The 71,181-nt window shown below is 40.5% G+C and overlaps 4 protein-coding genes across 10 annotated transcripts; 3 read left to right on the forward strand and 1 right to left on the reverse strand.

Moving 5' to 3' along the window:
* Positions 1-7,426: 7,426 nt before the first annotated feature.
* On the reverse strand, positions 7,427-30,674 carry snx16 (sorting nexin 16). 2 transcript variants are annotated; one of them, XM_029529014.1, is made up of 9 exons: positions 30,509-30,674; positions 28,319-28,818; positions 26,520-26,606; positions 24,854-25,002; positions 24,497-24,566; positions 23,424-23,560; positions 23,082-23,198; positions 14,145-14,187; positions 10,775-10,903 (listed from the first exon to the last, which is right to left on the reverse strand). In XM_029529014.1, the coding sequence occupies exons 2-8, from the start codon at positions 28,697-28,699 to the stop codon at positions 14,169-14,171; spliced, it is 960 nt and encodes a 319-aa protein (XP_029384874.1). In that variant the 5' UTR covers positions 28,700-28,818; positions 30,509-30,674; the 3' UTR covers positions 10,775-10,903; positions 14,145-14,168. The 2 variants fall into 2 exon arrangements, with proteins under 2 accessions (XP_029384873.1, XP_029384874.1); XM_029529013.1 differs by lacking the exon at positions 14,145-14,187 and having other exon boundaries at positions 7,427-10,903.
* A 173-nt stretch (positions 30,675-30,847) lies between these two features.
* On the forward strand, positions 30,848-41,590 carry LOC115060873 (leukocyte elastase inhibitor-like). Of its 3 annotated transcripts, XM_029529007.1 has the most exons (12): positions 30,848-30,929; positions 31,512-31,574; positions 32,115-32,191; positions 32,538-32,719; positions 33,621-33,779; positions 34,376-34,516; positions 34,943-35,060; positions 37,214-37,353; positions 38,082-38,159; positions 39,487-39,576; positions 39,658-39,838; positions 39,922-41,590. In XM_029529007.1, exons 4-12 carry the CDS (start codon positions 32,543-32,545, stop codon positions 40,146-40,148), a joined length of 1,311 nt encoding a protein of 436 aa, XP_029384867.1. In that variant the 5' UTR covers positions 30,848-30,929; positions 31,512-31,574; positions 32,115-32,191; positions 32,538-32,542; the 3' UTR covers positions 40,149-41,590. The 3 variants fall into 3 exon arrangements, with proteins under 3 accessions (XP_029384867.1, XP_029384868.1, XP_029384869.1); XM_029529008.1 differs by lacking the exon at positions 30,848-30,929 and having other exon boundaries at positions 31,372-31,574; XM_029529009.1 differs by lacking the exons at positions 30,848-30,929; positions 31,512-31,574 and having other exon boundaries at positions 32,099-32,191.
* Positions 41,591-52,221: 10,631 nt separating this feature from the next.
* On the forward strand, positions 52,222-60,282 carry LOC115060875 (leukocyte elastase inhibitor-like). Of its 3 annotated transcripts, XM_029529010.1 has the most exons (10): positions 52,222-52,306; positions 52,878-53,059; positions 54,015-54,116; positions 56,756-56,896; positions 57,185-57,302; positions 58,020-58,162; positions 59,255-59,332; positions 59,597-59,686; positions 59,769-59,949; positions 60,056-60,282. In XM_029529010.1, the coding sequence occupies exons 2-10, from the start codon at positions 52,883-52,885 to the stop codon at positions 60,280-60,282; spliced, it is 1,257 nt and encodes a 418-aa protein (XP_029384870.1). In that variant the 5' UTR covers positions 52,222-52,306; positions 52,878-52,882. The 3 variants fall into 3 exon arrangements, with proteins under 3 accessions (XP_029384870.1, XP_029384872.1, XP_029384871.1); XM_029529012.1 differs by lacking the exon at positions 54,015-54,116; XM_029529011.1 differs by lacking the exons at positions 52,222-52,306; positions 54,015-54,116 and having other exon boundaries at positions 52,883-53,059; positions 56,720-56,896.
* A 2,535-nt stretch (positions 60,283-62,817) lies between these two features.
* On the forward strand, positions 62,818-70,254 carry pigm (phosphatidylinositol glycan anchor biosynthesis, class M). Of its 2 annotated transcripts, none has more exons than XM_029529534.1 (8): positions 62,818-63,147; positions 65,144-65,317; positions 65,456-65,576; positions 65,694-65,934; positions 66,187-66,290; positions 69,141-69,295; positions 69,516-69,617; positions 69,873-70,254. In XM_029529534.1, exons 1-8 carry the CDS (start codon positions 62,977-62,979, stop codon positions 70,038-70,040), a joined length of 1,236 nt encoding a protein of 411 aa, XP_029385394.1. In that variant the 5' UTR covers positions 62,818-62,976; the 3' UTR covers positions 70,041-70,254. The 2 variants fall into 2 exon arrangements, with proteins under 2 accessions (XP_029385394.1, XP_029385395.1); XM_029529535.1 differs by having other exon boundaries at positions 65,694-65,832.
* The last annotated feature ends 927 nt before the right edge of the window (positions 70,255-71,181 follow it).

Here is a 71,181-nt window from a genome sequence, read left to right on the forward strand (position 1 = left end):
GATCTGTTGGATCTCTTTAAATAATTTTATAAAGAGTCCATATGTAAAGTGCCTTGATGTAACTCTTATGATTTGACGTTATATAAATAAATCAGATTTGATTTGATTCCATCTGGCCCTGTGTCGTTTGAGGAGATTTTTTTTAAAGATTGTGAGGATCTAACGACATTACTCGGTGATAGAGATAGGGTCTGCGTCCTTGCAGTCTGATGAAAATCCCTGGTCTCATTTCTTGAGTAAAAGTCAGTCAGCTCATGGTTTTTGCAGGTGATGAGACTTCTTTGAGCTGGAGATATGTTTGTGATTTTCTTCATGGCATCCCACGGTTTTTAGTGATGAAGCTTTGTTCTTAGGTTTCCTCTGGGTTCTGCCTGGCCTCCCTTAACATTTAATTGAAGTTCTTTTTGTGCAGATTTCAATTTCTCTGGGCTGTTTGTTGAACACTTTTGTTTTTCTTTTTTTGGTTGATGAAGTTCTTGAATTCCTTATTTATGTCTTTGGTTAGGTTTACTGTTTGGTTTCTTAAAAACTTTCAACAGATTAAGCAGTGGAATTCACTTCCAACAAATGAAATGTATTCCATTCCGTAGAGAGAAAGCATCCCTTGAGGGATTCTATGCTGTCATTGGTCCATTCACAGTTTTGTGTTTGAGAACTAAAAATGGGAATAAGTGTTGTGGTCTGACTTCGAGAGTAGAAGTGTGTCTCTATTTACATATACATTTACCACTTTTCCATAGCATTTGTCAATTTCTGTCCTCCCTGTTGCCACATTTGACATACTGCAGAAAACCTGAGAGCAACCGTTCAAACTTGCAGTGGTTGAAATCCACCCAACCAAGAACCAGGCCTCAGGGTTGCACAGTAGTTGTTGCCTTTGATGTAGACAGCAACGCTGGCAGCCTGTCCTGACTGATGGAACATACATAGTGGAATATGATGTTTCCAAACTTCTCATGGTAAACAGGTCCCAGGTGAATGTGACTCACTTTATGGCTTTCAGTCATAATTCAACCAACATATGGGTAATTTTGAAGTGATGTGTTAATGCTTAATATCAAGTTAAATTTGGAATCTGGTGAAGTTAATTCTAAAAAAAAAAAAGAAAAAAAAAAGAAAAAATAAAGAACACACTCTTGAGCACAGTGATGCAAAAAAACCCAGAAGACTACTGTAACAAGTGTGGTAGATTGTAGTATTCTGAGCATAGCTATTGGATCCATGATCCATGATGACGTAAGAAAGATGCATCAGACATGCACATGCAGAAGATGGAGACTACAGGTGTTTCCATGCCACGGATGGATTGGGATTCATCCAACTGTCCCAATACCCGGAGAAAGTTTCGCCAGCATGTGAACTGATGTTTTCTGCTCCCCTGAACAATAAAGAGGAGGGGGAACAGTGCAGCTATTTGCTACTTTGGATCGTGAGAAGGGCTGTGACATATTTAACACATGGACCCTGACAGCGGATGAAAGGAAAAAACTGAAGATGTACTTTGAAAGGTTTGAAGCCAATGTGATGCCCAAAACAAACCCCATTTTTGCACGATATAAGTTTCACGAAAAGACACAAGGGGATAGTGTCAGGGTAGGTGTTCTGTTGAGGGTGGTGGTGTGAGAATGAGGACCCAAATGCAGGAGCCTGAAATATTCTTAATAGGAAAATCAAAACTACAAAATAACACGAGTGAACAGGCTGGGGTACAGGAAGAAACAACAGACAGGGACAACAGGCAGAGACACAGGCAGGGGCCAGGAGGGAGGGAAAACAGGCCAAACACCACCAAGAATACAAGGGACAAAGTGACAAGGATCTCACGTGGGCTAACCAGAAAACACTACTTAAATACACAGTGACTAGACAAGTCACAGGTGATCCACATTAGGGCAGGGAAAGCAGTCAAGGGGGGATACAACCAGGAAGTAAAGTAACGGGGAACACGACAGAACCAGGACTAAAACAGAAAGTGACACAGACAGAACCAAAAACATGACAGTACCCCCTCCTTTAAGGGACGGCTACCAGACGTCCAAAAAAAAAAAAAAAAACCCCAAAAAAACAGGATGAATCTGGAGGCAGCGGTGGTGGCCCAGCCAGAACAGGAACCCAGGAAAACGAGGACAAGAGCATCATATATGTGCCTGAGGTGAGCTATTTTGGTCACAGACAAGACAAGACAAGAAGGTATCCGGCCTGACCCCAGTAAAGTCAAGGCAATCAAAGAATTGGCTCAGCTCAGCAAGGCAGAGCAGGAGACCACATTGGGCATGGTCACTTACCTCTCAAGGTTTGCCCCCAGACTCAGACCTGAGACAACTGTAAAAGAGAGCAGTGAGTTGAAGGAATCAGATCATGAAATCGGGATGTTGACAAAGGAACATGGCCCTGTATTTGCATACTTCGACCCCACGAAGAATATCAAGCTGCAGGTCGATGCATCAAAAAGTAGATTAGGAGCAGTGCTGCTCCAGGGAGAGAAACTAGTCACATACGCATCCAGAACACTGACTGAGAGTGAACAAAACCATGCTCAGCTAGAAAAGGAGCTGTATGTAGTGCTTTTTGGATGCAAACGGTGTCATCACTACCTTTACTGTCGACAGGTGGTTGTTGAATTAGACCACAAGCCGCCGGAGTCCATCATGCAAAGGCCTCTGCCAGCAGCTCCCCCACGACTTCAACGCATGATACTGCAAAAACAGCGGTATGACATCATCATTTCACACAAGCCTGGAAACCAAATACCAGTTGCAGATACCCTTTCCACAAAGCCCATTGAATGCAGTGACAGGTATGGACTTGCAAATACACACTGTGATCTGTAATGCTGCAGTAAGTGATAACAAAATGGCAGATACCAGAGCCACCACAGTCCAAGATGAGCAGCTCTCAACATTGAGGCGGGTCATCACCTCAGGGCGGCCCGAGTCACACAAGAAATGTCCACCTGTTATTTCAGTGTACTGGAATCAAAGGGACGAGGTATCAGAAACAAACGGTATCCTGCTAAAGGGAAAGCCCCCACTCACTTCAAGCAGAAATGCTTTCACACATTAACACAGGACACTTAGAAATCAAAAAATGCAAACAACAAGCTAGAGATGTACTGTTCTGGCCCGGGATGGGCAAACAAATAGAGGCATTGGTGGAATCCTGAAGCATCTGCCTGGAGTGACTCCACTCCATCCAAAAGGAGCCAACGATATCACATCCTATTCCAGCGCAACTTTGGAAAATGATCACTACTGATTTGTTCACATGGAACCACAGCAATCACATTGTTGCTGTTGACTCCTACAGCAGATATTTTGAGGTGGAAAAAACCACCAGCCTCACATCCAACACAGTCATCCAAAAACTCTAGGCCATGTTCGCTAGGTTTGACACACAGACATTAACCAGACAATGGACCTTGTTATAGCTCACAGGAGTTCAAAGACTTTGCTTGTGCATTGGACTTTGAGCACAACAAGCAGCCCAGAAAAATGGGTTAGCTGAGAGGACTGTTCAAACAGCCAAAGCCCTCATGGACAAAGCACACGCACACCGGACAGAGCCCTACCTGAGTTTATTAGAATATTGAAACACCCCAGTTGATGTATTGAAATCACTACCACAGCTGTTGATTAGCAAGCATCTGCGCTCAATCCTCCTGACCACTGAGAAAAAACCTGAACCAGAGGTTGTCTGCCACAGCACAGTTTGCAGCAGAAAGGAAATATGCCAGAAACGACAGAAACTATACTACGACAGGACTGCAAAAACACAGCCTGCCCTGCCAGCAGGAGCCACAATCCGTTTCCAGCTGCCAAGTAGAAAGTGTGAGCCCGCCACAGTTATAGATGCAGCAGACACCCAGAGGTCATACAACATCCTCACAGGCAAAGGCTATGTGCTCAGATGCAACAAACATCACCTCCTTAAGAATGAGGACTGTACTAATCAAGAAGCACCAACGTGTGACTTTGATCCTGAGAACACTGAGCCAGTAACTATTCAGCAGGACACCGTTGGTCAGGCCCCAAAGAACCCCTGCACTGTACCACCACTAGATCAGGTCGCATTGTGAAACCAGGAGACATACTAGACCTATAGAAAAAAAAAATGTTGATACATGAAAGCACGACACGTTGATGTTGAAAGTGTTTATTCTGATGCTGCAATTGAGAAATGCCAGTCACACTGCAAATGTGATGTTTGGTATTATTAATGTTACAGAAATGTTCAAAACTGAGTTTACTGCTGGCATGACCTGTTTCAGTTATACTCTGCCTATACACATTGATAGGAATAACAGCCTTCAGCCAACTGAACTAAGTTGCTTCAATATTGTTGTCAGTTAATGCTATTTGCATTCAGCTTAATTTTTTTATAAAAGAAAGGAGCTGTTGTATTTTGAGCATAGCTATTGGATCCACGGTAATGTACCAGTAATGAAGTTGGAGGCGTCCGTTTGCCCCAGTGAGACCAGTATAAATCTCTTGTTTATTTAGATAACTAAGTGTAATTAACACAGGAATTATACAATCAATGACTAAAAAAGCCTTTCCCTTATCAAGAAAAGCCCATTCACAACAGTTGACCAGATCAAGAACACCCTCCAAGAGGTAGATGTGACTCTTAGATGTAGATGTAGACGTCACAATTAACGGAAGGAATTCAGAAGATTCACCACAAGGTGTAAACCAGCCGTTGCCTTGTGGTGTTTTGTGGTGTTTTGTTCAAGGCATCAGTTTAATAAGGCAGACTGTGACATAGATAGCAGGTGATTAGATAGAGATGATTTGCATTGTACTGTACTCTTTCATGTGAGCGGATGAAAGAAGTCCCTCCCAAAAAACCATTCTGGTTCTAAGCATTTGAACTTTTAGTGGCTACAGTCACATCCCGTGTAAAAATTTTGTCAAATCAACCATACATGTCACAGAGCTGACTTGCTATGGTGACCCTGAGCCCCAACATCCATCTGATTCATCAAGAGCCACTCTCACCTCATTGGTCCATAAAACCTTCAGATATATTTCTTGGCCCAGTCTTGACGTTTCAACGTATGTGTCATGTTCAGTGGTGGTCTGGTTTTAGCCTTCTTTACCTTGGCTGTGTCTCTGAGCACTGAACACCTTGTACTCTTGGGCACTCCAGGCAGGTTTCAGTTCTGAAATACGACGGCACTGGCGGATAATGGATTCCTCTCAAATCTTTGGCAGGTAATTATTTACTCATTCATTCATCTTTTACCGCTTCCGCTACCGTTTCCAGTTCATGCAAAGTGCTAGAGCCAATCCCAGCTCACACTTATGCACATGCAGTCTGAGCCTGCAAGTTGTCAATAGGGTTGACAACTTGCAGGCTCAGACTGCAAAACCTTTGAGGGTTGTTAATCTCCTTAGACCATACCCTACCTCACTACACAAATATAAATCAGATGAAAGGCTTAAATACAATTAGCATTCAAGTTTAAACAGCTTGGAGTTGGAAAATATGCATAAAGGACAATTATGCACACAGTGTATCTCTGTGCCTGTGGAGAACATGGCCTGTAGACATCATGCAACAAATTGATGTGTCATATGCTCTGAGAGTTGGCTGTTTGAAGTGAGGGGAGCCGGCTCTTGATTGGGAGCTAATTTGTTTTATTTCTTTTATTTTTTTTCTGTGAAAACCATTCTGTGATTGGTCAAGATGTGTGGTGGTGTCTGTGTGTCCATGCAGAGAAGGGAGAGGAGAGGGGTTACAGACTTGCACGCCACAGTGAGCACAAGAATAGGAGGGAGATGAGCAAGGGAAAGAAAGTTTGAGCACTGCTGGAAGAGAAAACAAGCTGAAAAGAGAACTGCCCTTCTGAGCTTGTGGCAGACCAAGGGTTCAGTCTGCCCACATCTTCCACATGATGGCACACACACTGTGTATTATCACAAAATCCGTCCCCTTTAGAGAGAAAAGGAAAAAGAAACAAGAAACCCCTCAAAGCTGAGGTACTTGGTTATTCTTAATGCCAGACTTCACTAAACACCAGCTAAAACTGTTACCTGGATGCTGCGTTCTTCTTCTTGGTGTACACATTTTAATTTACATTCTGTTGTATGATTCTTTATAATTGTCTGTTGTTTCAATGTAAATAGTTAAAAGTGTATACATGATATACATGTATACAGGCCAAAAGTTTGGACACACTTTCCCATTCATTTGAATGAGAAGGTGTGTCCAAACTTTTGGCCTGTACTGTACATTCAATCAGAGACTGGACCTTTTTTCTAACAGAGTTGGATCTTTGGGTTTTTGTACTTTGTAAATTATTATTTGTAACATTATGCTCCAAGTTGAATTTGTTAAATACATAGATAAATCTATATAAACAATAATAATAAATTTTATTTGTAGGCGCCTTTCGGGACGCTCAAGGACACCTTACAAAACATACCAATAAAATCAAGCAATAGATAGGTGGACAGCTAGAGCTAGGTGTCATCTACGTAGCAGTGAAATTTGAAGTTGTCTTTACAGAAAACGTGACAAAGAGGCAGGACGTAGATGATGAACAGAAGGGCCTAAGGACAGAGCCTTGAGGTACACCAGAAGAGAGGGGAGATAGTTGGGAAACAAATGTTTGAATTTTGATGTGTGTAAGATATTACAATAGAGGCAAACCTGTTCATGAGGATGGTGTGGGGTATTGTGCCAAAGGCCGCACTCAAATCCAGAGGGATAAGGATGGTAAGTAGTCCAGAGTCAGCAGCCATAAGGAGGTCATTGGTTATTGCCAAAATATTGATCCATATAAGAATCAAAATTCTCACTTACTACGATTCAGAATCAATTTCAAATGTCCCAAAATCGATTTTAAAGAAATAAAAAGAATCTACAGACTGTCTGCCTCTATTTTGTATACAGGTCCTCCTGATGTCACCATGCAGCTGGTTCCGGAAGATATGCACGCACGGTAAGTACCGAAACGAGGAGGAAACTACAATAATAGCAGAAAGAGAGATTCAACCATCACCGTCCGTGATTTCAGGATTTGTAACATCACGCCCGTCCTCGTTGCAGGCAAAGATTTGGACTCATTTTGGTTTTTACCAAATGCCCAGGAAGACTGAGATTGGCATGACTTATTTTATAGCTAGCTACTTAGAGTAGCAGTTGTGGTCCACACACATTGGAAACAACACTTTCCTTAGAATTTAAAAATCAAATCAGATTTATTTATATAGTGCCAAATCATAACAAAGTTACATTAAGGCGCTTTACATATTTACATGTTTAACTGCACTTTTTTTTTTTTTTTAGAAAGAGACACATTTATTTTTGTTACTTAAGCAATATGTGATATTGCGTTTATTAAACAGTTTTAAAACTTAATAAAGTGTAAAGACACTTTAATGTCTCCATTTGTCATTCTGACTTACAAAGCACACTGGAGTAGATCATGAGTATCCTTTGCACACCTACAGATTGAAACAGAAATCATGAATCAAATAATTTTGAATTGAAAAACAATTTAATCAATTTAATCGAATGGAAGCCCCAAAAATTGGAATTGAATCGAATTGTGAGATAGTAAACGATTCGCACCCCTAGTCATTGGCAATTTCAACCAGACTGGAACTGGTCATATAGACTGTTGGCAGAAAGGTGATCATGAACCTGAGAAACAACTGTTTTCTCTCCAATTCTGGAAATGAAAGGGAGGTTAGAGATGGGGCGGAGGTAAGTACTGCCTGCCTTGCTTGCCCTAATGGTTGTCAACACTGTGCCACCTTGAATTATGTGACTTTAAATTATGCCAGAGTGCATGCCAGATGTAGCAGGACAAATTAGGAAGACTGGCCTCTTAATGTTAATGGGAATTCTGGCTATTTTAGAGAGCCAACTCTTTTGGCTCAGCTCACTAAGAAGAGTCGCCTCTTTCAGCTCCCAAGTGGTTCCTTAGATTTTTTCTTGCTTAAATTTATTTATTAAAAAAATAATGAATAATGAATGAATAATAATGTCATTATATTTAAATTGAATAACTAATGTAAACAACATCCATTATATCAAATGTTTATTATTTATCCATTCACTCTCTGACCACTCTAATAAGTGCTATTACTCATTCCTCTCTTACAGTTACTGTAAATAAACTATTAAGGACAGAATTCTTTGGAGGTATTTGCTTTTTTGAGTGTCATACTAAAGTGGTCTGTGCAATACATCTTGACAGACACTAGTCATCTGACTGCATTGAGAAGACACTCTGAATGTGAGAAAACAAAGAACATACATGTTTTTAAACCACAAAAGGATAATTTGCATGTGAATTAAATATTTATTTCTGATAAACATCTCTCCTATAGCATGTGTTACAGTATGCACAGTATCCATTTCAGACCAGTTTTTCAGTGGATATGTCCCTTTAAATCCAGGACATTAATAGTTATATCAAATGTTGTTTGTATAAATCTTTCATAGTGCAACTAGAGGTGTATATGTGAAATAATGCTGCATATTAATTCATGTACTATTACCAAAACATGTAATTCGGTCTGCTCCAAGCAATCACTTACGTAAGTGTTATTTTGAACATTATTTCAATCAGATGAACATATTGAAACATGTTTCTACACAATCTATAAAGCGATTCAAATGAATAAAAAAAAAGTTACGGTGACAGATATTCAAGGCACTTGAACACAGAAAGTCTGAGGGAATTTACAAGCAAAATATGTGACTCATTTATCACATTCAAACAAATATGCTCCAGTTGATAATGAAAACAGATGCAGTGATTAAAAAGGCCCATTTCCATCTAAGGAAATAAATGAAATAGAAAGAAAAAAAGTAACAAACATCCTAGCAAACACCACCACCATACATCAATAAAGTGCATCATGTTGCCTTCTGCAGGCCAATTTTTACATAACTAACAATGAGCTGTTGTTATGACACACTTAATTGCTGATCATCAAAGACTGAAAAACACACACACACAAAAAAAACAACGAACAAACAGCTGGTTAGCACACCCTACCACACATAAAACCTTTGACCCTTAAGTGCCGTTTGGATATATTAATATGGCTTTTGGGGATGATGTATAGGCCTTGAAACAGTCTGGTACCAACAAGGCCCAATAGTGTCATCAGTCACTTGCATCACTCCTCTCCTTTGTAAATTACTAGTATTACAGCCTGGCTGTTTTAAATCAAATTGCAGCCCCTGCCCCAAATATTCTCTTCTTTCACAATTTTGGCTGAGATCCTAAGTTCAGCTTTCCTTCAGGAAAATTAGCACCACTGTCATTAAGATGGTGTAGGGGTTGACTGCAGTTTAGATTCATCTCAACCATTTCACTATCTTAAAGGACAGATGTATCTTTTACAATTCTTTCTTTTAGTTTTGCAGTGTGTGCTGAGAGACCTAACTCTGAAACCTTAACCCCTGTCCCAATACAAGGAGGTCCCATGGTAACTCAAGATGCCTCACTGTTAGCTAAAAGTATTTCACCTTTCAGATCTGTGGATTGCCCTGATTAGGACAAATAAATTGCTGTTGAGTTTGTCAGATGTAATTTGAAACACATTGAGCACCATGAGCAGCATCCTATTCACATGAACTGCACCAAGATAGAGGCAGAACATTTCAAATGTATACTTTTAAGATCTTGAACATATAATGGTGATTTACATGCAGATAACCCAGTATGGCCAAATATAAAAATGTACCTTTTGCAAATTGTGTGAAGTAATCCTTTAATCATACCCCTGACACAATAAGACCCTGAGGAACATGATGCAAGTTCAGACAGGGTCTACATGCATGTGTGTTGGTGTATGAGACATAATCTAATGTGAATGGGAAATTACATTAGTTAACACATTACATTCCTCAAAAATCAGTAACTGATCACAGTTTTTTGCCTCACTTGAAAAAATGTACAGATTTTCTGTCTCTTGCAGGATAAATTACACATGGCACTAAACATACAAAGGAATGCAGATTTTATGACACAAAGTGAAAACACAAAGTGGCTACCAAGGTGGAGTGTCTGTACCAATCTTGTGTCTACAAATAATACCAACAATTACCCTGAGGCATTTAAAACATCAAGTCATTTTCTTAATTCTTCTGCCACATAGGGATGTCTTTTCTTCAGTTAGAGAACAGGGCCTCTGTTTACAAGTGGGGAGCTATAAGGCAATGCATATGTGCACAAACTGAGGGAACGATGGATCAGCTTTTCTGTAGATTGTCATGACCTTGAAAGTCATCCAACCATTGGTGTGACTCTTATTCTCTCTCTTATCTTGTTCTTTTGGTCAAGAAGCCAAACTTTGGCTTGTAACTGCGGGATCACAACAATCTGGTCAAGCAGCCATGTTTGGAGGTCAAAGAAATTGCCATAGAGTTTATGAAAGAATTAACCTACTCTGAGGTTTGAAGAAGTAGATCTGTGTAGTTACAGATATAATTCTGATAGGATATGGGTGGAACAAGGTCTTATGTGGGTGCCAAATAAAATACTCCTTAACAGTGATAAAGGGTTTAATTTAAGTAAAACGTTTTTGTGTAGAAATCCTCTCCATTTTATCTCAATACACAGATATTGAAAGAAAAGTTGCAGCAAATCCAACTGAAAGGTGAACCAGCAGTTACAATCTGGAAGGTGGACAGGGGAGTTGTGATGGGAGGTGGGGGTAAAAGGGGTTCGGGAAAGGGCAGAAAACACAGAGTGAGTAGTTAATAGCACTCCAAAATTGGGGTGGTGGAGGCTGAGGAGAAAGACACTAATATTGGTTGTCAATTTCCTGGCTTCTGACGATTAAGCTGGGTGACCTGGATGACTGGAGGAGATGTGCTGAGTGATGGCCCACACCAACAGGCGGAGGATCGCACAAGTTGGACCTCACAGCTGCCACTGAAGTGGGAGAGCACAACAGAGGAAACATACTTAGCATCTGATTCAAATTATTAGCAATGTGAGAAATGTGTTCTGTGACAGACAAACAGAGTCAAAGAGGATATGTGCTATCCAGGAGGGCAGATATAACATGTTATTAATGGCACAATACCAGCAGGACACACATGAACTTGAAAGCACAGGAAGACAGGTTTTTTTCTCTGACTCTCCCATCTCTAATGGTCAGAGAGATGACAAGTAACATCTTAGAGCTTTTACTACTGACTCACATCCCCTAATATACAGGGTCAGGAATCCATACAAATTGTGGGTTTGTTGAGATTCCAGCTCTGTATAACTATGAGCAACAAGAAACTGCTAGATTTTAACAATAACAAAATCTAACATTGTCAGACAGATGATTTCTGACACTGTCTCAAACTGAGAATTTTTTTCTCACTATCGAGACCCCAAATGGAAGGAGGAAAGAGAAAAAGCAAAAATTCAACACCCTGAGATCCCACATATACTCACAGAGCACTTTATTAGGAACACCTGTTTATTGGTGCTGTTATCTATATCATTTGTATGCCAGGAATCCAGTGCTTTAAATCCCAAACACAGTAGCTTCAGTTCCTGTTCACATTTAACGTCAAAATAAGGAAAATGTGAACTCACCAGCCGGGTATCTGATGGCCTTTTGAGTGTTTCTGAAACTGCTGACCTACATTTACATTTATCCACAAAACTGTCTTTAGATTGTTACCCAAAATGGAGCTTGCAGCAAAACCACACAGTAAGCAGCAGCTCTATGTTGATGGAGGTCTGAGGTCATAGGTCACAGGGGAACAGACAGATTGGTCTACTGTACAAATAACCAGTGGACACAGGCTCACCAACAATGTGAATGAGAAAATGTAGCCTGATCTGAATATGGTTTTCTGCAGATGCAGCAGATTGCAAGGTCTGAGTCATGCACAAACATTAATCCATGGACCCAACCTACCTTGTGTCACTAGTCCTGGCTTGCTATTAGTGCAGTTATGGTAGATCTCTTGAGATGCTTTCGGCCTTAACATGACCAATCCTGGTCATAATGACAGTCAGTAATGCTGCTGACCATTTGCATCTTTCGATGGTTGTTCATCATCCTTTATCGGCTACTTCACTATGAGTGACTATGAGTTTAGTGCACTTAAAGACTAGAGCAGCCTCCCTGGTTTCCAAACCTGTAACCAGGTCACCGCCTTTCAGATGTGCTAGAAACGAGAGATTGGCAGTATTAATGTGTAGCTAGTGCTAGTGGTGTTCCTAATTGAGGGCTCAGTGAGTGCTGAGAGGACAGACCCACATGCGAAGGATAGCAAGAACAGAATGTGTTAGTTACATATGATGCAGGGAAGCAATGCGGCACAGACAAAAGGTTCACAGAACACAGCACTACAATATATACACACCATGGTTGGGGACAATTCATTTCAGATTCCTTAATGCAAAACAAGGAGATATCATTTTATCATCCCTCACTTCACTTAGCTGCATTGTTGGGGCCGAGTCTTGGGAAACCTATGTAGCAAAATTTATTTCATGGCCTTCAACTCTCTCAAGCCAAGGTTTGTGTCCATGTTCCACTGTAGTTTCGGGGGACAGCAAGAGAAGATCTAATCTAGCATTAGGTGTACTGATTGTGAACTGGCCCCAACACTTAAATATAAGCATCATAAGAGAGGTTTGGATTTTTTCAAGTAGATATTTAACACAACACTCATGTCGTTTGCACAGCAAGCGTGGCAAGGAGGAATGACATGACAAAATTTCATTGTAAATACAGCATGTGAGCAATGCAGGAACACAGACTGAAAACAATCTGAACCCATCCTTTGTTAGCCTACAGGGTCCGAAATTAACTTTTTGACTCACTGGCAAAGTGGCCAGTAGATGAAAAATGTATTTCTTGCAGAACATTTTATTGATATCATATGGTATTACAATCCTACAAAGGAGCAAAGTCATTTTAATTGATCAGGGCTTGGGGCTTGGGAATTCCCACTCATCCTTACATGCCTTGAGTAGCAGTGGTGTTGGTGGTGGAGGGTAAATTGTGAGTTTCCAGCCTCTGAGTCTTTCTTAGATTGCATTCTGTCACTCTGCAGTAATTTAAGAGGTGCTCACTACTGCCATTTTATTGTTCTGGTATATTATAGACAACAAGATGCTACAATTGGACAAAAGTCGTTCTTATATGGTATCCTTGCTAAGATGCTATTTACTTGGACAAAGTCTTGGTCAAACCAATAAAAAAAAAAAAGTTGTACCCATTCATTTTCCAGCACGGAACAATTTTATATCCTACATCTTCAATAAACTAACCCTTTTTCTCTTTCTCTTTCGCTAATCCACACAGGTGTGTGTGTGTGTATATACACATATATATATTGTATGTGTGTGTATGTATGTATAACTTCATAACCACAAATTAACAAATGTTTGGACAGCTGTTACTGTTAATACATTCTTTCGACATACTGTAAACTGGTGGATATCGAAGGCTCTAAGTGTGCTGGAAAAATGGGCAAATGCACTTACTCACAGGACACTTTCTGGATCTTTTATGGTTAAAATAAGCAAAAAGTCCAGGTAGACAATAGGAGTCTTAGGGTTCCAAGAGTTAATACTGATTATACTGTAACATTGCAGCAATTCTCTGTGGGAAAGTCCAGCTGTATGGGTACATAATTTGCTGAGTACAATTAAATTTGCACAGTCCTCAACTCTCCCATCTCATTAAATCTTGCCTCCTTTTCCTGACTGTACTAATATCAAAAAACTTCCTAAGGAATTAGTTAATTTTTGTGCTACATGCTACCGATAGCGAACAATGGCACATGGTGGCCTGACTTTCCTCTGTAAGATTGTATGTTTGTGTGTCATCCTGCACCCACCAAGCTGTGAACTACAGACAGCAGAGTTGTAGGAGACAATAGCTGCAAAAAATATTTAAAAAAATGTGCGTTGATTATTATTTTGGTATAAAAATTGCACTCACCATGCAGTAAGTAGAGATTGTTTAAACAGAACATCTACTTGCCATTGGTGTATGGGGTGAGTATTAATTTTGGACCCTACGAGCTTCATACCAAGAAAAGAGTACACCATCAAAGTATAACAGTTAATAGCAGGATGCATGTTACTAGAAGAAGGAAATCATTAAATGACAGAATGCCACAGGATTTTCCTGTTGAGTTGGTGTATCAAGTACCTCACATGTTGTGGGGCTCTGTTTTCAGATTGGAGCAACAATGCTGTGAAACATGGGGTAAAAAACACAAGAGGGAAAGGGAAATGGTTTAAAGAAGCAACCCTTAACAAAAATTAATGTATGAAAAAGATGGGGTTCAGAATTTCATGACATACAGTACAGGCCAAAAGTTTGGACAAATTTGTTTGGACAAATGAATGGGAAAGTGGGTCCAAACTTTTGGCCCGTACTGTATGAATCCAGACTCATGAATAGGATGAATGGCTGGGAATGAAGAGATGTTCTGGAAACACAGAAGTTTCGACAGATTAAATAGCACAGTGAGGATCATCTCTGTCACTGGGCTATGTGTAGAAAACAGAGCAAGAAGCTGAAAACTGGTGAGGATCGATCAATCAAAGTAAATGGGAGGAGTCTGTTTTCAAAATATCCTATACAATGACAATTAAGTTTTTCAACTAAAGATGTTCTAATCTAATTTCTTCCTTTCAGATACCGATCCTGATACCTGAACTGGTGTACAGTGCTCTGAAAAAGTATTTGCCCCCTTCCTGATTTCTTACTTTTTTGCCTGTGTGTCACACTCAACTGTTTCAGATCATCAAACAAATGTAAATATTAAACGAAGATAACCCAAGTAAATATAAAATGCAGTTTTTCTGTGATGATTTTATTTGTTAAGAGAAAAATACTATCCAAACTATGATTTTGGGTGAAAACACAATTGCCCCGATTGTTAAATGATGAGGTAACTGTGATTAATCATATTATTGTGGAAAGCTGAGTTCAATTTCATAGCCACACCCAGGCCTGATTGCTGCCAGACCTTTCAAATCAAGAGATCACTTAAATAGACCCTGTCTGACAAGGTGAAGTAGGCCATATTAAACCCAAGACATCAAGCCACAATCCAAAGAAATTCAGGAGCAGATAAGAAGAAAAGTAATTGACATGTCTCAGTCTGGAAAAGTATACAAAGCCATTTCTAAACCTTTGGGACTCCAGTGATCCACAGTGAGAGCCATTATCCACAAATGGAGAAAGCATGGTACAGTGGTGAACCGTCCCAGGGTTAGGGTTAGGGTTAAGTAGGGCACTTCTGAATGGCTTAAAATGAGGGTTTTGGAATGGCCTAATCAAAGTCCAGACCTGAACCTAACTAAGATGCTGTGGCTTGACCTTAAAAAGGCGGTTGATGCTCGGAAACCCTCCAATGTGGCTGATTTAAAACAGTTCTGCAAAGAAGAGTGGGCCAAAATTCCTCCAGCGATGTGAGACTCATTGCCAATTATCGCAAATGCTTGACTGCAGTTGTTGCTGCTAAGGGAGGTTCAACCAGTTATTAGGTTTAGGGGGCAATTACTTTTCACATGGGCCATGTAGGTTCAGATGGCTTTTTTCCCATAATAAATAAAATCAGCACTTAAAACTGCATTTTTTGTTTACTTGTGAGTTATCTGATAAACTTATATTTATGTTTGCTTGATCTGAAATGGCTAAGTGACAAAGGTGCAAAAAAAAAAAAAAAGAAATCGGCAAAAGGGGCAAATACTTTTTCACAGCACTGTATCTAGCAAAAAGCTGTATACACTTGTAATGTGTTGTGATCACTATTGCTGTCTGCCTCATGTGAGACTCCTGAACTCATACCCATGAAAAGGAACAAAGAGCGATATAATCTTTCTAATCTAGGAATAAACAGATAAGAATTACTGTTTTGTTTTTATTTTGTTTTTGTTTTTGTTTTTCTCATTCAAATGAATAGGAAAGTGTGTCCCAACAAAGAATGACTCAAACAGCTGCAACATGAGTTGAAGACTAAATGGAATACAGAAAAGAAAATACAGAGAACAGCAGTATCTGTGAGGTGTGGAGAGGACTCAACACCATCATTGGCTACAACAAAAAGACAAGAGAGCCATTAATGGGTGATGTGGATAGAGTCAATGAATACAACCAGTTCTTTGGCAGTTTTGATACTGCAGCTAAACCAACCCAATATCTCTCTACATCCCCTTCTCGGGTCAGGGTGGCAGCGCATTAATCTGCTGCGGCTCTGCTCCTCCCTATGTGGCCGTGCTTGTTTGTTTTGTTTATTTCTGTGTCTACCAGATCACTATGCAATAAGATGGATGAGTTAGCAACAACAATCGAGGCAAACAGATCTGTCAATGAGTGCTCGATGATCATGGTAGTGATCACCGAGATGTGGCTGCACTCTGGGATTCGGGGGCAAAGCTATCACAGTAGCATGCCTTACAACACCCAGGCCGACAGGGCAAAAAGGGGGGCTCTGCACTTCCTCTAACAACAGCTGGAGCACAAACAGCACAGTGACAGAAAGACACTGCTCACCAGATCTGGAGTTTGTCACAGTAAGATGTCAACTTTTCTACATGCCATGTGAGTTCACGGCTGTTTTTATCACAGCTGTTTACATTCCAACTAGCGCTAACACTAGTGTAGCTCTGGACATCTTGCAAACTAGTGTTAGTAAACTAGTAAAATGGGATTTTTATTGCAACTTTAATCATGAGAACCTGCATACTGTCCTTCCCAAATTTTACCAACATCTAACATGCCCAACCAGGATCACACCAGATACCTGAGATGTGCAAAAAATATAATCAAGGACTCCTCCCATCCAGGTCACAACCTCTTTACCTCTCTGCCATTGGGAAGGCATTACAGATCCTTCCAGTGTCACACTTCCAGACCTTTAAACATTTTTTACCCAAGTGCCATAAAACACCTTAACACCTGAAACATGTTGACCGTACTGCACTTTATTGACTAGGGCTTCTTTTTACTGTGGGCTTACTGTCCAGATGTCTTTTTTTGTGTAATTCATGTTTCATGTGTCTTATGTGTGTTACCACCAGGGGAAGTGCAAGTGAATTTCGTTGTTACTATGCACAATGACAATAAAGCCATTAAATTCTGTTCTACTTCGACTGCATCTGTGTGCATCTCCACTGCTCTAGTTACATCCCCTCTCCCATCTTTAACTCTTCCAATATCACTGTAACTTGGTTGAGGCTGGAACTTGGAAGAGTTTCCTGTGAAGGCAGCTGGCCAAGATGGTGTGTGTCTAAGCCTGCAGACTGTGCTGTCAAACTCTGTGAGCCTCTTCAGTGGCTCTTAAACCTGAGTCAAGAGGTAGGGCACGTCCAGGCTCTATGGAAAACCGGTATTGCATTGTACCGGTACCAAAAATAAAATGTCCAGCTGAACATCTGATAAAAGCCTTCAGTGACAGTCATAAAAACTGCCTTCTACTGAACATTTCAAAGACAAAGGAAATTGATTTATGAAATTACAAGCTCTCTCTTCATCCAGTGAACATTTGAAGTACTGCCAGTCAACAAATATCTAGGAGTACACCTAGGACAACAAGTTGGACTGGTCCCCAAACATAGAAAAACTACAGAAAGGGACAGAACCTCCTCTTTTTCTAAGGAAAGATGTTGCAAATGTTTTATCAGTTTGTGGTGGCAAATATACACATCAGGCATAACATTATGACTATTAACAGATGAATTAAATAACATTGATTACCTCTTCATCCTGTTACCTCTTAGTGGGTGGGATTTATTAGGCAACATGTAAACATGTTTTCCACAAAGTTGCTGCATTAGAAGCAGGAAAAATTAACAAGCCTAAGAGTTTGAGCGAGTTTTACAAGAGCCAAATTGTGATTACTTTACAATTAGGTCAGCGCATCTCCGAAATGCAGCTTGTGTGGGGTGTTCCTGGTTTACAATGGCAGGTATCTATCGAAAGTGGTCAAAGGAAGAAACTGTGTGAACTTGTGAAAAGGTTATGGTTGGCCCAGTTGTCGGAGCAATGGAAGAATCTGGCCCATCTGATGAATCACATTTTCTTCTGGCCAGGATGAATGTGCATTGCTTACCTTGGGATCACATGGCACCAGGATACACTATAGAAAGAAGGCAGTGTGATGCTTTCGGCAATGTTCTGCTGGGAATCCTTGGGTCCTGCCATAAATGTGGATGTAACACGAACCATCTACCAGGTATTGTTGAAAACCAGATACAACCAGATAGCCACTTCCAGCAGTATAATGTGCTTTGTGACAAATCAGTAATCCTTCAGGAATGGTTTGAGTATCACAACCATGAGTTTGAAGTTTTAACTTGGCCTACAAATTCCCCAAGTGGTCATAACCTTATGCCTTATGATTGGTTTATACGTTTCATGCTGCAGATGCTGGGGAGATAGCATAAAACAAAAGGATGAAAGGCAGCTGGACAAACTGGTGGAAAGAGCCGGCTCTGTGTTTGAAACCAGATTAGACTAATGCGGATGTGATGGGGCGATGCAGTAGGAGGGAGGCATAAATTATTATTATTATCATTATTAACTATTATTAGTGGATCTGAGAGACCACAGTAGTGGACGGTTAATCCATCTTCAGCAGAATTTCCCACCAAGGATTAATAAAGGATTTTTCATTCTGATTTTAAATACCACCTGCTTCTTCCTTTTAGGATTGATGAACCCACCCTGCTCTTTTGTGTGTGATGTGTCTCAGGATAATTTATATGATAGTGTTGAAATTGCAAATGCAAGTGTCTCCCACCAAACGTACAGCCTGCCTTCCTTTACAAGTTGTGTTTTGATAAACCTTCCAGTGTAAACTGTTGCCAAATTGAAATTTTAGTAATGTGGAACATGTTAGTTAGCATGTAGTTGTCAGGTGCTGCACAGTACAACTTCCTGTGCAACATATTTGGAATGACAATGAAGAATTGATTTCCAGTAAATAGTGTAATGTTAGAATTAACGTTACCTATTAGCAAATGCTAGCAATCAAAAATTACATGGGATTAGATTGGTGCATGGACTCATATGCTCACTGATACCTGCTTCCACATTTAGGCACTTTCTGAGACATTTCTCGTGTTACTATTCCTCTGGTTTTGAGTAAATATTCCGCTGTCAACTACGGTGAACCAATATGTTGTAAAAAACGTTTTCAGACAGCGAGGGAATTATTTATAATATAAGGAACCAAAAATTCCAACTTTTTTGGCAGGTATTACAATAATACAATTTAAACCTCAAGAGTTTGCATTAGGTTCACAAAAATACAACTTCAGATATCTCTGATTTTGTCACTTGACAAAGAGATAATTGATTGGAAAAATATCAGTTTGAAAATTTTAAATTTTAGGAAGATGTTTTGCGAATCAATGAATCCAAATAAATGAATCCACAGATTTACACAATTATTTCTGGAATGTTTACTTAGTGATTAGAAGAATTACAACACACTTCCCATCATAGGTAGGAATACAGGAAGCATGTTCATGGTTTAAAAGAATTCATGCCCGTGTGAGATATTTACATTCTTCTATGTAATTAGATGAGCTAGTAGACGCTGAGGCAGGAAAAGCCCATACTGCTTAGTACCTGTCAATCAGAAAGAGAGATCCAAGGCTTCAGCTAAAACAGACCGTCAGCTCCTCCAGCTTCATATTCGTATATGTAATGAAGCCATCAGGTTTTTGAATCCCCTGCTTGCAAGGTTAATTGCTGTTGAAAGAAACTTAACCCATCCTTTAACTAAGTTTCGCACATGGGTTTACTTCAATGAAAGGAAAACGAGAACCCTCTAAAGGAGTTGTGACTGGAGGAACCAAATGTGTTAAGGCTCCTGAAGGTGAGTCACGGGCAACTTTACCCTCATTAACATTCTCCACAACCTTTAGGGCACTTCCTGTGAGAATAAGAAAATTAAAAAAATATCAACTGGTTTGCGAGTAGTGGAAACAATGAAGACATATTTTTCATATATAGTTTATATAGCGGAACTAATGTTGCCACAATAACGGTAACATTGTAATGTCAGGATGTCCTGAGTGGAAGCAATGGTTCAAATGATATACAATCGCAACGAAACTTCACAAAGATGGGGGACAAGTACAAGTGAGCTGCCTTATTTACCCCATGGGAAACAAGGCAGAAAACACTTTTAAGTCATTCACATTTGCTCAAGATGAGGACTGCAATGACTTTGTAATTGCAATGGGGAAGTTTAAAAAGGACTTTTTCGGAGGAGGAATATTATCCATGAACTGGCATGTTTTCACCAACGGGTTCAACGGCCGGGTGAGAGGGCAGAATGTTTCATCCGAGCCCTGTATGATCTCTCAGAGCACTGTGAGGCTGGAGCAACTCGAAAAGAAAATATCCGTGACCGCCTTGTCATCGGGATACTGCATAAAGAGCTCTCCTGGACGCTGCAGCTGATGGCAGACCTGACGCTAACACAGACAATACAGATCGTCAGACAATCAGAGGAGGATAGAGAAGGACTGGAAGGCGTGGCAATCTTCATAGATGATATCCTTGTCTATGGGACCTTGATGGAGCAACATGTTGCTCGATTCCAAATGGTGCTGCAGCGTGCAGCGAGAAAACGAGGAGAAATGTCCCTCAGACAGAGCCAATTATGCTTCCTGGGTCATCTCATCGACCAGTCAGGGTTCAGACCGGACCCTGTCAAAGTGGAGGCTATTCACCAGCTGCCATTGCCTGGAAATGTGCAAAAGTTATAAAGAGTCCTCGGCATGGTGAACTAACCCTAACCCGAACCCACAATTTTTCAGGTCTTTGCAATAAATTAATTATACCAGAAAAGTTTAAATAGTAAAAAAACTAATATGACAAGGATTTTGAGACTGCAGTAGTCATTAAAAGTAGCATTTTGTGTTGAATTTGGAGAAACCACTTGTAATATTAGCTGTGTTGAGCTATTTAAATTGTTCTTGTTTGATTTGTTTTTGCCTGCTAGTTTGTACATTTTACCAATTAACCTAATTTGCAGTGGGGGTTGAATTATGTTGATTGCAACTGTACCTGGGGAGGTTTGTCCCAGCCCTTGCAACAGCAGGGCAGCCATTGTATGAGCTGCTAAAGAGCAAGAACATCTGGACCTGGGGACACTCACAGAAGTCAGCTTTTGAGGATATTAAAAGAATGATGACAAAAGCACCTGTTCGTGCCTTTTATGACATCACAAGGCCCACAGCTGTATCTGCAGACGCCAGTAGTTATGGACTAGGAGCTGTACTGCTTCAGCTCCAGAGAGAAGAGTGGAAGCCAGTAGCCTACTGTTCCTGACGTCTCTCAGGGCCTGAAAAACACTATGCCCAGATAGAGAAAGAGTGTCTGGCTTGCATGTAGGCATGTAGGCATGTGAAAAGTTCAACAAGTATCTATATGGCTTAGATGAGTTCAGGCTGGAGACTGATCATAAGCCATGAGTGCCACTCATCAACAGCCAGAGCCTCAATAATGTTCCTTCAAGATGTCAACGTCTCTTAATGGCTTATAAGGTACAAACCAGTGGCTGTATATATGCCAGGGAAAACCTTCCTCATCGCTGATACCCTGTCTCGTAGCCCACAAACATACACAAAAGAGGAGACTGACACACATAGCGAGGTGGAATGTTATGTAGCTTTGGTGGGACAGGGCATCCCAGCATGTCCATGCAGAATAGAAAGCATCAAAATAGCCATTGCAGCTGCACTGTGTTTTGTAATGTAATGTGTGTAATTTGTTTTGTTTTGTGTTTTGATTGTGTTGGGATGTTTTTAATGCTTGGGTGTTTTTAATTTTGTCCTGAGCCATGACAAAAGAGGAATTTATGTTTCTTACTTAGAACAGACAATAAAGTAATCTAATCTAATCTAGGTTTGGGATCCCAGATGAGATGGTGAGTGACAATGGTCCTCAATTCTGCAGTTCAGACTGCGAAGAGAATCATCCGACAAGACCCTGTAATAGCCCTCATGTGCTACAGAGCAACTCCCTGTGCCACCACAGGAGTTAGTCCAGCAGAACTCTTAATGGGGAGAAAGATCAGAACAAAACTCCTTCCATTAGAGAAGAATCTTCGACCTAAATGGCAGAAAGACTGTTAAACAGAAAGATGCTGGTGAGAAGGCCAAATAAGCTTTCTACTACAAACGCTAACATGGAGCCAGACATCATCAGCCACACATTCCACCACTATGACCTGGACACACAGTCCTCACCAAGTTGGATCAGGTAAAGGCCTGGGTGACACCAGCAGTCATTTCAAAAAAATGTGTGACTCCAAGGTCATACCTCAGCAACACACTAGAAGAAGCAGTGTTACGACGGAACCCCCGCCATCTCCGTGCAGATCAGTCTTTACAAGCTGCTCAAGACACTCCACTTGCATCAACTGAGAGTACAAGAGTGACTTCCCAGACAGCAAGTGTTATCACTCCAGAGGCTGTTTCGGCTTGTCTAAAGGAAGTCACAAGCCACACACACACCGGGACAGTATTGAACCAGAGCTGTACGACTGTGCAGACCAGTCAACAGGCTAGACCTGTAGACAAACACTGAGGTGTCAATCATATGGCCGTTGGGGAGATTGGGGAAACAGAAACAAAAAAAAAAAAAGAGAGAGAGAGAGAGCGAGAGAAAGAATTAAAGATGTATGTTAACTGAAAATCATCTTGTGATTGTGAAAGTGCCTTGCTTAAATTTAATGTTGTAATATTTTATTTAATAATGCACTACTGAGTTAAGTAAAAAGCATTTCTAGTTTATCTATTATTATTATTACAATTTATGGCATCTTGTCTGTTATTGATAATAACTTAAAAGGGGAAGATATCATATATAGTTTATATAGCGGAACTAATGCTGCCACAGTAACAGTAAGATTGTAACATCAGGATGTTTAACAAGTTGTTGTTTGGTTGGTTTGTTTAGAGCTGTCATTAAAGAAAATGTAAACAGATCAAGCCGACCCTTGATCATTCTACAAGATTTACCTAAGATAGCTGAAAGTTACTAGTAACTTGGTCTTTACATTTACATTCTTGATGAATGCACTTTGACCAACGTGGGTGTGTGTTGTTTTTTTACCCAGTGTCGTCAGGCATGTCCTGATCAGCCTCTGCAGCAGATGACTCCACCTCTGCACTGCTCTCACTGCCTTGAGCTGACAGACCACATGGCGATTCTGGGCTGAAACATTCACCACTGAGACACACAAAAAGACACAAACAACCCTTGATTTTATGAGGACATTCTGTTCTGTTTTTGCACTGACAAGCTTGTACGTCCACAATAATCACAACAGTCATTTACTCTGGCTCCAGCACAGCCTATGGTGTGAACTAGATGTGACTTTGTATGTAAATTTGTATCAAGGCTTTATTACTATATTTCATAATTTTTGGTGTGATTCTGTGTGTGCCAACTGACTTGATGCGTTTCTCCAGGCAGAGGATGGCCTGCTCCCTGTCCTCCAGCCTCCTCTTCAGGGAGGCAATTTCCCTCTGCTTCTCTAGCAGCTCCCTCTGCAAACGGTAGTTACTTTCTTCCAGAGTTTCACAGAAGGCCTGAGAGGGAGGAATAACAGTGGGCAGAACAGTGGACAGTGGAAAGAAAGGCAATGTGAAAAGCAATGGGTGAAAACTCAACTAAGACCGTACATAATCAGTGCATTTTTTCAGGCACCACAAAGACTTGAGAGCATTTTGCACATGTACAGTGCTCAGTGTAAATAGGTAAACCAACTTTGAAAAGTAACATTTTAAACAATATCTCCATGAACACAAAATGTTGAACAAAATGTTGACAAGAACAAGTTTTATATAGCATCTATTTAACACGAAAGTAAGGTTAATAACGTAACTTAACTACGCAGTTTTAGGCTGCACTTAAATTGAATCAATTCAAATTAGCAGTACTTAATATCTTTTGGAGTGGACGAATACGCTGGTTTGTTCAAATCACAAGACTGGTTTAAGATTATGTAACAGCAAGACGCAGAATCACTGAGTCTCTGTTTCAACTTGTGTCATAAGTGTGGACTCCAACTATACCAGTTTTTAAATTGTGCTGATAGACCAAGTAAAACCAGACTTATGATAAATAAGTTATGGCATGCTTCTTTTGTTATTATTTATCATTGTCATCCCATTTAGTGCGCGTTTTGTAGTGCAGGAAATGGTGAAAACAGACTATTCTAAGGAAATGAAAGCAGAAAAAAAAAGGCATGACACCCCTTTCCTATTGGTGGGAAAATGCAACACATCAGCTAACTGTGTGTGCCCCCTGCTGCTGGGACAACTGTGAACACATTGAGAAAGGACAAGTACTTAATACAACCTCTGGTCAAATAATATGAGTTATGACTTTGATTGAATGTTGTGTTCGAAAAGAATCCACTTTCAAAGGCAGTAAAGAGACATTGATACTATATACTTATAGTATCAATGTCACTTATATATCACAGACAACACACACTTAACTGTGTAGACGCAAACACTTACCCTGCTCTCCTCCAAACTGTCAAAAGGCCCAGGTGGGTCATCCAGACATAAAAACTCTCTAACTGGTAGGCTGTCAAGAACAGTGAAGGGTATTATATCTGTGTATATGAGCTCAAGGAAAGTCTACTCAGTAATGCAATAAAAAAAACTAATCCAAAACGTTTGAAAAAAAAAAAGAAACACATTGGTTCCTGATATGAGAAATTATTATTATTATTATTAAAATTAGAATTCAAGATAACAGCTTTTATCTGCATGCCATAAAATCTTTCGCTTTTCATATTTCTGCTAAGCACAAAGTTAGCACTGAATAACTTAATTTTAACATTGAAGTCTATACCTAAGCATGTCACATACCAGTTTGCAATGTCTTTATGGGCAACTAGGTTTTGCAAGAAGGCCTGAAGTCCCAACTGTCTGTCTTCCAGGAAGTCACTGTCATAATTGTCTTTAAACCAACGCTTAGGAGGCAAAGAGAGGCGAAAACCTGGAAACATATCCTTCAGCTGCATGCCACACACACACACACACACACACACAGACAGACAGAATGAATATTACATGCTCTTTTCACAGTTGCAGCAGATACTGCTAAAGTATATGAGGTTATTGACAAACATGACAGAAGTGTGAGTCAGAGTCTACTTCATGCGCTCCAATAAAATAAGAACAAGTACTTTGTGCCATTTATCTTTTCAGTGCTCCTGAAAAGAACAACGTTTGAACCATTCTAGTTTATCATACTGATATTAAAATTAAAAAAAAAAAAATCTTACAACAGCCTTCTCTTCTTCTTTTAAGCGTTCCTTAAAATTAATTGTATGGCATCAAAGGTCAGTGGCTCTTAAAAGTTCATAGGTAACCTGATTAGCTCAGAGAAAACACACCTATTGCCTCAATGAAAACTTCTAGATCACCCCAGGCTCATTCTGATCTATGACTTTGAGAGGAGGACCTTTCATGCCAATCTCTCAAGGTGTAAGTCATAAAGAACCCAAATACTCTTAGTCAAATGTTTCAAGGATGGAATGCACTTAACAATTTGTGTCCCTTCACAACATCATGTCCACCAAGCATGTTTCTATTGGTTGCAGTCATTTGGCGACACGTACAGGCAATGACATGAAACTACCAAAATTAAGAGTGGGTTGAGATTTTTTAACTAAAATCAGCTTTGGAAGATACTGGGTGTCAGTTTATTGGAGGCAGGGTGTTGTGTGTATGGACACAGAGTAACAGGTGGTAAAATGAGTGCGACTTATTCTGCAATCTGATATTACCTTAACCATACCAGTTGTCTCTTTCTCCCTATATCTGTTATGGCTTATCAGTAAATGTTACCTGCAGCACAACTCTCAATTCTTAGTAATTAAACATCACAATAAAATGTTAAATCTTTGTGAATTGTCTCAGTTAAAATAAATTCTGAAAGGACCATTCAGCACTGCATTCATTACAGTGTCAGCATTGAATGGATGACAGGGCGTCCAAGTCCCCTGTATAATCTCACTTACTGGCAAATATAAGGTGTTCCCATTTCCCATTACCATTTCTCTTTTTGAGAATTACTCAACAAGTTCCGTCTGTTTTAAAGTTGCGTCATACATTAATTGGTTCAATGACGTTTTTGTTGGTCTGGAAAGATGTGTTTGTGTCAAATTTTCTAACAAGGGTAATTTTGGAGTTCCTTTTAACTGTGCAGTATCCTTACATAGTTTATTATTTTTCCTTTTTGTAATCTGTGACCAAACAAAAAAAAAAAAAAAATCACATTTGACCTATTCCCCTATTTAGCTCTGGCCTGTTGGCCATTTTGGGAGCAGTGGGCTTCTTTGTGCAACTCTAATCACTTTCACAGTGCACACAAAAATTAAAGTAAGCCAGCTGAAAACAAAGAGTTGATAGTCTGGGACAATGTATGTGAGCCTGGGCGATCACAAAACTGAGCCTAAAATAGTCTAAAAATGTGGGCTTGCCAATACTTTTCACACCATTGTTTATGTACACAACAATAGAGACACACCTTGTCATTGAGCCGGGAGAAGTCTGTGTACCTTCTAAAAACAACCCAGCTCTCATCTGGTGTCTTCCTGACCAGGATCTTGTAAACCTGCAAAAGGGACAAGACAAAACAAACACACAAAATGTTCGTCCTTGATTATAACTAACTATAATTTAAAACTATATGTAAGTGATTGAAGAGTTGTCTCTTTTGCAAAGGTGATAAGAAGGACCCCTCAGCCTGTTCTCTGACTTGTTATACTCTTGGCCTATTAATAATAAGATAATAATGAGGTCTAGTGAGCACTGGAGGTCCATGGAGGCTCCATCAGCCTGTGACCTCCAGTGCTCACTGGACAGGTTCGCAGCCGAGTGTGAAGCGGCTGCGATGAGGATCAGCACCTCTAAATCGGAGGCCATGGTTCTTAGCAGGAAACCGGTGGCATGCGTACTCCGGGTAGGAAATGAGTCCTTACCCCAAGTGAAGGAGTTTAAGTACCTCGGGGTCTTGTTCACAAGTGAGGGTAAGATGGAGCCTGAGATCGGCCTGGAAATCGGAGCAGCGGGAGCGGTGTTGCATTCGCTTTACCACACCATTGTGATGAAGAGGGAGCTGAGCCAGAAGGCAAAGCTCTCTATCTACTGGTCGGTCTTTGTTCCAACCCTCACCTATGGTCATGAGCGATGGGTCATGACTGAAAGAACGAGATTGCGGGTACAAGCGGCTGAAATGGGTTTCCTCATTAGGGTGGCTGGAGTCTCCCTTAGAGATAATGTGAGAAGTTCGGCCATCCCGGAGGAACTTGGAGTAGAGCCACTGCTCCTTCGCAGTTGAGGTGGTTTGGGCATCTGATAAGGATGCCACCGGGACGTCTCCCAAGGGAGGTGTTCCTGGCCTGTCCAGCTCGGAGGAGGCCACGCGGCAGGCCGAGGACCAGGTGGGGAGATTATATCTCCACACTGGCCTGGGAGCGCCCTGGGATCCCCCAGTCAGAGCTGGCCAACATGGCAGAGGAAAAGGACGTTTGGGGTAGTCTGCTGGAGCTGCTACCCCCCCGACCCGGTCCCGGATAAGCAGATGAAGATGAATGAATGAATGAATGGTCAATGACTAATGCTGTGTGTCACTGTTCCCTTTAAACTCATATAAAGTGTTTTTGGAACCATAAAAGGGCACTTTGAGTAAAATGTACTGTTATTTTCATCATCATTATAGGAGAAATTACTTTCTCTGGAATCGAGAAAACCTATTGATTTGTCTGCAGCTCAACTTTTACTGATTTGTAAGAGCCTGTGTGCTGACTATATGTTAACAGTATAATTTATAATGCACTGAATACTCGACAAATAGCCAACTGCAAAATTAGTTGTGAAGGCATGTAAACGAAATTTCACCTTAGCCAATTGAAGTAGCTCAGTGAGAAATCTTTTTCCAAATCTTTGATGCGCTGACAGCACATGCGCACTAGTGAGCGGGAATAGAAGAGGAAGCAGCAGCAAGGAAACAGCTGGAGTGAAGCTAATGTGAAACAAACAGGCCAAAGTTTGGTAACATTTCTTATGAGACACAACTAAGAAAACTTCGTAATACACAAACTTTGTTATGCATTCTAATTTTTAAGCCCCAAACGTTCTTGTTAAATGAAAGAGAATGTATTTCATTGCTGCAATAAATATAAATAGGGGACTTTTCTTTTGTAGAGTCATAATCTGACTAGTCAAGTAGTTGTTAGAGGTCAATAACTAGTTGACAATTGAAATAGTCATTGGTTGCAGACCTGGATGCCATGATATCAAACTGCTGATTTCCTGCTCTCATACCGTGAACTTGGCTCTCTCCTCCATGACTTCATACCCCAGCACAGTGGGGGTGATGGGCCTCTCCTCGCCTTGCTGGCTTCCAGCAGGATCTGATCTGGAGCGGGGACAGCTGGAGTACTCTACAGAGGGTTCGAGAGACCCATTGACCCTTGCCCGAGTCACAGGGCTCTGGAGAGGTGGTGGTGTCCGGCTACGGCTGCCTCTGTCCACGGCACGAGATTGTCGCAGGGAACCTAATCCACCGCATCCTCCTCCGTGGTTCTCCAAGCTGCTGGAGACACTCCCTAGCGATGAAGCTCTCTGTGGCCTTCTGACCTTGTTGCTACCACCTGATAAGGCTCTGTCCATGGGCACAGGGACAGGCACAAAGGGTGATGCCATTTTCCTGAGCTGTGTGCTCCTGTCCCGCCACTTCTATAGTCGAAAAGGTTTTCACAGAGACCCTGGCTTTCCTTTGCTCCAGAGTCACCTGGTAACAATCACCCTGAAGATCAGATACACTGTAAAAAAAAAAAAGGAATAATTAGGTATTTATCTTGTCTCAGCTTTCCTGAATCTTCATGCTGGGAATTCCCTGTAACACACAAAGTGCAGCAAAATCTGCCAGTCAAAGGTACCCTGACATAAGGGTACCAGACTGTGAGGGCAGATGAATTATTGACTAGCCACATGTCATTCATAGTTAATGGATTTGTTCATTTTGTGTAAAATCTAGGAAGGAAGGAAAAATGACTGTTAAAATGTGCAAATGATTAGTGAATCAAATCATGCTTACAGTTGATTTGATTTTATCAGCCTGTTCTGGCAAAAATCTGATCCATTCTGGAGTATGCTGCACAAAGCATGATCCATAGTGCTTTGTTGTGGTATGAAGGGAGAGTACATTCAGGGAATAAAGAGTCCTTTGATCTGGGAATGTTCATCCTGACAGACTGGGAGTTACCTGTTAATCATGTAAATACTAAATCTTCCTCAGTGGAGTTTGGACAGCCCCAAACTTTGTCTCACTGTGAAAAGCCTTACAACATGCTGATAATTAGAGGTGCATAGTAACGCGTTACATTTACTTAGGTCACTTTTTCATAAATTGTACTTGTAAGAGTAGTTTCAATCGAGCATACTTTTTACTTTTATTCCACTGTATTTATGAAAAAGAAACGCTACTTGTACTCCCTAACAAAAGCATACAACAACTCCATAACATGCTACTCATTACTTTTATTTTTGATCATTTGTTTTGTTTTGTCAGAAAGACTTCCACCGAAGACTCACATGACCGTGTTTCACCAATCAAAAATAGCCACTAGCTACGTTTGCTTCCAAACATATGTTGACTTATGTATTTTTTTACTAAGCTCAAGCATTGGCATTGGCTGCGCATGATTCCGTCCAGGCAGTCAAACGCACACTGGAGCACAAACACAGCAGTGGATGTTAGCAATGGCTGAGACGATGGCGTGCGATTCGGATTTAGTTTTCTCATTAAATACTTTTACTTACTTTACTTGAGTAATTATCTGGATGATTAGTTTTTACTTGTATTTGAGTCTTATTTTTCTAAAGTGAAGTAACTGAAAATGTAAATATAAGGAAACGTCATCCTGCGTATTCTGGGCCACAGCAAACATAACTACAAAAGGCTGGCTACCACACTTTAATACTGTTCAGTGTTGTTAGATGCAGGTGACGTTCTCAGACAGAACTCCCTTAAATAAATAAGGTGACACTGTTACTGGGAAGGGTCGTGTTAACCTGCTTTTTGCATCGGGCGATCGGGAGAAGTGACCTGAGTGAAGGTATAATGGTGATTACTGCACAAGTTGGACAGCTTAAGTATAAATCACTGTTGACAGCTACAACAACAAAAAGACCTAGTCTCAGTTACGTGCCGGTCACGACAGTCAAAACACATTGGACCAAATGTTAAGATCAGAGGATGAGTCGTTAGATTTATGCCGAAATGAGGTGAAATTTGCAATAATCGGCAAGCAATTAAGTGTTTTGTTCATGGCATGTTGTCAACAATAGCCGGCTAAAGCGTAACCCTGCGGATTTTTGAACTGCTTCTCCTCCGTCCCGCCGCTAAAACCAGGGATACAAGCTATCACGTCACATTCACGTTAGCTAGTAAGCTAACAGCTCCTGTGGAGTACGCTAAAATGACGCACAGTAGCGACGACTGTCTCTTACCATATGGAGCCAATATCCTTCCCTTTCTGAAAGCGTTACTGTGCACATGCAGCCGGGTGTCCCATTGTTTGGCTGCTGTTTATCCGCTGTGCTATCTCCTGTTTTCCTCTCCAGGTCATGTTAGCCTAGTTCTGAGCACGGCAGCCGGCCTGGTGTCCGCAGGAGGCCGCTGTGCCTCACCGGAGGACCTAATGCCGCGATAACTGCCATCATACGGAACTGTTTATTCCGAGCTGATCTTACACTCCACGTCCATGTCATCTTCTCTCTGACCCACAATCTACTGTGTCGATGTGATAATATATATAAAAACTCGTAACAGATGCTTCCGCTGTATTAGCGACGACTCCTCGAACGGCGTGAATGGACCGCATATAATGATAGATGGATATGAGGATATCGCAATGTTACAGTCATCAGTGTGAGAACTAAGAGGCACCATGCATATAGGATGGAAATGTAGTAGTTTTTTCTGTTAAAACTAACCTGCATGTGGATTCTCTAACAGGGGCACTGGGATCGTGAAGTGGGATGAACACAAAGGGGGAGGGAAACCTGGTTTTTGGGATGATTTTTCTGAAACCTATAGGAGAGGAGAGTTCAAAGAGGCTCGGCGTTATTGTAATAGTTTAACTTTTAATTTTTAATTACTCGTTTGGGTAAGAGATAATTCCTGAATTCTGATTCATAAACTGCCTTTTCAGCTTTTACCATTAGTTATCCCTCCCATTAGTTTGAGATATCCCTCAAACAACCAAATGACTAAAATTTCAAACCGTTTCTAAATAGAAACACTATCAGCACGCATCAATCAGCATGCCACATTAAGTTATGCAAACCATGTCAGTGTAATTTAAAACCTTTAGCCCCAGAGGAGGAACTAAATGAAGTAAATTCAGAAATTTTTGTGTTCACTGATAACCATGAAATTTCAGAGTTACTGAAACTATTTTAAACTTAGGAACTTTGTACAACTCTTCCCTCTTCTTCTCGGGTCCAATAGATGACACTGATGCAGCTGGAGGACATGTTTCAGGACAGTTCTTCTCTCCAAAAGGCAACAGGGGTGAAGTACTGGCTTTATCGTGTAATTGAGTAACTTTATTGAGTCCATGTTGAAAGTTCATGGTAGATTGATATAAGAAGTAAAATCAGTTTGGAATTGTCTGTGAGGGAAAATTTCACTGGTATGTGGCATGAATATGATTGTGTGGCGATTCCAAAGTTAAAATTGAGGAATTTCACAGAACTCTGACACATGTTTTAATTACATATGTTCTTTGCTATTTTTTAAACCTGTTGTCACCTCACCTAAGCCTTTTGTCGTGAATTGATTTGAACCATTTCTTCTCACAACGTCCAATGATTCTGGAAATAATTATTTCATCAGTAGCTGATTGGAGTTAATCTTCCCAGTTTCTGCCAATCCATGGATCTAAACATCCACACATATACCTTCCATCCATGTATCCATTTGTGCCTTTTCTCTATTGCTTACCTGTTCAGGGTCACGTGATCATAAAGGCAGAAGGGTGTGATTTCTAGACATGTTCTCAAGGTGCAGCCACCTACTTCATTTTGGGTGTGTCTGTCTGTTACTTTACAGAGTGCTGACTCAAACAGAACAGTTGTTACAACAACTAAAAGGTTACAGATCCCTTACTGACTTGAAAGCGAATTTCTGTAAGTACAGATTGTCTTATTGTCACCATCATCAAAAGTCAGAAATTAAGATAGGTCAGCGAGATAAAATCAAACTAATTTCCTGTTTTAACCAGCTTTTCAAAGGCAGCAGAGGCTATGTAGTCATGAGTAAAATCTGAGTAAGATTTGATAGAAATACCAAATACTAAGTTTTTATACGTTATAAATTATCATAATGTCTTGTCTATTGTATATTTATGGTTAGAAACAACATTATCAAAATGTACAGTGAGATATTATTTTGATAAAGACATAAATGAAAACTTAAAATTTATGACATGACTTTATGACTTGATAATGAAGATTTGCTGTCTTTTCTTTGTAGACACAATGGCATCATCAACCCCTCTGGCCAAGGCCAACACCACCTTCTCACTGGCTTTGCTCAGCAAGCTGAGCGACAACGACAAGACTGCAAATGTTTTCTTCTCTCCTTTTAGCATCTCCTCAGCCCTGGCTATGGTGATGCTGGGAGCCAGAGGCAACACAGCCACACAGATGTCAGAGGTACAGGACACACACATGTGCACACAGTCACACACACTAAAACCCTATGGAAATTTACTGTATAACAGTTGCTAAGTAACACAGCTATCATGCTAATCCATTAGTTTGGAATAAGGTGATTATACAGGCAACTGTGAGAGCTAGTTACAGTTTCAATATATGTCTAGAGTTTGTGCGCCATGTTATTGCATCAAAACAAAAGGGAAAGGGTGTGACATTCAAGTTCTGCCATGTTCACAAGGCACTGAGCACATTACAAACTGAGTTCTGAATGAAGACAATAGATGCATTATATATGACACATAAATAAGACATGGGTGAGGGGTTTTGTGTAACAGTAGATTAAATAGGTATGAAATGCACAGGAGTAACCCTAACCCTTAACTATGAGCACACAACACCATAGCAACTATATAAACTAGTTGTCTGAATTGCATAGAAGCCAGCGAAGTGGAACCATTAAGGGAGTGATGTGGCCATCTTACCCAGAGGTTATCTTGAAGTAGTTTTGAAACACTAATTTGAGATGAATAAAAAAAGCAATTGCCAAAAGGAAAATAAGGCTTGGCTTAATCCACTCTTGCATGTGGTAACACAATAAGAATATGAAGTTCAACAGTGGTTAATTCATTATAAAATACATACATTGCAAACTGGAAACTGCAAACCCATTATGGAATTTTACTTGTACGTGTTTCTGACTTTGTCAGTGAAGGTGTGTAATCTTGCCATTGAGTACAAATGAGACAACATGCTTGTACAAGCACAACCTGAGTTTTACATGTCATCCTAACACCAGAACGTGGAGAGATTTCCTTTCTTAGTTAATGGAAATGAAATCATTTTTATGCTTAACATACACACACAATATTGAACTCCATGTGTTCTTATTGTATCTCAGGTCCTCCACTTCACTGAGCCGCAGCTGCAGAACCAGCCACAGGCAGAAGATCAACTGCAGATTCAAACACAGTCGCCAATGCAGTCACAGTTAGAGACACGGATAAAGATGCAGACACAGATACAGCGGACCTCTAGACTTCCACAGTATCTACTCAAGGTGGTAACACAGTTAGGTGAATTTTTATGGTGAATTGGGTGGCCTGAGGAAATGTGTTATTCTTAATTTATGCAAGATGAATGAATGAATGAATGAATGAATAATTTATGCAACAGATGGGAAATTATATGTCCCCACACTCGAACAAGACTTTCCTTATTTTCTTTGTTCTATTAGGAAGGCAACAGTGCAAAGTGTAAAAATATTATTTTGGGGGTTAGATTATGGGTTAATAATTTTGCTCTTGTCTGGTATGTTTTTATATTCTCTCCAAAAAGTGTTGGGGTCTCATAAAGAAAAAACTTGGGTTCTTGGGATCAAAGGTAGCTACAACAAATAGAGGGAATACTGATACCAAATAAATACAGTCCAGTGTCACTTGACATCACATCATGTCAGCATGTTAGACAAACTGAATAACACTTATAGAGGTTCAACACAGTAATGGCGCAGAAAAAACTGTTGGTTTATGTTGTCATCATTTAAGAGTAAGCTAATTACTCAACAATCCACAATAACTTAACACAAAATTGTCTTCAAAGTTGCCTGTCAAAGTGTGTTAATGTAACATACAGGTCTTGTCTGGCTGTTTGCAGTACCTGAAATCTCAGGAGTCTCTGGATCAATTCCACTCTGGCTTTTCCCAACTGCTGAGTGAGCTAAACAAGCCTGACGCTTCGTATGCCCTTAGTGTGGCCAACAGAATGTTTGGGGATCAGTCCTACCAGTTTGTTGAGGTGTGTGTGTGTGCACCATTTAATTTGACAAAAGATTCACCTGCAATACAACTGAAGTTAATAACATAAATTATTTTCCGTGGAAGCACCAGCAAAGCAAATATAATTATCATGTAATTTTCATAAATTAATTATAGATTTTATAATGATATGATCATAGAACCCATACTCAATTTAGGCAATGTTTCAAATTTATTGGATATAAGGAAGTTCAATTAGTAACAGCCGTATCGTTTAACACAGATATGTTTTTGTGGTTTATCCAATTTTCAGCATTTCATTTATTATAGAACATAAAGTATTGTGCGGTTTTTCTTAATTATTTATGTGATAAAGAAAACAACATAGACCTGCAGGGCCACACCTGAAAATTAAGTCTTGTACCTGTGAGCCGCCTGAACTGATTGTTCAAATGTGCTGTTCCAGACCTTTTTAGAAGAAACCAGAAAGTACTACAACACTGAGTTAGAGACTGTGGACTTCAAGTCTGCCCCAGAGGAGGCCAGGGTCAACATCAATAGCTGGGTAGAGATGCAGACACAAGGTAGGTTGCAGAGTGTATGTGTCCAAACAGCCTTTTCTCTGTACTCTGTACACTCTTCTATTTCTGTTATTTTTTTAATTTTTGAATTATGCGTGGCCTCAGTGCAGCTGAAGTTCAGTTTAAATAATAGTGTCTCAGACATTTTGAGCGCTTACATTTACTGTGAGAGGCTGGTTTCTATCGAGCACAGGCACCTTGGGGACCTGTTGTTGGTTCATGGACTTAAATTAGTTTCCTTAAGAGTATATAAAATTTATACAAATACATTCACACTGACACTCCTTTGGCAATTTAGAGTCAGCAATTAACCTGAACATGCAAGTTTTTGGACTCTGGGAGGAAGCCGATGAACCTGGAAGCATCTTACATTCATGGAAAAAATATTACACCACCCTTGTTTTCTTCAATTTCTTGTTCATTTTAATGCCTGGTACAACTAAGGGTACATTTGTTTGGACAAATATAATGATAACAACAAAAATAGCTCATAAGAGTTTAATTTAAGAGCCATTCCCATGTTTTCTTGATAATAACCAAAATCACTGCAGTGCCAGCCATACTGAAACAACCCCAGATCATCACTGATCCACCCCCATGTTTTACTGTAGGGGCAAGACAGTCTGGTTTGTAGGCTTCTCCAGGCTTCCTCCTAACCAGTGGGCTGGAGTGGGCATCAACTCAAAATTGGATTCATCACTGAAGAGAACCTTAGCCCAGTCATCAACAGTCCAAACCTTGTGATCCCTAGCAAAGAGTAACCGGGCCTTCTGCTGCCTTTCGTTGATGTAGGGCTTCTTCCGTGCCCTGTGTGACTTCAGACCAGCTTCAAGAAGTCGGTTTCGAACTGTCCTTGCCGAACAAGTCACATGTCATGACAGTGCCCACTGATTTTTAAGGTCCCTGGAGGTGTGACGACAATTCCTGACACAGGAACGGATGAGTGCACGGTCATCTCGTGGGGTAGAAAGACGTTTCCTGCCTCAACCAGCTAGCAATTAGGTAGTACCACATTCGGCTTGTTTTTTCTTGGTGTAATGAATGGCTGTCTTGGAGATCTTCCGTTTTTTGGCTACCTGTCTCTCACTCATGCCAATTTCCAGTAGTGCCAAAATGGCTGCCTTTGTGGTTTCACATAATTCTTTTGTTTTAGGCATTATGTGACAGCTGACAACTTCTGAGTTGCGCCACAGCTTGAATGTAAGCAGGAAATAACTCCAGGCCTGCTGATGACATGAAATGGCCTCTCCTATATACCCTGGGAATACAATTCACCTTAAGCATTTCAAATAGGACATAAAGTATTTAGTAATCAGCTGCATTTGAGTCTTGTGCATTGTATTCTTCAGGTAATATTCCTTTAGTGATACCAGGCATTAAAATAAACAAGAAATTGAAGAAAACAAGGGTGGTCTAATAATTTTTTCCATGACTGTACATATAGATTTGCTGAGATTGGTTGAGGGTGGGGTTCACCCTGGGCAAGTAGCCAGTCTATCACAGTATTAACATATAGAGACAGATAACCACACATGCCAGCTAAACCTGTTACACAGTGAACCTGATGCAGCAACAGAGAGAAAATGAAAACACTGCAAAGACATGTCCCAGCTTATCGTTGTTTATCTGAATGCACAATTTGTTTGTTTTGTTTTGTTTTTTGTGGAAAAAAGTCTTTATTGAATTTTCCAGAGTACAAAATATAGAACACTCTGTAGGAGATGACACATGAGTGAAAGATCAGGAATAATGAAAAAAAACAAAAAAAAGAATATATATATATATATATATATATATATAAGCAGTTAATACAATCACATATTGCCAGTCACTTCAACTCACCACTTGACATGAAACATCACTAAAGTACAGCTTAAATATGAAGGGATTAAAAAAAAAAAGGAATAACAACAGCCATTGAAAAGAAAAGTGTTAATGCTTCCATACATATGTGTTTATGCAAAATGCATTTTTCTCTCAGCCCATAGCAAATATTACCCAGATAGCTAATAAAATCAACCCAGCATTTTTTTTTATCATTAGGAGTCTAGTTTCTTTATGTTGTTTTCTGGCTTTACATTGAACTGATATGAGTAAAGTGCTTTTATTGCCTATAAACTGGTGATGATGTCATTTTGCTTTTTACTGCTCACCAGATAAAATCAAGGACCTGCTTGCACAAGGCATGGTGGATGGCCTGTCCAGGCTGGTGTTAGTAAATGCTATCTACTTCAAAGGCAGCTGGAACGAACACTTTGGGGAGGCAACTGTTGATGCGCAATTTAGAATAAACAAGGTAACACTTCATCAACAGCACTGGATGGAGATGAAGTGAGGAACAGAAGCAATCTGGGTTTGTGAAATGATGTTGTGTGATTGTGTACAGTTTATCCTGAAGTCAGTCATATTGTACTACAGACTACACTGGACCGTGCAACCTGAAATCCATCCACTGATGAGATGTTGTGGGGGTGCTAACTGTCAGGGTCAGAAGGCCTTCATCAAGTTGAATCTAAATCTCTGTACATTATTAATTTCCCATGACCCTGTAAAATGTAGGATTCAAATATGGATTCATGGGAGAAAACATAATGATAGCATTACTACTATTATTACATTGATGGAAGTTGACAATCTAATTCTAATTCTCATCCTACGCTACGGTCTACGGTCTAGACCTGCTCTATATATAAAGTGCCTTGATGTAACTTTGTTATGATTTGGGGCTATACAAATAAATCTGATTTGATTTAATTTAATTTGATTAAATAACACAACATTGACTTTTCAAAATGAGTCCCACCTCTACCAGCTGCAACATGGTCTTGCTTCATAATGATCACTGATGATCACAACTGATTTTACTTCAGGTACTTTGAAATTATTTTTACATGTTTAAGGATTTTCTTGATTCTATATCATATCATGTGTCCATGATGTGGAGGGAAAACACTCATGTTGACAAGAATTATCACTATTTTAGAGCAGCTGAGCAAATTACTTTCTGCTTCCTGTTGTCTTTAGAATGACACAAGGCCGGTCAAGATGATGCACCACAAAGGTGAATTCTCCTTTGCCACCTTTCCTGAGGCCAACTTTCAGGTAATTTTTAGGTTTGGTTTTGTTTTAACCCTAACCTAACCCTATGGTGGCCCCTAAAGCTCAACCCACTTCAACTTCATATATATACTTAATATATGCAAAAGTCAAAACAGATCCAGGAGACATCTTCAGTTTAACAACACATGTTTTGGAAAACACAACTACACTTTAATACTGACAACACAAACAAATACATAACCCTGCAAGTTTGTCAAAAATTTAATCAATATAAAACCACATGTGCAACAGATATTCACATTAAAACCATGAACAAAAGCAAATTTCATGTGAAACCCCTTTAGATTGTGGAGGCAACACACTATGTAAAGCAGTTTGGCATTTTTATTGCTGTTGCCTGTTCTTGTGATGAATGTGGAAACAGCCTGAGTGAATATCATTGAAATCTGCTTAGTATTAAACAAATAAATAATAATAATAATAATAACTTTACAAAAGGAAATGAAGCACAAAGTGCTTTACAATCAAAGATAAAGAAAATAAAGGCCACCCCTCCCCCCACACACACATACATAAGATCACACAAACTCACAAACTCAACACTCATGTTCCGCGCATGTTACATTTAACACAGATAGGTACTGCGGAAATGCCATCTTGAGTTAAAAAGAATTAAAAGAAATAAAATTAGGAAACACAGGAGATAAATTCTAAATAAAATATATATATATATATATATATATAAGGTGGGTTTTAAGTTTACTTTTAAAAATATGAATATTACATGTCACCCTCAGATCTTTAGGCAGGGTATTCCATAAACAGGGGGCATAATAATAAAAAAGATGCCTCACCATATGTTTTGGTTCTAACTTTGGGTACTGTTAAAAGGCCACTTCCAGAAGACCTGGGGGCTCTGCTGGGTTCATATGGTAGAAGCAAGTTAGATAAATAAGAAGGAGCAAGACCATTAAGAGGTTTATAAACCAATAAAAGAATTTTAAAATCTATAACGCACAGGAAGACAATGCAGAGACTTTAAAATCGGTGTAATATGAGCTTTCTTTCTGGTCTTTGTCAGCATTCGAGCGGCTGAGAATGGTTATTGAAAATAGTAATGTATTATTATTATTATTATTATAATTCTATATGATAATCTATTTATGTACTGTTTCTAACTTTATTTTTTCAATGAATAATGAGAGGGGTGTCCATTATCTCAGTTGAGTACCTGATCACCAAAATGTCTATACAGATCTAGAAGCATTAACTAATAGAAGATTGCAAACAGAAATCTGTCTTTCATGCTGATGAAATAATCAGATCACAGATAATCTAGGAATGAAATGACACAAATATTTTTGGGCAGGTCTTAGTGATACCCTATAAGGCAGAGGAACTGAGCATGATCATCTTCCTGCCCAAAGAGATAGAGGACGAAACAACAGGCTTGGAGAAGGTAGGACACAGACACACATACAATAAACAAATAGACGTGTTTAAACAGAGAGCATAATTGTTAATATTGGCCCTTCCTCAGCTGGAGAAGGAGCTGACCTATGAGAAGTTTGTAGAGTGGACTCGTCCAGATTTAATTGGTCAAAGTCAGGTTGAGGTGAATCTGCCTCGATTCAAGATGGAGGAGACATATGACCTGAATGATGTCCTGAGGAGCATGGGCATGGTGGATGCCTTTGATGTTACAAGAAGTGACTTCTCTGGTAAGACGTGTATTGTGTTACATTACAAACATACCTGTGTCATCAAGTTACCTGTTAAACATTGTCCCACTTCTGTATGGCAGGCATGTCTCCTGCCAATGACCTGATGCTGTCAAAAGTCGTCCATAAGGCTTTTGTAGAGGTGAATGAGGAGGGAACTGAGGCTGCTGTTGCCACTGCCAGCATCTTGACAAATCGCATTGCTTCGATTCCTATCACGTTCACTGCAGACCACCCCTTCCTCTTCTTCATTAGACATAACACCAACATGAGTGTGCTCTTTGCAGGCCGATTCTGCTCACCTGAGTGAGCACTGTGACCTTTAGAGCAGTTAGCTCAAACGCTGATAGTAGTAGAAGAAGTGACTCCACCGCCCCTTGGTTTGGCTCCAGTTAAAAATCCTGTTTCCTTAATATGTTGAGATGTGCACAGTGGTCTTGGGGGTTCAATGCACTGCATCTTAAGAGAACCCATGCAAATAGACAAAAATAAATAGGAAAGAATAAATTCAGAGAGCATCTGGATTTCGCAAAATATGAGCTGCAAATACACACAACCAAACACACAAACATGTCATTAGCACTACAGAAGTGTTTCAGGCAGACATAAAAAAAATAGTGAAATAAATACATAGATCCTCTCTCTCTCTCTCTCTCAGAATAAACAAAAAGAATTGTAATAAAAACAAAATACAAATTAAAAAAGTCGCAAATCATTGAAAAACAGCTGGGCATCAGTCTAGTTCATCATCTTTTAATGCCCTCTGAAAACACCTCTGTTGTGTTGTGAGCAATTCATCTGTTGTGACAGAAGATGTGTTATGCACATGTATAACCAGACCTACAAAATAGGAAATATGGCTGTCACTGATGTATTTGAGCTGACTCCCAAAGTTGTTCTGATGTAATGATGATATGAATAGTTTTGAAATGGTGTTTTCTTGTAGAAAGAAAATCTCTGTCCATTCTTTCACTATCTCAGACAGACTGATGAAATTTTGCACCTTCAAATGCTTTGAAATGTACATCTACCATATCAGTATGTTGAACATTGAGTTTCATGAGGGTTGAGTTTGTGAGCTAATGAAACCATGTTTGATCCGTCAGCAGAATAAAATGCATTGTGCTATGTTTTTCTTTTGTCTAACAATTTCTATTTAAGTGGCCTTAGGTTGTTGGCACTATCTCCTCAGGATAGATTTATAAGATCAGGGGCATGTACCACGAAGATGGATTAAGATGCCTGGGATCTCTTTCAATGGGACCCTGGAGAAGACACAAAGAGCAGCCTATTTCATGATATAGGAGCAAGGTGTGACATACAGAAAATATAAGGAGTACAAATCCATTATTCAAGTAAAGAGTAAAAGTTGCAGCTGCAAAAAGCAGCAAAAATGCAGGGGGAAAAAATCACCAATTGCCAATGCGTAAATTACCTGGATTATAATAATTCTAATACCACATTGGTGAGATTAATGTAAATCCCCCATAAATTGATGTTTCTGTGGTTTCTTTTATTGCTTGTTTGACAATTTCAACCTCATTACTTCTGAGTAACTTTGTGCTAAATGAAAAAGAAATATAAGAATATAGTTCGAAGTAGTCAGTAGGTCTTGATAGAGTCTGTAGAGGGAGTCACATCAGACCCTGGTGGAGGTGGCAGCTCACAAAGCATATCCTCCCCCTCAGTGGCTCCCGAGCAGCCGGGATCTAGTCAGGGCGGCTGGGTGACTGTCCGAGACAAGAGGCATAGTCGTAGGCAGCAGCCCCCGGTTCACCACCGACCAGTTCACGTTTCCAACAGGTTCTCCCCTCTCAGCGACACACCCGCTGAAAAGCCGACTCTAGTGAAGGTGATTCTATTCTGAGGAACGTGAAGTTAGCGACACCGGCGGCCATAGTGAAGTGTATCCCGGGGGCCAGAGCAGGCGACATCCAGTCTTATCTGAAACTGCTGGCTAAGGGTAAACGGAAATATGCTAATATTGTAGTTCACGTCGGCAGTAACGACACCCGACTTCGCCAGTCGGAAGTCACAAAAATTAATGTGGAATCGGTGTGTACTTTTGCTAAAACGATGTCGGACACTGTAGTTTTCTCCGGCCCCCTCCCCAATCGGACCAGTGATGACGTGTACAGCCGCATGTCGTCATTTAACCGCTGGCTGTCGAGGTGGTGTCCCGAAAACAACGTGGGCTACATAGATAACTGGAGGTCTTTCTGGGGGAGACCTGGTCTAATTAGGAGAGATGGTGTCCATCCCACCGTGGACGGGGCCGCTCTCATTTCTAGGAATATGGCCGATTTTATTAGAAATCCAAAACATGACAATCCCGAGTCGAGACCAGGAGGCAGAGCCGCAGTTTAACACGCTCCTCTGCGCCTCAGTGAGAGCTGTCACCTGCTGAGAATAGAATAGAGTCTCTGTCTATGTTTAGGTCTATAGAAACCGTGTCTGTCCCCCGACCACCTAAATTTAGAAAAGTTAAAAAACCCAAATTAAACAGAAGAGGAGCTAAAATCAACAACCTAACTGAAATTAAAACAGCCACAAATCCAGTCTCAAATAACACTGCGATCAAATGTGGACTGTTGAACATTCGATCATTATCATCAAAATCTCTACTAGTTAACGATCTCATAGCTGATCACCATATTGATTTATTTTGTATAACTGAAACGTGGCTGCAGCAGGATGAGTATGTTAGTATTAATGAAGCTACACCCCCAACTCATGTTAACTTTCATATCCCTCGTACCACAGGTCGAGGAGGGGGGGTGGCTGCAATATTTCAGTCAAGCCTATTAATCAACCCCAGACCAAAATCTGGCTGCAGGTCTTTTGAAAGTCTCACTCTTAGTCTTTCCCACTCAGACTGGAAAGGTGAAAAACCAGTTCTGTTAGTTACAGTATACCGTCCACCTGGTCCGTACTCAGAATTCCTATCAGAGTTTTCTGAGTTTATATCAGAGTTAGTACTTAGTACAGATAAAATTGTTATACTGGGAGATTTCAATATACATGTTGATGTAGAAAGCGACAGCCTTAGTTCTGGGTTTCTTTCCCTACTAGACTCAATTGGCTTTTCCCAGCATGTGAATGAACCCACTCACTTTTACAATCATATCCTTGATCTTGTTCTAACATATGGCATTAAAATTGACAAGCTAACAATTCTTCCCCAAAATTCTCTCCTCTCTGACCATTACCTCATTACATTTGAGTTTACTTTAATGGGCTCCACAGCATTGAGGAAGAAATTCAGCTGTAGAAGATGTTGATCTGAAGATGATGTGGCTAAATTTAAAGAGAACATTTGGTCATCATTCCCAACAATGCCATATCTAAATTCAAATGAGGATTTCTCCCATACGCAGGTTGATGACCTTGTGACTAGCACTATGGCCATACTGGGTTCGAATCGAATCTCGACAATGCCGCCCCTCTCAAAAAGAAAGTATTCAATCTGAGGAGGATGGCTCCCTGGTATAATTCCCAAATCCGTGCCTTAAAGCAGACATCAAGGAAATTAGAAAGAAACTGGTGTTCCAGTAAGTCAGAAGAGTCTCACAGAGCCTGGAAAGATAGCCTAAAAACATATAAAAAAGCTCTCCGCAGTGCTAGAAGTTCATATTACTCAGCACTCATAGAAGAAAACAAGAACAACCCCAGGTTTCTCTTCAGCACTGTAGCCAGGCTGACAGAGAGCCATAGCTCAGTTGAACCAGTGATCCCCTTAGCTCTAAGCAGTGATGATTTTATAAACTTTGTTACAGATAAAATTCTCATAATCAGAGAAAGAATTCATCAGCTCTTACCTACATTAGATAAAAATCTCCTACTGAATACAGCAACTCCTGAATCAGCTGCAACGTCTCTTTTACATCTGGAATCATTCTCACCTCTGAATCTCTCAGAGCTAGCCTCTATAGTTTCATCATCCAGACCGTCAACCTGTCTATTAGACCCAGTACCAACTAGCCTCTTTAAAGAGATCTTTTATTTAATTGAGCCATTCATTCTAGATTTGGTTAATCTGACTTTATTTCTGGGTTATGTACCTCAGGCACTTAAGACTGCGGTCATCAAACCCCATCTTAAAAAGCCTAATCTTGATCCAGATCATTTGGCAAACTGCAAACCCATACCGAACCTTCCATTTATTTCTAAAAACATTGAGAACGCTGTAGCAAAACAACTACATGAACATCTGGATGGGAACAGTTTGTTTGAAGAGTTTCAGTCAGGATTTAGAGCCCATCATAGCACAGAAACAGCGCTGGTTAAAGTCTCCAATGACATTCTAATGGCTTCAGACAATGGATCAGCCTCCATACTTCTCCTTCTAGATCTCAGTGCTGCATTTGACACCATAGATCATAATATTCAACTACAGAGACTGGAACATGAAATTGGAATTAAAGGAACTGCACTAAGGTGGTTCAAATCCTACTTATCAGATAGACATCAGTTTGTTCATGTAAACAACAGCTCCTCCTCATGTACTGTAGTCAGTCATGGAGTCCCGCAGGGTTCGGTACTTGGACCAATCCTCTTTACGCTTTATCTGCTTCCTCTAGGCAACATTATCAGGAAACACAGCATCAACTTCCACTGCTATGCAGACGATACTCAGCTGTACCTATCAATGAAGCCAAATGAAGTCACTCAGATAGTCAGACTGCAGGCATGTCTTGAAGACATAAAAGTCTGGATGACTGGAAATTTTTTACTTCTCAGCTCTGACAAAACAGAAGTTATTGTACTCGGTCCTAAGCACCTCAGAAAAATACTATCTAATCATCTCATCAGTCTGGACGGCATCACTTTGGCTTCCAGCTCCACTGTAAGAAACTTTGGAGTAACTTTTGACCAGGACATGTCCTTTGTCCCTCACATAAAACAAGTTAGTCAGGCAGCTTTCTTCCACCTGAGAAACATTAGGAAAATCAGAAACATCCTTTCTCAGGATGATGCAGAAAAACTAGTCCATGCATTTGTAACTTCTAGACTGGACTACTGTAACTCATTAATATCTGGATGTCCAAACAAATCTCTAAAAGGCCTTCAGTTGATTCAGAATGCTGCTGCACGAATATTAACAGGAACTAGGAAAAGAGATCATATCTCTCCTGTGTCTCCTCTTCATTGGCTGCCAGTAGAATTTAAAATCCTTCTGTTAACATATAAAGCTCTTAATGGCCAAGCTCCATCATATCTCAGAGAGCTCATAGTTCCTTACTGTCCTAGTAGGCCACTCCGCTCTCTAGATGGAGGTTTACTTGTGGTTCCTAGAGTCTCCAAGAGTAAATCTGGAGGCAGATCGTTCAGTTATCAGGCTCCTCTTCTATGGAACCAACTCCCAGTATCGGTTCCGGGGGGCGGACTCTTTAGTAATTTTCAAGACCAGGCTTAAAACTTTCCTGTATGACAGAGCTTATAGTTAAAAAGTTAAAAAGTCCTCTACTCTTTAGCTATGCTGCTATAGGCCTAGGCTGCTGGGGGAAGGACTGAGCTTCTCTCTCTCTCTCTCTCTCTCTCTCTCTCTCTCACTCTCTCTCTCTGTCTCGCTCACTCTGTCTCTCCCCCTCTCCCTCTTTCTCTCTCCCTCCCTCTCGCTCTCTCTCCTTTCCTCCCCCCTTGCATGCGTTGATAAGAACCATCCTTGTTAAAAAACACAGTTTCACCCAGTTGTAAGCATTTATACTGCATTTACTAACCATGTTCTGCCAAAGTCTCTGTCTCTCCCAGTTCCTCTCCTCTCTCTCCCTGTCCTCATCCTGCAGGTGGTGACTCATCACCATTTCATGTTCCTGCAACACCCGCTGGTCCCCTATTTCATGAATTCTGTACTACAGCTCAACTCCATGAACTTCATGCAGCAACATGTTCCTGCCTACACCCCCCTCCAATGCCTATCTCACTCTCACTCTCTCTCTCTCTCTCTCTCTCTCTCTCTCTCTCTCTCTCTCTCTCTCTCTCCCACTCTCAACCCAACCAGTCGAGGCAGATGGCCGCCCCCCTGAGCCTGGTTCTGCCCGAGGTTTCTGCCTCTTAAAGGAAGTTTCCTGCTCATTGGGGGATCTGTTGGGTCTCTTGAAATAATTTTATAAAGAGTTTGGTCTAGACCTGCTCTATATGTAAAGTGCCTTGATGTAACTTTGTTATGATTTGGCGCTATACAAATAAATGTGATGTGATTTGATTTGATTTGATTTGAATCTGATTTGAGACCTTCACAGTAAGTTTGGACACACGTTCTTATTCAAATGAATAGGAAAGTGTCTCCAAACTTTTGACTGGTAATGTACCTGCCAAGCTCTTATCCAGAACGTAACCTTCTCCGCGTATGTTACCATGGCAATGTACCCAAACATAAAGGAAACCAGCTTGGTGACACTGGAAACCCAGGGTTAACCCAGAAGCTATCCCACTAAACTGTCCTCAGGGGGCCGTAGAGGTAGCTGCTGCTGAAGGGACAACATCTTCATAGTTTGGATCAGGCACCAGATTATAGGAAATGACATCTACTCTGCTCAAAATTTTGTGGGCTAGAAACCCAGAATACCCACTTTCTCCAAACATTCCACAAACCCACAAATCAAATAACTGAAAAATTAGGCTATATGCTTCTTACATTGCCTGCAGAAAAGCCATGAGCCCATAGCACTGACTCCACAGTGAGTAAACATCTCAACTGAATGGAGAGTTGGTTGCTCAACAAACCAGATTGAGATTAGTGCTGCATGATCTGAGCTAACATTGACCCAGAGCAGGGGTGTCAAACTCAAATTCACAGTGGGCCAAAATTAAAAACTGGGACGAAGTCACAGGCCAAAATCAATATTTATTTACAAATGGACTGCAACTGTGCATCTTTTGCCCACTCTCCAGATATATAATGTTGAACCTTTTCATATGGCCAAGGTAAGAAAGTCTGAAACCCGACCACCTCTGGACAAGACATTAGTTGAAACGTCAAGAATGGGCCAAGAAATATCTGAAGACAAGTTTTTCAAAGGCTTTGTGGACTGATGAGATGAGAGTGACTCTTGATGGACCAGATGGATGGGCCCGTGGTTGGATCAGTAACTGACACAGAGCTCCACTATGGGTGGCTATATTGGTCACTGAGGGTTTTTTTTTTTTTTAATTTCTGAAATGTTTATTAGCAAATTTTGAGTTTGTTAATTATTCTCACTTTAACAGGTGAAAATAAACAAGTCCAACGCAACAGCATCAGAGTGAAGGAGATCTCCCATGTATATGTTCTATGCATACTCAGTTTCAGTGCTGTAAACTGTTTACTTTGTGTAGTGCCATGCACTACACTTCCATGACAGTTGTGTGTATGTGTATCCAAAGTGCATACTGGACAATATGTTGTCCAAAATGCATTATGTTGCACAGGAAAAGTTGTTATAGTTTTTCTTGCTCCCTCTTTTGTGATTAAAGCTAGAGCTGGAGGCCAGGGAACTGCTGCACACATTGATATACCTTGATAAGGCGGGGTTAGGGTTGTCAATCTGACAAAAGGTAGAAGGCGTGAAAGGAATTGAGGTGGACAGAGAGGAACCATTGATGTCCCAGGCCAACAAGGAGGGAATATTACTATGTGTGCAGCCATAATGTGCGTTTTCACCACTCAGATGTACTGAGACAGTGGTTTGCTGGTGACATATCTCCCTCCATGGATGCAGCATGTGATGCAGGGCTGGTGTTCACTTATTTTTATTTATTTCATGGCACTGGGTTGAAATATATCAACCCCATATGCTGCTCCTCCCAGCCGCTCTCCCTGACCCTAAGCCACCTCCGCTGGCAGTTCTTTTCTTCTAATGTAACCATGGGAACGTAAGCCGCTTGTGCAAACCATGGAGGTTTAAAGAGCGACTTTTCATTTTGATGACACTGACACTTTTATTGACAAGGACACTTGTTTTGAGGAATTCACTATCTCTTTTAAGCAAGTGACACACTTTTGCAGGTTATCAACTAGGTTTTTCAGTTTGTACTAATTATTTTGAGAAATGCATTAACTGCTGTGCAAATGTTAATAGTGTTGTGAGAAATGCCCCAAAGTGACTGAGAAAAACAATAAAATAACTGTTGATGTCATGAAACCTCTCCAATGCTGCTGAATGTCCATTTGTCTGTGAAAGATTCCTTCCACAAAGTCTCTTCAGCCCCATGCTGGCTTAAATGTATGGAATCATATAAGCACACACTTAAAGACATGAACAAAAGCAATTGCCTTTCTTCACCAGGAGTCAACTCATCACAAGTACAGACATGAACCTGATTTGACTGTCAGCCTATTGACAAGGACTCAAACTTGTTAATTGATAAAGTAATATATACTATTCTCACAACAAAGGAGGGTAGTCCTTTACTTAAAACATTCTTTGTCAGCAAGTAGAATTACACTTCAGCAGTAACACACACAGTTTAGTAATATTCATAACAAAGCTATCAAATATTTAGTAGACTGTCACTCTGCAAATTTATCAAGATCCTTGATGTATTTCTTTTCAAAAATACAAGCAGATTTGTGTTGAATTCCTCAAATATTCATATCAACGACCAAAGAATTTGTTAGACTACTAGAAAACAACTCCTATTAAACTCTTCTGATATGCTACCCCAATAGCTATCCTATGCGGCAGCTAAAATTGTTTGGTTTCAGGTTAGGAAAAGACAGAACTCATTTCAGAAAGTCTTGTACATCCATCACATCCCTGATCTTCTTCCTGTATTTTTCTTTTAAACTATGATTCCACACTACCTTGTGCTTTGGAGGCTTTAGAGGTAAATTATATTTAGCATGTTGTATGTGTGATTGCCTCTACATGTAACATCATATCCACAAATGATAGCAACTTGTGGCAAGTTCCAAACAGTTCTAGGGTTATAATCTTTTTAAGATTGGTTTTGTTGTTGTGGATTTTCGCCATGACACAAAACTTTAGTAGGTAAAACTTGATTCCAGATCCAGTTGCTATTTCAAGCTGAAGTGCAGGAGCACATGAGAGTAGACAAAGATGAAAACATCCAAGTAAAATTTTGACGGACACGCATTTGCAAAAGCATACAGCCTTCACCAGTTAATAAATTAATTATAAATTTATTTGTCTAAAAGCTATCACAAAAAATATACCCTTGTTTTTTAAGGTATCTCGGCAGAGGAGATTGTACGCAGACAAATCTCTTGTGTGAAGTTTATGCTTGGGGGCACAGGAGATACAGTCCAAAAGTATGGACACACTTTCCTATTCATTTGAATGAGAAGGTGTGTCCAAACTTTTGGCCTGTACTGTACTTCCAAAAGACCTCTTGTAGTTTCCTATCCAATTCTAAAAGAGAGAAAATTAAAGTGACCATGTCAATAAATAGAAATATTTTAGCAACATTATTACCCGCGGAAAATATTTAGAAATATAAGTTCCCTATTCCTTCATGCGAGTTTCAGCTACAGCATTCCTGTAACACTACTGCAACAGACAAATATACCATTCGTTAATATTAGAATCGGCAAAAAAACATACCTCTATAGCACAGGTATTCAGGCCTGTTTTCAGTGAAGCATCTTGAATGAGGTGTGACCCTACTCCAGTCATTCCTCGGTGAAAGAATCGCACAAGGGTAGCTTTGGTCCCTCCGTCTATTACTGTTCGCTCTCTTTGGTGATATGGAAAAAAAAGGAAAGGAGTTACTTACAAATGTAGATCATAGCTCCATATGTCATGATTATAATGGATTTAGATCTGTGAAAGGGTGATATCAAACTCAGTCATGCATTTTGATAAAAATTATTGTTTCCAACAACAATGATAGAACAGTGATTCCAGTCTTTCATTAGTAAGGGCGCACTCACATTTATCGCATAGCTATCTCATTGCTGCCATCTCAAATTTAGATTGACAAATGTATACCTCTAGGTGTCTCAGCCATCTTCAGCCTGAATGATAAATTACAATTAAAAAATTACAATAGTCCAAACATAAGGCCAAAAGAAATAGTATTTTAAAGAATTGAGCTGAATACTGTAATCAGATTTGTTGTTTTTTAACACTAAAACAGTAACATTATTAATGTTACACTTATACGTATATGTTTGAACTTCCAACTAGGTGATAACTGTTGTTTGACACTCCGCTGACCAGAAGCTTGAAGTTGACAGCAACTACACTTCTTGCCAGAGACCAGACGGGTTCTTCAAAATAAAATCAGCAATGGTTCAGTTTTAACTAATTTGATTTATACAGTACTTTGTTTGATTTCATTTATTTTATTATTATAATACGGAATGATAAAGATGTACACGCATATCGTTCATTGGTGGATTTATAATGAACTGCAATAAGTATGAGCTTCTGTGCTTTGATTGTGAAAGATTACACTGATCAATTATATAATGCCTACCAATCCTTTTGAAGCTATGTTGATGAAAGTAATGCAGGAGTAGTGTAATAACTAACTTGTTTCAATACACAGATGATAATATAACAGTAAACTATTACTTTCAAATGGAAGTAACTAGTAACATCCATTATATTTTGGAAGTAACTTGCTGAATATTGTTAGCATTTAAGTTCGGTTTTGTTAGTATTATGAGTGTTAAGGGATTTGATGATGACTTAATGTGTTTGTTTATTGTATTTATGATATTTGTTTTTACGATATAATTAACTGTAAACTAGGCTGGTGGACAGGCGAACATTTCAGTTATCCATGGTTCAATTTGAAGGCTATTCGTCACGCAACTTTAGACATTAAAACGTCTAACACATAACTATTTATTATTGCTATTATTGCTATTATTATTATTATTATTATTATTATTATTATTATTTCCCACAAAATAGATTATAAAAGGCTTACCTCACATCCTTCACAGCACGTAAAATGCAGAAAATACCACATCATCTTCAGTTCTTCTGTAGTTTCTGTTTTGTTAGTGGGCGGGCTCTACTGACATTGGCTCACTGAAATAAATGTGTGATACCAGGGTACACCTGACCTGGTCAATTGAAAGCAGTACTTTCACAGGTACTTTTTGGTGAACACACCCACAGAGGCTAAATATCTGGGTCTTTTTCCACTGCCTTGATCAGACTAGTGCGACCAACCAACATGAATTGATGAAGCCCCCTGGATAAGAGGCCAAACGTCTTCAACGTCTTCTTAGACAAATACAAATCCAGTTGCCTACGAGTCAATTTTGAGACAGACAACAATGACCTGGATGAATGAGAATCTTCATAGACATATTCCAGTTTCTATGCTTCTTCTCCTTGCTGTTTCTTATTTGGATTATGGGCCTTTACTGCTGACTACAGCCTTACTGAAATTTTCTGCTAGACTGTATGTTCCTCTGTAACCCTATAAAAGCCAAAACTGAATCGATTACAGAATTCCTGCTTTTTAAAGAAGACAATTGCTGACATTAATAAATAGGACTGCTAGCATGCTAACATATTCAGGAGACACTCTTTTCAGAACAAGCTTTTAGTGTTGTCACAACCTGCTCAGATGTAGGACAAAAGATGGAGACAGCAATGGCATTATCCAACATATGACATATGACATATGACACTTCTGAGTCCAACATCTTTCACTTCTCTGGAGAAACCCGATAGAACTGCTGAGTGATAGGCTTCGCATCTTCCACATAAACATCATGCTCAATTAAATAAGTGCAAGAAGGAGTATCAGAGAACAGACCTGGGTAATTTTGGATAAGCTCAAATTCAGATAGCCACAAGTTCTCACAGCTCCCTTCAGATGTTTATGTTCCTCTGCTTGGGCCCGAGTAGAGGTTGGTACATTATCAGCCCTGTGTTGCAAGGTTCTGTTAACTTCCAGTTTGTGCTCCAGTGGATGGTGTGAGTCAAAAAGTAGGTATTGGTATATGTATACCCCAGGACAGGCTTCTGTCCTCATCAAAGTGAACATCACAGTCCCAAAAACGGTGAGTGGTTGTCTTTGACATCTTCTCTGGTGAACTTGATGTTTTTGCCCACTGAGTTGATGTGTTCATTAAAGGGTTGTAAATCTTGGATTTACTTCACCCAAGTGTCATCCACATACCTAAACCAATGGCTTGGAAGTGTTCCTTTATATGAGTTTGGGGCCTTGTGCTCAACCATTTCCATGTATAAAGTGGCGTCAATTGGGGACATCGTATGACACCATGGTTTCATCTTGTTCTATTGTTGAGCCTTTGATTTTGTTCACGAAGTCCAGCGGGGCTAAGATAATTACGAAAGAATATTGCGGACCCGATTCATTTCTCAGAGCCGGATCTATCGCGAACGACTCATCACAAAGCCGAGGAGAAGAGGCGGAGTCAGCAGCTGACACGTGAAATGCGGAAGAGGGGTGTAGTCTCTAGTCGAGTTCCCACTGAAGTCGCTCAGTCAGTTAAGACTTCCGATCTGTGCTGCACCGTGAGGAAACATCCAGTCAGTAAGTACAGAAACACTCATGCTCAGCCGCTGATTGTGTGTGATTGTGTAGTCTGCGGACAGTTGTGTTCGCTCACTGTTTGACACCGAACTGGTCCTGACAGTGTAATGAGGCGGAGAGGGAAGGCAAATATGATACTGTGTGTTGTTGGAAATATACTGTGTAATGAAAGCGATTTCAGTCTGTGAAGTGTGAATTCATATCTATCTGCATGTAGGAGAATAAATCCAATCCAAACCTGTTTTCTACCATATTCCATTAAGATATTGCTAATTTTAATGAGCAGCTGTTTAAAGTTACAGTGAATGAGTTATACAGCTGCTCTAATTTCAGTGGATCCTAAATTACATATGGTTTAAACTTACTTTACCTCTTAACACTTATTTTTGATACTGACTACTGCATTACTTTCTAATATTCATAGGCAGTATATGCTTAACAGATTATTTATTGCTAGTGTAGGTAACTTGAAAGTTTTACACAATTTTATTGAATAAAACTTGCTTGATGTTAATAATATTTAATATAGAAGTATATGTAATAATTGAGCTCTGCTGTCTTTTCTTTGTAGACGCAATGGCATCATCAACCCCTCTGGCCAAGGCCAACACCACCTTCTCACTGGCTTTGCTCAGCAAGCTGAGCGACAACGACAAGACTGCAAATGTTTTCTTCTCTCCTTTTAGCATCTCCTCAGCCCTGGCTATGGTGATGCTGGGAGCCAGAGGCAACACAGCCACACAGATGTCAGAGGTACAGGACACACACACAAATACAGATGTGAAAAATAACATTCCATGTTGTTTCACCTGTTCATCCTCATGTTTGAAGCCTACATTACACATTAAAATGCAGGTCTCCCATGAAAGACAGGAACCTTGGAAGCTCTTAATTGAGCTGAACTCCTGTTTTCAGGAGTGATAGGGATAGGATGGAACACTCAAGGTTAAGTATAAATCACCACTTTATTTCCTATTGTCAGCAAAAATGACAAAGCTCTGCTCTGTTCAGACTCTGGCCAGGTTTTATGGGGGGCACTTTGTTACTATGGATACATGATACTTATTGCTGAGGTGTAAGGGCAATAAAGATGAAGCTAAAGATGAAGCTAAAGCAATATGTTCAGTTTATCACTTCCCCTTATGTGCATGTGTCCCTTATGTCCTCTTGTCTGGCTACCTGTGGGATGCACAAATGAGCATGAATGAGCCACAGCTATCGAATAAACCCTCAGTTAGAGATAAATATGAATAACTTCAGGAATAAGTGTTGTTAAAGCTTAAATAATTTCATCTATGTCAGTAGTTTTGGGGTTTGCAATTAGTTATGCCAATATAGACACACTGTGCTTTATGAGAAAAAAGAATATGCAGCGAACGTAGTGAAATGTAGGAAGTTGGTATTATGTAAATCCAGAGTTTACTGCAATTTTTCTAAGTAATTTCTAAAGCAGGCCACACCTAGACAGGACTGGAGAAAGTGTATGTGGGAGGCTTTCACCTACAATACTGGAGTTTGTCAAGCTTGTAAATATAACAACAGTAACTGCAATGCCTTTTTGTGATAGAAAAGTGTTTTATTAAATACGTAATTGTTATTTTTGCTCTGACCTTTCACTTGGATTCTATGTGAGCTACCTTTGCTTTTATCCTGTGCACAAACGTGATGTCTAACTTAATGGTGAATACCACCAACTGCACTCTCATAGGTTCTCAGCTTCAGTGAGTCTGAGAAGAAACAACTTGCAGGAGCACAGGAGATGCTGATTCAGCAGCAGATCAAATTCAGCCTGCCACAGCATCTGCTGAAGGTGGTAACAAACCCAAACCCATGATAAACTATTACACAGGGGTTTTACTAACAGGTGGTTTGGGCGGTGTCATACGGTGGAGGAACTCTTTCACTTGGTTTTTACAAATTTCTAATGTGACAAAACGCAGCAATATGAGGAAGTATCTATACTGAAGGTTCAGTATGTGTTGGCTCCAGGACTCACAGCATTTTATTATTCATGGGACTTCTATATATGGTTTGCATTCTGGTGGGCTGTTTACATCAGATAAGAAGCTGCTAGAAAGTTTTCAACGATGACCCAATCCTACACATTATGGAAATTGGGTCACATCCGGGATAAGCTGTTTCCTGTAGTTTATCTGGACGTGTGTATTATTCTGATAATGACCTTGTATGAAGATGAAAAAAATTTTGCAAACATCACTATGACTGTGTTGTGCCTAGGATTGTGTATAGTATAAGAACAATTACTGAAGGAAGGAGTGTAACAATGGCTTAATTTATGGGGTTCTTATTAATTAAAAAGGGGTAAATAAAACATGCTCATTATATACAGGTGCAAATCAAAGCATAAACTAGGTGAAACAGGTGAGCTTGGATATGTAAATGGATGGCATGATATAACAATGCTAATTAGGTGACTAGTGATTCTTGAGATTTTGGGCGCAGATCGTTTATCAAAATACAAGGGGGAGTCTGTCTGAGGAAGGAGAGCTCTGCCTGTCACCACTCAGAACAACCCACTGGGGAAGCAGATAAATGCCACCTTACTTGGTAGATGACTCAACTGGCCAAGCAGAGCAGGAGTCGTCCGACGAGAGTGGATGCTTCAAGGTCCTTCGTCGTGGCCTCCCAAACTAGACTGGTCCTATCGAATAAACCCTCAGTTAGAGATAAATATGAATAACTTCAGGAATAAGTGTTGTTAAAGCTCAAACAATTTAATCTATGTCAGAAGTTTTGGGGATTGCAATTAGTTATGCCAATATAGACACACTGTGCTTTATGAGAAAAAAGAATACACAGCAGCTTGACCTTGGTAGTAACCAGTGCTAATAGGTTACCCACATAATTAGAGGTAGTGAAATGTAGAAAGTCGTTATTATGTAAATCCAGAGTTTACTGCAATTTTTCTAAGTAATTTCTAAAGCAGGCCACACCTAGACAGGACTGGAGAAAGTGTATGTGAGAGGCAGTTCTGCTCTATGGTATGCAAAATCTTTTCTGTTCAAAATAGAATAGAATCCTTGACATGCCGAGGGAATAATGTATAATCGTACAAATTCACAGTACAGTTTTCTCTTCTTGTTGTGGTTACTTTTGTGGACATGGTTTTATATGGTTTTAATTGTGTTTATAACACACTATTAAATAGTTATTAGTTAATCACGACATCACAGAACACACAAACAAATGAACTAAGAAAAGAACAATTTCATGCATGTCTTGACTGGCTGTGGAAAATCAGAAATGTATGACTGTGGACTGTGTATGAAGTTTCTTTTTCTTTTTACAGAACACTTAGGCAACAACCAAGCACAAAGATTATGCTGCTCAGGCAATATGCCATCGGTTCCGGTGGTTTGTCATTCAGGTGGTGCTGTTGTGACATAACTGGAATAGTTCATTGTCTGGTGTAAATTCTATCTCAGCCAAAGTATCTCGTAGAAAATTGGTTCGAACAGCTGTGAAGTCCTCTTCTAACGGGGGAATCAGTTCAGCATGTTTGCAGTCTCTTATTTGATCGGAATATCCAACTTCTTATTATATCAATCTTTGTGTCCTTGTTGGCCTGGATGCATTCCAGAGCGGCAATTTGTATCCGTTGCCTGATAATGTTATCAGGCCGACCTGAGTGAAGGGTCAGAGAAGGGCACCTCTCTGCGGGATTAGGCAGGTTTATGCTGATTTGTGGCATGAACTGCAGTTTATTGTTTGATAAAGGATGGCACTGGAGATCTGGGAAATCTCTGTGGAGGCAACAGTCTCTTTAAAGTCTGAGCGGTGTGGGAGATCGGAATCTCCACCCCCTCCCCACTTTCCAGACCTCACAACAATTGTTCATGGAGAGTGATGGGTTTTTTTTTGGTGCACAGTATCCTAATATCTTTAATAAGAAAGAAATATGTAAATAATGGCAATGGTGGAGGGATGGTGCATGCATTCATGGGTCTCTTTCTAAAAAACCTCATTGAAGGCATTTCCATGGGTTCTTGAAAATTGTTGTAAATTGTGTTTAAATGCTCTATGGTTTCAGTTTTTTTTCCACATTCACGATAGAGATTTGCCCATCAACACTAGCATGTAGATTTTCAGATATTCAGATGTTTTCAAAAAAGCACATTGCATGAAATTTTTGAGTTCAATGAATTGGTCAAAAGACCAATTGATTTACAACAAAAACATTTACAGCCAAATGTATCAATTTTATATTTTATGGCTTAATACTCCTACTACTACTAACACTAATACTACTGTTGTCCATAATAGTCAATATTATAGTCTTATAGTCTTATAGATTTGGCATGAAGCATCAGACAACAATCTACAAATAAGCTCATGCCCCAACAACATAGTCTAGAATATCTCGTATTAGATTGGTATAATAGTGGCTCATAGTGTCTTTTTAACATAATTTTTCTACTTTGTCTACAGTGCCTGAAAACCAGTGACTCCCAGGATGATATCCACACTGCCTTCGCCCAGTTGCTAAATGAGCTCAACAAAGACAGCGCGCCATATGCCCTTAGCGTGGCCAACAGACTTTATGGAGAGCAGTCCTACAAGTTTGTTGAGGTGTATTTTGTTTTTCAGCAATTGTGTGAGACTGCATATGGGTGTGGTTTAGTTTACCCAAAGCGAGGCTAAAATTAATGAGCAGCTCAGATAGGAATTTCTCAGCTTGAAGTAGAAGCAATGATAAATGGAGGGATGGGCAGCAGGCCATGCGTACAAGCAAGTGCAACAGTGACTGCTGAAAATACTCTCCTAGCTGTGATGACTCCAAAGTTAATTATTTCAAAATATTAAAGAATATTTTGCTTGGGTGATCAGAATCAGTAAATGTGTTGCCGATGGTTCCAGGAATTCTTAGGGAGCACCAGAAAGCACTACAATGCCGAGCTAGAATCTGTGGACTTCAAAAACAGCTACGAGGCAGCCAGGCTCAACATCAACAGCTGGGTAGAGAGCCAGACACAAGGTGGGTCATATACATGGCATATCCCTTCTGTGCCCTACAATAGCAATGAACTGCTGACTGAAATATTTTTGAGGCGAACCCCAATGGCTGGAACTATTGTGTCAGAAAATTTGGATCTCTAGATTGACACAATTATACAGTGATGAAGCTATTTTGTCAGGCTGCAATATGTGATACAGTCTGTCAGTCACATGGTAGCCATGCCTAAATGCAGACTGTGTTTTATGATCTATTTTCCTGTGAATAGAACCATCATCTAAAAATGAAAATCATGTTATATTTAAGAAGATATGAAAATAAAGACTTGAGACCATAAACTCATTCAACATTTAATGAGCTTTTAACTCAAGTGAGAAGCAGGGACATTTTCACATTGACTTCAATATAATATTTAAGCAATACAACATGACTGGCTGTGGTATAATGAATGTTTGAATAGTAGCTGTGGTATACGCTCATTATATCACAGTTAACAACCAATCAGATTGCAGGATTTCACCTTTCTGTTTTTTTAAGACTTTTTCATACAACCACTATAATGGGCATTAGATGGAATTAATATTTCCAGCTTTTTAGCATCGGGTTCATTTTACAGACCAGTTGTGTACATTGATTTTTCTTGATGGCCTATGAATTGAATTGCATTTTACATCTGGGTTACATCTGGGTTACTGAGCATGTCATTTCATTCATTAAATTTGTGCTTCAAATTCTTAGGTAAAATTAAGGATGTGCTGGCCCAAGGTGTGGTGGATGGAATGACCAGGCTGGTTCTGGTCAATGCCATCTACTTCAAAGGCAATTGGAACAAGCAGTTTAATCCTGATACCACAAGAGATGCTCAGTTCAAACTAAACAAGGTAACACAGCTCAGTGGACTAACAATGAACTAAACTTAAACGCCCCACGATAAACATTAAAAAGAAAGTGTATAGAATGAGGTTTCTTGGTAGTATTAAATTGCAAGCATAATATGGTATCATACAAAGTTTCAGATTTTAGAAACAGACTTTAGGACCACAGGCTGACCTCAGGACGATGTGGAAATCAAGGAAAGAGGAGTGGGAGTGTCATTGTTTAACAAAAGGTCATCTGTCACATGCTTTTGTGTTGGATGTTAGTCAGCCTCTGGATAAAACATTTCCCAATAGTTAAGCATGGCTTGGTCCAGTAAAAAGGATACTGATCTTTCCATGTGATGTTTCAGTGCCACTTTGTGGCATGTAGAGTGTGAGTCTTGTTGTATTCCATGTATTGAAGATTAGTAACCTACAGTGAAAGTGATTAACTTTGAACTGGACAAAAAAAAGTGATTCTGATGTGATTCTAAATATCTAACTTGTTTCAGAGTCCCAGCATTCCTCACAGAGTAGATGAGCTTTTCTTGACCCCCTGACATCAATAGTGATGAGTGTTTTCTGATTGACATTGACAAGATCAGCTTTATGTCATATCAACCAAGTCATTTAATTTAATTTTAAACATCAACAATACACACCAGAGCGCATGTTATATCCATCCATCCATCCATCCATCCATCTTCTACTGCTTTTCCATTTCCGGGAGTACTGGAGCCAATCCCAGCTCACCCTGGGCAAGGGCAGAGTACACCAGTTGCCAGTCTATCACAGGGCCAACACACAAAGACAGATAGCGACAAACAACCACTCACACTCAGACCTACAGACAATTTAGAGTCACCAGTCAACCCAAACATGATGTCTTTGGATGGTGGGAGGAAACCGGAGTACCCAGGGGAAACCAACGCAGGCGTTATTGTGGGGCAACAGCGCTAGCCACTTTGCCACCCTGCATAAATACTGGACTCAAATGCTGTGTTTTGTTCATTTAAAATATACCTTGCTTTCCACTTCTACATCACCACAAAAAAATGATATGTACTAGGCCACAGCTGGTGCAAAGTTGTATATGTTTCTGATGACTGATTTCAGAATGATGCTAAGCCAGTGAAAATGATGTACCAGAAGACAAAGTTTCCTTTGAGCTTCATCCCTGAAGCCAACTGCCAGGTAATTAAGAAGTTTGTTACATTAATCAGTTAATTCAGTATATCTGCATCTGTCAACCAACTGGGAATACACCCGACAACAAAGCCAAACATTTGGTACCGCCTTAATGAAGGAAAGCAGCAATTCCATTGAACATGAATGATACTGCTTATAATTCAATAAGGTTTTGGGCATGATCCCGACTTCTATAATGTGTGTGAAATTAGCTTTGCTTTTGATTGTTGCACTTAAAACTTTAAGCAATCTACTCTAAATGCCCCACAGATTTTGGAGATGCCTTACAAAGGGAAGGAGCTAAGCATGCTTATCTTTCTACCCACAACCATTGAGGACAATTCAACTGGTCTGGAGAAGGTAGGAGATGTACACTACTACATTTTTGCACTTACAGAAACACAAGAAATGTATAAACTGTTGATTTTGTGTGTATCCCCAGCTGGAGAAGGAGCTGACCTATGAAAACTTTGTGGAGTGGACTCGTCCAGACATGATGGATGATGTAGAAGTCAGTGTGGGCCTGCCTCGGTTCAAGATGGAGGAGGAGTATGATATGAAGAATGTCCTGGTCAGCATGGGCATGGTGGATGCTTTTGATGATGGTCTGAGTGACTTCTCAGGTAGGATGCATACCCAGACTGGACCAGAAATATTTAAAACACATTAAGATCAGGATACGACAAACCAAGCCTAGTTCCTCTCAAGTAATCTTCCTCTGCATGATAGGCATGTCTCCTGCCAATGACCTGGTGCTGTCAAAAGTTGTCCACAAGGCTTTTGTGGAGGTGAATGAGGAGGGAACTGAGGCGGCTGCTGCCACTGCAGCCATCATGATGCTACGCTGTGCGCTTCTTCCAGCCTCCTTCATTGCAGACCACCCTTTCCTCTTCTTCATCAGACACAACCCTTCCATGAATGTTCTGTTTGCTGGACGGTACTGCTCCCCTGAGTGAGGACAATAACATTTAGAGCTGTTTTTCACAACAGGAAAAGGGGTCACATTACATCTATAATGACAATTGCATAGCATTTTATTTGATAAAATCTTTAGAATCACCACTCAAGAATTTCCCAAACCAGCCCCTGCCGAGTTCATGAGTTATTGTGGGCACTCCTGAACATTGGGTTTTTGCTCCATTTATTATTTGCACTCAACCCAATTATGGGTAACTCTATTTCTAATAGCTTATGAAAAAGGATAGATCCCACAACCTAAATTTGAGGACAACTGCATTAGTATAGTTTGAGTAGACTTTGCCCTTTATATACTGCCTCTTTCATCCAGCAGCACTTATGACTGTTAACTGGGCCTTTATATATACCATGTGATGATGATAGCAAGGTAGTCTTTATCTACACATTATGTAATCAAGTAATATAGATAATTACCCAAAGAAAATATTGTACTAACATCACATTAACAAATAGATATGTGCTTTGGCATCATGTGAAGCACAGTTTATGATGCATATGATGCATATGATGCAAGTTTTGAACTTGCAGAGATGTATGTCTCCTTATTCTTCTACAAATACAAAAAATAAGTCTTTATATCACACTGGTTATCTATGAGAACTTCTTACTCCTTGTACAAGATATTTGACTTGAAGTGCTTTACAAAAAATAGGGATGAAATGACGCTATTAAAACAAGAACAAATTAACGATTAATTAAATAATACAATAAAAAGACAAACATTTAAATGAAAATAAAAGTAGAGACAATAATAAGATATGAAAGAACTGATTGAAAGCCAGATTTTTAGCTGTCTTTAGAAATGTCCACAGAGCCCCTTCTTGGCACTTAGCATAGTTAAAATAAACCACCCTGCCTTACTTGTGCATAAAAATTTTACATCTTTCTAAGGATAGAATTACAATCTGAGCTTTAGAAGGATTACAGTCTGTAATGTCTTTAAAAATCAAGAACTTGAAATATAAAGTAAAACAACCTTGATACCTGATGTAACCTGGAGTCAGAGCTTACTGTAAACTAGGGTGGTTCGCTATCTGTTGCTTGTTAAAGGTTTTGTGGCACTGTTCAACTAAGCCTCTTAACTCTCTGCTTTGGAAGACCAATAAAGAAAGCATAGCAATAATGTAACCTTTTTGATCAAGTTTTTCATTCTCTTTATGGAATAGAAATGGCCATACTTTTTTAATATATCATAACTTTCCTTAAAGCTGTTTTGACTACAGGACTATTGAAAAGCAATAAAGAGTGTGAAATAGAGCTCAGGAACTATAATTACATACTGAAGGCTTTAAAAAAGTAGATTAGTAACCAAAAACAAAACCAGTTGCCCCATATACAACATCAGGTTCGGTTCCTGGGTCTGGTTCTGTGCGGAGTTCTCATGTTTTCCTCTTGCCTGCGTTTCCTACTGGATACTCCGGTTTCCTCCCACAGTCCACAAACATGTTTGGGTTAATTGGTGACTCTACATTGTCCGTAGGTCTGAGTGTGAGTGTGAGGCCCTGTGATAGACCTGATCAGGGTGTACCCCACCCTCACCCAATGTGAGCTAGCAACCTCCCACCGATCCATAAATGAATAAGCGATAGAAGATGAATGAATGAATGAAATAATAATAAATATCATGGATATAATAGAGCTCAAGGGTTTCAAACATTTGTGTTGATCTGTTGTAGATACCGTGAAATTTCTTGTGTTCTTTTTTCAGTTAAATTGTATTTAACACAAGTGATAGCTGCAAGCATACCATCAACTGTCTGTGAGACTTGTTGAGACACTCTCATTCCTCTCAAACCTCCAAGGCTATCGGGAGACCAAGTAATATATTGGTCTTTTAAAGATGTTCAAAGGTCAGCGGCCTTTAGGCAACAACACCAACCACTATGTAGCCAGGCTGCCAATGTAACTATCCCCTAATTGATGGAAAAACTAATTAGTAAATGCTCAGTCACTTAAAACTTGCAAGTAGTTTTTGCTCTCAGCCGATAATGTGTGCTGTATCCTGGGTCGCAGCCTTTAAAAAAAGAAAAAGGTGTGGAATGTGACAGAACTGGTTGGTTCCTGAATCACCTGGGGTTAATGATTCGAATCTTCGCACTGAATCATGAATCAGGAGTCCGAGCTCTCCATTAACCCAGATGCTATGAGTCCTCTGGTCGGCTGCTGCTCAGTACATAATGCGAGTCCACAGACTCACAGGAAACAGTTCTGATTCAAATGATTTGGTTCCCTGACTTTACTCCAGTCAATGAATCTGAGTAGTAATAAATAAAGCATAAAGAAGTGGTTGAACTGGTGTTCGTTATGTGGCTGATATATTTTATGCTACGATTATGATGATGATTATTGGGGGGGGGGGGGAACAACACTGATTCAGGTAACTTTAGTCAGTGACTCAGATTAAGTCCATAAAAGGAACCGAATTTATCACCACTAGTATGTGAGGGAAGGGACTTGTATTTTTTTGTCCTCCCGCACAGGAGGTGGCGCCGGTGCCCGGCCGTGTCTGTGACGCACTTCCTGAAAACTTCCTGGTTGTTGAAGAACCTGTTACTGAAACATGCCGCCGAGGTGTCCAGGACAGGACAGGTCTGCAGGCTGAGATACGGTCACCGTCACCGTGCTTTGGCCTTAAACTTCCGCCTGCTGACCAAGCTCCCCCGTTTGGCCGGATGGATCGACTCATTTCCAAGTTCACGGACCAACGCGTTCTCTTCTCGGCTTCTTTCGTTGTGCGGCTGGCCCTGGTCATTTATGGAGACTACCAGGATCGGACCATGATGGTGAAATACACTGATATCGACTATCATGTGTTCACCGATGCTGCGAGTTTCATTACTAAGGTAAGTCCAGCAGATCGAGGCTTGAAACGGCCTCATACTCCAGTCCTGAAGTGTAAGTCCAGTACTTTGATCTAGACCTGGTCTGATGGAGTGTACTTGGAAAATGTGAAATATCCCTCTATATCTTATTAGCCAACAAACTACAGTGTTGACTACTGGTCTGAGACCTGGTCTAAGTTTGCTTGGGTGTTAAAACCTGGGTCCCCCTGTATTGCGAAGTTGGAATCACACTCCTGTCACTGGGAGGTGTAGGCACTGTCTCATGTGGTGTACCTGAACATAGACGGTCCATAAAAGTGGAATCCTAAACCTTTGTTCAGTCTATTGACCACCTGATGGAGACTCCACAGTTTGTTTTGGGGTTTTTTGTTTGTTTTTTTCCTCTGCATTTGTCCTCATAATTTAACACCAGAGGATGTAAACATTATATTAGATTGATGCAGTCATTGTCTTGCAACTAAATATTTTATTATTTCAGTGCATGTGTGTGACCATCACCAGCCCTCCCTAGTAGCTAGTTTGTGAAATGGCAGGGAGGGCAGTGCTACACCTTAGTGAATACAGGGGGGAATAAGATAGATAGCCTTTATTGTCCAATAAGGGAAATTTGTTTTCACAATCTGTCACAAAAACATAGAATACAACATCACAACAACATCAACCCTAACCCTAACCCAACCACAACATCATCAATGCAGAACAACATAAGAAGAACACCACCAGACACAGCAAAATATGGATACACACAGACATACAAAGGACAGAGAAGGTGTGGAAGGATGGACAGGGGACGGGAAGCAGGTGTTGCTGGTACGAACTGGTGGAGTGAAGGATGCTGTGCTTTTCCTGTTACCTCAATCAGGATTATGAGAGTCCAGAAGATGTCTGGGAGAGATGGGAGTCCAGATAGGTGAAGGTGTTACAGAAGAGGAGCCGAGTCAAAGATAGGATACATGATGATGGAATGAAAGAGCAGCTCAGCCCATTTTAGGCAGGGTTCATTAATCCTTCATGATGTGCCCCAACACGAGCTGGCAAGTGAAACCACACATGCATTTCGGTATTCCCTAAATATGAGGAAACCACTGCCACTGACATATCACACCCAGAACCCCAACCCCATCCACCGGTGAAGCGCCCAAAGTAGGAAGGGCTGCAGGGGCAGGGGGCCATGATCACGGACCAACGCCACTGGTGTACACTGACCAAGGAGACTGCAGAAGGAGGAAACCCTGCAAGCACAGGGAAGAGCCCACAACCCCCACACAAGGGCGAGAGGAAGCAGCAAGCCACCATACCGTGGCCAGCATCAGACCGTCAGAGGCCACCAGGGAGCCGCCACAGAGCCAGCATCACACAGTGCCAGGAGGCAAAGCTCAACCATGAGGACACAGAAGACCCTGGGTACCTGGCTGAACCATCCGCTGTTGGGTCCCATGCCGCCGGCCCCTTGTGCCACCCCACCACGGAGGACCAGGATGCCTGAGCCATGCCATGACTAGTGAAAGTGAAGCAAAGGAGCGCTTCTTTAACCCCTGTCGAGGAAGCATTGCCACAGTTTTTTTTTTTTTTTTAAGAAGTCTTATATTATAAGATTATATTGAAGTCTATGTGAAAATGTCCTCACTTCTCCCTTTATTTATTAGCTCAGTATGCATTTAGACTTGCATTTAGAAAATAGACTTTAAAGCAGGGAATGCAGTAGAGCACAGAGCAGGTAAACGCAGCTCCACCTTCTCCTCAAAATAAGGTTTATCTGTGTTTTCAAAAGCCAAGATGATGATGGAAAAATTGCAAACTGGAGGCTTCAAAATGGCAGTTCACAAACTAATGTATGATGTCATGGATGGTTGACGCTTGACCTGGACTGAATTTGCCAGGTGCACTTGCACCCTTCGACACTACTACTACACAACAACAATGTACAAACAAACACATGATCATTCAGTAAAACATTAAGATTTTTATAACTCAAAGTCCTTTGTATTTGATGCAGGGCAAGTCCCCGTACAACAGGTCAACCTACCGCTACACTCCTCTCCTGGCCTGGCTTCTCACCCCCAACATCTATGTCAACAAGATGTTTGGCAAGATCCTGTTCATTGGATGTGATATATTGTCTGGACTGCTCATTTACAAGATCCTCTGCCTGCGGGGTCTGGGCTCTGAGGTTTGTCAGTTGGATCCTTTTTTTTCCACCAGAATTGATAAGAAAAAATTGACTTTTTGTTTTCAATCGAAAAGTGCAGTGCAGATAAAATATGTTTTGTTTTGTTTTTTTGCCGGGGGGGGGGGTGGTTATGTTCAGACAGCACGTCGAGTTTCCTCCCTCTGGTTCCTCAACCCTCTGCCTATGGGAGTGTCAAGCCGAGGAAACGCTGAGTCAATCCTGTCAGCCTTGGTGCTGGGGACATTACTCTGCATGGAAGGTAAAAGGGGGGCACACGGTGTGCGTGTGTCTGTCTGCGTGTGTAGTGTCTTTAAAACACTGTGTACATCGTAATGTAAATAAACATCAGCAAATACTTGTACCTCTCTTCCTCCAGGCCGCCGTCTCATATGGGCAGCAGTCCTGTATGGTCTGTCAGTCCATATGAAGATCTATCCTGTTACCTACGCCTTGTCCATCGCTCTGACTCTACGCTCACCAGAGACCACAAAAGAGAACAGGAGGGGGTGGATGAGGTTTATTGTTGTTATTGGAAGCTTCATCAATGCAGAGCTGCTCCTTTTTGCAAGTGTGTCGGGGGGAGTTTTATGTGGGCTCACAGCACTCTGCTATTACATGTAAGAGGTGTTGGTTTCCAACTGCTGCATCAGCTGTGATTAAGAGTTGACTACTGTTTTGCCAATACTTACAATAATACTAAATACGTAACCAGTCCATATTTTTTAGATGTAAGTTTATTCAATTTTTATAATATGAAATATCTTTTCATTCTAACTTAGGATGAGGATTTCTTCTCATCTGAAAAATACTCTTGACTTGAGGCTAAACAGGAGTGCTCTGATCATGGGATTTCTTTCCTGTCCTCACAGTTATGGGTGGCAATTTCTTCATGAGACCTACTTGTACCATCTGACCAGAAGAGACATCAGACACAACTTCTCTCCATATTTCTACATGCTCTACCTCACTGCAGGTATTAATTTGTTTGGCAATTTAGAGTAGGCCTAAGACCAGCATGAAGTGTGCTCATGCAGAAGTATGGATTGCATTCAGTAGTGATGAATTTAAACCTCCACATACAAGCAAAAAAAAAAAAAAGGATTTAGACATCTCACCTCTGTGCTAAAATAAAACTCTCCAGTCAGAGCCTCACAGCAAAAGGTGCAAATTATTCACACATCTGAATGACTCATAGCAGCACCACAACATCTCTCATCTCATCTCATCTCATCTTCAACCGCTTACCCGGGGCCGGGTAGCAGCTCAAGCAGACGACCCCAAAACTTCCCTTTCCCCGGCCACATTGGCCAGCTCTGACTGGGGGATCCCAAGGCGCTCCCAGGACAGAGTGGAGATATAATCTTCCCACCTGGTCCTCGGCCTGCCCCATAGTCTCCTCCCAGCTGGACATGCCAGGAACACCTCAGGCGTTCTGGTGACATCCTTAACAGATGCCCGAACCACCTCAACTGGCTCCTTTCCACGCAAAGGAGCAGTGGCTCCACTCCGAGTCCCTCCCGGAGGGCCGAACTTCTCACATTATCTCTAAGGGAGACTCCAGCCACCCTAATGAGGAAACCCATTTCAGCCGCTTGTACCCGCAATCTCGTTCTTTCAGTCATGACCCATCGCTCATGACCATAGGTGAGGGTTGGAACAAAGACTGACCAGTAGATAGAGAGCTTTGCCTTCTGGCTCAGCTCCCTCTTCAGTGCTTTAGTGCTGAACGCAACACCACAAATGCTGCACCGATTCTCCAGCCAATCTCATGCTCCATCTTACCCTCACTTGTGAACAAGACCCCGAGATACTTAAACTCCTTTACTTTAGGTAAGGACTCATTTCCTACCCAGAGTTCGCATGCCACTCCTCCTGCTGAGAACCATGGCCTCCGATTTAGAGGTGCTGATCCTCATCGCAGCCGCTTCACACTCGGCTGCAAACTTGTCCAGTGAGCACTGGAGGTCACAGACTGATGGAGCCAATAGGACCACATCATCCACAAAAAGCAGGGATGTAACCCTCAGCTCCCTGAATTGCAGCCCTCCTCCGCCACGACTACACCTTGACATCCTGTCCATGAATATCACTAACAGAATTGGTGACAAAGCGCAGCCCTGGCGGAGGCCAACCCCCGCCTGAAACATGTCCGACTTATTGCAGAGAACCCGGACACAGCTCTCGCTTTGGGAATACAGAGATTGGATGGCCATCAACGAAGCCCCCCTCACCCCATACTCCCGCAGCACCTCCCACAACATATCCTGGGGAACCTGGTCATACACCTTCTCCAAGTCCACAAAACACATGTAGACTGGATAGGCATACTCCCAGGCCCCCAGTAAAGATCTGGTCCGTTGTGCCACGACCAGGACGGAATCCGCATTGCTTCTCTTCAATCAGAGGTTTGCCAATCGGTCGGACCCTCCTTTCCAGCACCTTGGAGTAGACTTTCCGAGGGAGGCTGAGGAGTGTGACGCCCTGGTAATTGGCACACATCCTCTGGTCCCCCTTTTTGAACAAGGGAACTACCACCCCAGTCTGCCACTCCTTTGGTACTGTTCCAGACTTCCACGCATTATTGAAAAGGCGTGTCAACCATGACAGCCCCAGAGCCTTCAACATTTCTGGACGGATCTCATCAACCCCCAGGGCTTTGCCACTGTGAAGTTGTTTGACCACCTCAGTGCCCTCTTCCTCTACACGTTTGGGCTTGCCAGGTCTGTCCTGAGTCTTCCCCGGCCACCTAACCCAACTCACCACCAGGTGGTGATCAGTTGACAGCTCTGCCCCTCTCTTCACCTGAGTGTCCAGCACATGCAGCCTCAGATCAGATGACACAATCATAAAATCGATCATTGACAGTTGAAGTCCCCCTATAGGACTATGGAGTCCCCTACCGGAGCCCCATACAGGACCCGATCCAGGGTCTCCAAGAAGGCTGAATACTGTCAGAGTTTCCCCCCCCCCACAACCCTGAGGCGTAGGGAGGCGACTCTCTCGTCTACCGGGGAGAACTTGTGAGTATCCCTCCACACACAACAGGCCAGAGTGACGGTACTACTGTCTGTAGTTCTCTGGCTGCTTTGTCAAATGTATGTAGTGACAACAGAACTGGATCTACAGTCATCACTCCATAGCACTGTCACATATTGATAGTGAAGGTCTTTGACTCCAACACGGATGCTCTCTAATGAACTTGTGCAGCTGCTTCACCTAAAGTTGTTGAGTTTGAGTCTGATCAAGTAGAACATTGAATACCTGTTCTCTAGTCCAAATGTTGGTATTAACATGCTAATATCTAACTGGACTCTGCTCAGTCTCAACCTCATTGTCAGGTTATCAAGAAGATGGCCCTAATATCAACTAAAACCTGTTTGCATGCCAGAAATTTGTTCTGGCCCTCCTGGTCCTTCCCCTCTCTGTCTTCCTCTACCTCTTACTGCTTTCTTGTTTTCAAACGTCTCACAGAAGGTCACCTGGGGTTGATATAAGTATTTTTAGGTCTCTGAGGTTTATGTGAATTTCAAATGTGTTTTTCAATTTGAAAATGTGTTTTCACAACAATTGAAATATTGAAGTATTGAACAAAGTGTCGAACATAAGGAAAGTTGTATTTAGTCAGTACATTTTCTAAAATCGAAGACAAAGTGAAGAGCATTTGTGCTTTTCTGTCATTTATCTTGTACCGCTTATCCGTTTCTGGGTTGTGGAGGTTGCTGGAGCCAATCCCAGCTCACATTTGGCAAGGGCTTTTGTGTTGTCAGCAATCTCAAAATACTAAAAGGACGTGTTCGGTTTCTTTTGTTTTATTTTGGAGCAGACAGTAGATGGAGCCAATGGCTTGGCCTGGCAGTATTTGTTCCACAGCTCATCTTGTTGGTGGAAACATCATTGGCATTTCACTCTGACCTGGCCTTTTCCTGTTTTCTCCACACCGCCATCTTTGTCTCGTTCAACAAAGTCTGCACTTCACAGGTACGCAAAGAACCATCAACAGGCGGGAGTGTCAGTTGAGCTCTGACCTTTCACTCCTATGTTTCTTCACTTTCAGTTTAAAGCAGATTACTGGTTTCAAACAGTCATAATAAAAATAATAATCAAACAAACACTGATTTCAATAAGTTTATTATGATTCTTTTTGATTTTTTTGTAGACATTTTCCCACATGCCAAAATTGCTTTCTATGCCTTTACAGTACTTCCTGTGGTACCTGTGTTTGATCCCTTTGGTCATACCTCACCTGAGTCTGTCACTGAAACACGGAGTGGGACTTGTGCTGCTCTGGTTTGCTGGACAGGTAACTCAGTTAAGTACATTCTGTGTGACAGATGAATTTAAGTAGAACAGTATCTTAACATCATAACTAAATATCTTGGTAAATATTCAATTTTGATAGATTGATCTGCTGAAGCCTTCCATATGTAGTTTAGTGTTGTTTTTGCATCAGTCAGTTGTCTCATGTTGAACTGTGGAGATTTAACGCTGAATCCTTCTGCAAACATTTGATGGAAAGATCTGAAGTTGACCTTGCCATGTGTCTCTCCAATACCAGGGCATTTGGTTGGCTCCAGCCTACTTCCTGGAGTTTGAAGGCTACAATACTTTCCTGCTGATCTGGTTCGCTGGACTACTTTTCTTGATCATCAACTGTTTCATCCTGATTCAGATCATAACTCACTACAAACCAAAGAAAACTCCATGTAGACTAAAGGTTGAATAAGTGTGGATGGGTTATTTTTGATTTGAAGGTTCAGGTGATGAATGTCCAAAAATACATTTTGTATTTTTTACATCTTCAGAGTTTGACTGGGATTTACTTTAACCTTAGCAGTTTTATCAAAAATCTGTCATACACACCACTCTGAGTGACAAAGCCACAGCTGTATTTTCAATCATTCTGAGTTAAACTGACTGATTAAATGCTTGCAATTGTGGGTCAAAGCCCTTAATTCCTCAGTGAGTCACAATGTGAGGAAAACTGCTGCTTTGCTGCTTTCTCCAGTTTGAAACTTTGAAGTCCGTTCCACCTGTGGCCATACCACACGACCAGGCAGATGTTTTCCATTTGCTGGCAAGGGCAAAAATACCTGCTGTAGATCAGAGATCACACGAAGGGCTGCCACAGTGCTAACAACCACTGGGCATTCTTTCTTGGTTTGGAGAAAAGCGCTTTTAAGTGCAGATCAAATGCATGTGTTGATGAATCACTCTAAAGAACTGCCCATAAATTCCAGCTCTAACTGATACAAAGAAATGAGCTTTGATGATATTGTAGCAGTATTTATAATGTTAAGGTGGATATTTGTTAATATGATAGAAGATGAATCAGCCACTTGGAAACATTGTAAATCTTTCACAAGCTTTTGGTCATGACTTCATTTTCTCTTTTTGCCTATCAGTTTGTCAAAAACTACTAGTTAGAATGCAATCAAATATTCACTATACTGACTTAACTTTGGTTTGAATCAAACTCTGGTTTAGTAACAAATACAGGAAAGTTAGGGTTGAAATGTTTCTGAGAAAGCCATTGACATATAATGACAATTAGTCTATAAGCAAACTGAATTTGGATGTAATGTGGAGCCGACTGACTCAGAGACTAGACTGTGATCAAACATATTAGTCACAGTCCAGCCAAAACAATATTTTTTTTTTTTCTCACATGGAGCTTCATCCCCATTAATTCCTATCCCAGAATCCTTTATTATGTACCTAGATCTTTAGCTGGATGTGTCTGAATCTTTCCACAGGAAATTACTTGTGTATCAAGCCCAAGGTAGCGATTCTGTTTTTTTCCACTGCTAATTTTATTTATAGTTTGAATGTTGATGGTATGAGGCTCTTGTAGCTGCAGTGTAGAG

This window comes from Echeneis naucrates, chromosome 20 (assembly GCF_900963305.1).
Source record: "Echeneis naucrates chromosome 20, fEcheNa1.1, whole genome shotgun sequence".
Lineage (NCBI taxonomy): Eukaryota > Metazoa > Chordata > Actinopteri > Carangiformes > Echeneidae > Echeneis > Echeneis naucrates.

What these genes read in the sequence shown, in the direction of transcription:
- pigm (XM_029529534.1), top strand. Translation starts at nt 62,977, where the DNA reads ATGGATCGACTCATTTCCAAGTTCACGGACCAACGCGTTCTCTTCTCG. An exon ending in ACAGCACTCTGCTATTACAT is followed by an intron (nt 65,935 to 66,186) that starts GTAAGAGGTGTT and finishes CTGTCCTCACAG; the next exon opens with TTATGGGTGGCAATTTCTTC. An exon ending in CATGCTCTACCTCACTGCAG is followed by an intron (nt 66,291 to 69,140) that starts GTATTAATTTGT and finishes ATTTTGGAGCAG; the next exon opens with ACAGTAGATGGAGCCAATGG.
- snx16 (XM_029529013.1), bottom strand. Translation starts at nt 28,699, where the DNA reads ATGGCATCACCCTTTGTGCCTGTCCCTGTGCCCATGGACAGAGCCTTA. An exon ending in TCTCCCGGCTCAATGACAAG is followed by an intron (nt 25,003 to 26,519) that starts GTGTGTCTCTAT and finishes TGTGGCATGCAG; the next exon opens with CTGAAGGATATGTTTCCAGG. An exon ending in GACATGCCTGACGACACTGG is followed by an intron (nt 10,904 to 23,081) that starts GTAAAAAAACAA and finishes CTCCCACTTCAG; the next exon opens with TGGCAGCTGTGAGGTCCAAC.
- LOC115060875 (XM_029529010.1), top strand. Translation starts at nt 52,883, where the DNA reads ATGGCATCATCAACCCCTCTGGCCAAGGCCAACACCACCTTCTCACTG. An exon ending in CAGCCACACAGATGTCAGAG is followed by an intron (nt 53,060 to 54,014) that starts GTACAGGACACA and finishes GCACTCTCATAG; the next exon opens with GTTCTCAGCTTCAGTGAGTC. An exon ending in AGTCCTACAAGTTTGTTGAG is followed by an intron (nt 56,897 to 57,184) that starts GTGTATTTTGTT and finishes CGATGGTTCCAG; the next exon opens with GAATTCTTAGGGAGCACCAG.
- LOC115060873 (XM_029529007.1), top strand. Translation starts at nt 32,543, where the DNA reads ATGGCATCATCAACCCCTCTGGCCAAGGCCAACACCACCTTCTCACTG. An exon ending in GGTAGAGATGCAGACACAAG is followed by an intron (nt 35,061 to 37,213) that starts GTAGGTTGCAGA and finishes ACTGCTCACCAG; the next exon opens with ATAAAATCAAGGACCTGCTT. An exon ending in TACAAGAAGTGACTTCTCTG is followed by an intron (nt 39,839 to 39,921) that starts GTAAGACGTGTA and finishes TCTGTATGGCAG; the next exon opens with GCATGTCTCCTGCCAATGAC.